Source organism: Eptatretus burgeri, chromosome 3 (genome assembly GCF_056783735.1).
Source record: "Eptatretus burgeri isolate ZD-2024b chromosome 3, Ebu_testis_v1, whole genome shotgun sequence".
Lineage (NCBI taxonomy): Eukaryota > Metazoa > Chordata > Myxini > Myxiniformes > Myxinidae > Eptatretus > Eptatretus burgeri.
Window position 1 is genome coordinate 39192539 of NC_140963.1, and position 72089 is coordinate 39264627.

Genomic DNA, 72089 nt, shown 5'->3' on the forward strand with positions numbered 1-72089 from the left:
TATGTTCAATCCATGCTCCCTGAGTCGGTGGCAGTTTGTCAACTCCTTGTTCATCTGTGAGTTGCTTGAACAAAAACCATCTCAGCATCTTTGCTTGCCCAAAGTAGACTCCAACTGGAGAGAAAAGAGAGCAAAGAAACTCTTCACAACCACGAAGAACTTCTTCAGATGGCTCATCCCCTTCGCCAAGGTCAGCTAGTGCTCTCAGAATGGTGGGGCTTGCCTTCAGGAAAGTTGTAAAGCACCCCTTCTATCCCTTCCCTTGGATATGTACTGTCGTATGACAGCTTGTGAGAGCATGCCAGTTGATCAAAGCTGCTGATTTCTCTGGGCCAAGCTTGTCATATATAGGCTGCAGGAAGACTTTCCGTCGTCTTTCGCTTGTGCCCATGATTAGTGCAGAATGGTTGCCAAGTAGTGGTGTTCTTCATAGAGCCAAAAGTAGCACATCAGTGTCTTGTGAATATATGTGGACATTCATTCCATTGCTCGCAACTTCTACAGCATGATAATTATAAGTGTCTGCCTCTTCCTGTGTGCTGACACCGGTCATTGTTTCAACTTCATAATTCGTCATGACCTCTTTCCGTGTTGCAGTCATAACCTTGACGGTACTGTAGTGGATGAGTTGATGGGAAAGGTAGAGAGTTAGTGAATCCTTTGTGCTGCTGCTGGCGAGAAACATCTTGTTGTCTTTGATGCCTGTTGAGTCTTGAACAATGTAGGATTTAGTTCCCTTCAGCTTGCCTTTCTGCCGCTCTCTAATCTACTCCTTCAGTGATGCATTCTTGGTGTAATTATCAAATATAACTCGCACTTGACAATATCCATGAGCCTTTGAGTCAATGAGTGTAACAAAGGATGTTGCAAGTTCTTTTGCAAGTCTTGAAAATTTTGACTGCCATTAATTCCTGTACCACTCCCATTCCATCAACTACAAGACATGTCTCAGATCCCTCTTCAAACTCGGCAGGTTGTGTAGAAGCTTGAGCTGTGTCATTGGCCACCAGATCTTCCAGAAGCTTTATCACTGTGCTCTTGTCTGTAGTGGGATGAATAGATCCATCTGGTGCCATGAGAATTTTGTTGGTGTAGGCAAACTCATGCATGCCAATAACTTCTTCCAGATTAACACTTTCTTCCAGATTGACACTTTCTCGAGATGACCGGGTAATAACCAACAGTCTGGCAAAGAGTGATGTGGTTGCCTTCAAGGTCAACACCTCAGATCCTATGTTCAATTTAATGTCTTTTGCAGCAGACACCCATGTTTTCTGCTTCACTTTGGTCATCTTGTCCCACAAATTGACATGCCCAATGATGCGGTCTTCCACAAACTTTTTGTAAGCTTCCAAGCCAGTCTCCTCTGTTGCTAGGATACTTTGTTGAACTTCATCAGGAATGATCTCCTTTGACATGAGTTTGAACATGCAGCCTTTAGAGTCTAAGTTCTCACTTTGGAATAAGTTGCACGGTGCTAACACTGCCTTCAGCTGAGCAATGGAGCGTTCTTGGTGAGTAATTTTTGTTCTGTTCTCTGTTGCTGACTCTTTCTTTGGCTTGTATGTTACTTGCACCAGTTAATGGTATGGCAATTTTTGGAATATTTAATGTCCCTTGAACGAAAGTCGCCATCAGTTATGATGTTTGCCAGGTTTACTTTCCATTGTTCATTCCCACGAACATCAACTGTTTTTGATTGACACTCCAATATCGACACTTCGACAAGTAATAAGGCGTTCTGTCTTACCACCACAAATCTTCTCGTTTTGACAGAAGAAGCAGTGTTCCTTTTGGAATGGAGGGTAATGAGATCTTGTTAGTGTGCTGGTAGATGCTTGCTTTGGGGTGTGAGATGTTTGTGATGCGGGAGGGCGACCACCGACTTTGCTGTATGACAATACACTTGATTCTTGAGATAAAACTGCTTTGTCATATCTAGCTTTGTCTCTTTCAATGTGTTGCTTGTGCGTTGCTTTACCATGACATGATTTGTGCCACACTGCATGTTGGTTGTTCAGTTCTTTTCCAGATATGCCACTCAGTTGTTGATGCAAACGAACATACTCAGGGTTTTGATATTGAGCCCTCTTGCTTATACAGTCCAACAATGATTGGTATGATTCCAGTTCTGGTAGTTGCAGATGCTCCAGTTGATGAACACCTTTAATGTCAGTGAACTTGTCTCCTTGACACAACAAGCAGATTCGAAAGTCAATGGAAGGTTCAGTTGCACGCTTCTTACATGATGGTTCTCCACAGGACGCCATGGTTCATCTGGAATCATAACCATAAGTGAAATTAACAAGTTGCCATAAATTTCAATGCCTTAAGTATTTTATAAGATGGGATGTCCACTATGCATTTTTGGTCTTCTGAAATAAAGCAGTAAGTCATTTGGTTCACAGTGGATATGCATCATATTGCAAGCAGAAAATATTCGTCAGATACCAGTAATGTGTCACATTCATACCAATATTTCTTGACATTAACATCAAACCTGTTGGTATCCATGCAAACAGAGTTCAGATGAACAGTTGTCTCAACTAAAATGCATTTGGTACCCAAACTCTATTTGCACACACTTTGAATTATATGTTCAAAATAACGTTAAATACTGAAAAATCATATATATATATATATATATATATATATATATATATATATATATATATATATATATATATATATATATATATATATATATATATATATATATATATATATATATATATATATAGTAAAAACGGCAGCCATTTTGAAATTCAAAATTGAGGCCCTAAAAGCTAATAGAAAAACTGGCACCCTTTTTTTTCTGAATCAGTGAAGTTTATTGATGTGTTTAAACACGGGTGCCAATAACACTGAACAACAAAATTTTTTTACTGGAGATGTGTAAAGTGATTTAGACTAATTTGGGTACGCTGATTTCAAAAATCATAACCGTTTTGCTGTATCACGTCAGGATTTTCAGTAACAGAAATATTCCCATTGCCTAGAAGTCAGGATTTCAATGAAATTTACAAAAATTCATTTATTCATTTATTTCATCATGAATGCTTCAAAATTATAGAAATTACAGAAAAACTCCACTAGAATGTAATTAAAAATGCTTTAGGCATTTGGCTTTGCGTTTGTGCTGCTCTGTGTCAGTTTCACGATGCAGGAACCAGCAGAAATCGCCCATCATGTTCGGGTTGTGCCGCCCTTGGTAACGCGTCTCCATGAGTGAAATCTCTTGGTGGAATCGCTCGCCGTGCTCGTCCGAGACTGATCGCAAGTTGTCAGGGAAGAAGTTCAGGTGCTGGTGTAGGAAATGGATTTTCAGGGACATCCTGGAGCCAAGTTTCCTGAAGGACTCCAGCAGCTGCTGCACTATTTCTTCATAGTTGTCCGCGCGCTCGTTCCCCAAGAAGTTGTCCGTCACAGCTTTGAAGCTCCTCCACGCTGCCAGCTCTTTGGGGTTTAGAGTTGTCGGAAAAGTTTCGTCCTTCATAATCTGTCGGATTTGCGGTCCAACAAAGACACCAGCCTTGATCTTGGCCTCCGACAAGGTGTTGCCAAACTTTTCCTTGAGGTATAAAAACCCACGCCCATTCAGATCCATTGCCCGTACAAAACTTTTCATCAAGCCGAGCTTTATGTGGAGTGGTGGAAGGAAAACCTTGGCTGGGTCGACAAGGGCGACATGCTTCACGTTGTGTCGACCAAGTACATGCTCTTTTCGCTCTTCCCAATCTTTCTTCGTCCAGTGATTCTTGTCGTCTCTGCTATCCCAGAGACAAAGGAAGCACATGTATTTCGTGTAGCCTGACTGCAGCCCTAACAACAGCGCCACCACTTTCAAGTCTCTGCAGATGTGCCAGTTGAAGTCATTGTACTTGATGGAATCAAGCAGCTGCCGCATAGTCTCATAGGTCTCTGTCATGCCGAACGCGTGAGCCAGTGGGACTGATGGTTTCTCGTTGCCATTGTGGAGCAAAACAGCCTTCAAGCTGTTCTTCCCCGAGTCGATGAAGAGGCGCCAGTCTGCAGGATCGTGATCACACCCAAGTTCTTTCAACAGACCGTTGATGTCACTGCAGAATGTCATCGTGTCTTCCATCTCAAAGAACTCAGCCATGTCTCTGTGACGTGCTCTGAACAAGGATATCTTGGTGTTAGGTTCAAGTAGATTCCACTGCTGCAGCCTTGATCCAAGCAGCTCTGCCTTCGCCTTTGACAGCGAGAGATCTCTTACAAGATCATTTAAGTCTCCCTGGTTCAGAAGGTGTGATTCTTGAGTGTCGGGTTCAAAAGGTTCATCATCACCATCCTCTTCACCACTGCTTACAGCTATGTTCTGATCAGCTGGAGGTGTTGGAACGGGGTTCTCGTCATCATGAGGCACAGGTTTACGAGCAGAGACGCAGTCAGCGTACTTGATGTGACCTTTATTCTTCTTGTTGAAGCCGGCGATGCTTGTGCAGCAGAAATAACAATCATCATGATGATTCTGCGGCTCACGCCATATCATGGGCACCACAAATGGCATGCTCGCGCGCTTGCCCACCAACCACTGAGTCAAGGTTGTGTGACAGCTTGTGCAGCAGATGTGTGGTGCCCAGCTCTGTTCTTGGTCTCCCACCTTACACCCGAAGTAGTGAAAGTAGGCGGCCTTCATTTTCACTGCTGTAGATATACTTCGCTGTTGATCTTTTTGGTATACCGACCACAGACATAACAGAAGTTGTCAGGATGATTGGTACAGGAACGCCTACTCATCTTTATCTGAAAGAAAGAAATATAACACAAGTTAACAACAATTGTACGAAATAGACATGTTAAAGACATATGTAAATTTCATTGAAATCCTGACTTCTAGGCAATGGGAATATTTCTGTTCCTGAAAATCCTGACGTGATACAGCAAAACGGTTATGATTTTTGAAATCAGCGTACCCAAATTAGTCTTAATCACTTTACACATCTCCAGTAAAAAATTTTTTTTGAAATTTGTTGTTCAGTGTAATCTACCCAAAATTTTGCTTTTTTTTACATAAGCCCACAGACTAGTAGTCGGTAATGACACTGACTCCAACCTGTCGATTCCCGAAATAGCAGCCAAGCACGTGTGTGTTTGTGTTTGTGTTTGTGTCGTTGATTTGTATCTACATATGCGGGTTTCAGAATGTGGAATGGAGCCCTCCCAGGGGGCTCAAAGCATCCACCTTCATTTCAGTAAGGGGTCACGATTCAAGGACCGAGCTGTGAAGTTTTCTGTTCTCAAAGTTTCGTGTCGAGGGCTCTCTTCAGGATCGTTTCTGAGCCCCGGACAGCTTCCAACTGTAGTTTGTTTGTTATAATATTCCCAGGGATGGTTTTAGCTCACCTGTAAAGTAGTTCTGGGGAGCTTATGTGATGGCACATCGTCCGTCAGTCTGTTCACAAATGCAACTTCTCAGAAACTACACGTACGATTTCAATGAAATTTTATCACAACCTTCATCACCTGTGATGGCATTAATAAAATATACCATCAGAGATGGAGAATCCCCTGCCATTGAATGAAAAAGGTCATACATATTCCAGATAATGAGGGAGGTGAAATGGAAACAAGACACCATTTGGTCATCATCTCGAAAAAGTTCCCCAGGGGTGAGGAACGTAGTAACCAAAAATAATTGAAATCAGATAAGCGCTTTTCCATTTATTACAAAATACATTTTTTTCAAGATGGCCGCCCCAGTCGGCCATCTTGGATCCGGCCACGTCCAAAATCAATAGGATTCTTCCTTTTCAGGTGGTACATGTGTGACCCAAATTTCAAATCGATACGGCGAACAGTTTATGAGTTATCGCACTCACAGCTATAAATGTTGACGCCCGGACGGACGGACGGACAGCCGGATGGACAGCTGGACGCCCTGGGTGACAACAATATCCGCCTTCCGCCACGCGGCAGGGAATAAAAAACGGGGTCTGAAGGGGTCTACAGAGGGAATTTACAGGGAGGGGGTAGTGGGTTGCCCCCTCAAAGAGGTATTTGCTTTCTTCTCAAACGATACACAATTCCGATGAAACTTCACAATAACCTTCATCACCCATGACGTACCAAAGTTTGTTCATGACATTAGAAAAATCTGGCTCGAAGGGGATATAAGAGCGGTTGCCCCCCAAAATATGTATTTCCTTTCTTCTCCAAAACTACACATACAATTCTGATGAAGCTTGACCACCATCTCCACCACCCGTGATGTACCAAAGTTTGTTCATGGGATTAAGAAACAACATCCACAGGTATTTAATAACGTCTCTATTATATATTTTGTGGGTCATCCATGCCTACCAGTGGTTGCCTGATTATCTTATCCAGCCACGACCAGGTGAGTGCCCAGGGGTATTGCCCCTATGTTTAATATCTCTGTGAGGTTTTGTCATCATTCCTGTAGGTCCGGCTATCACTGGTACAACTTTGGCATTCTTCAGCTTCCAGGATCTAATAAACTTCATTCTTGACGTCTTGGTGTTTGGTTATTTTCTTGATTTCTGCATCATTTTGTTCAAAATCACTGCGATTAACACCTCAATAAGCAATGCCTTCTCTTTTTTGTACCTATGTATGATATCTGGTCGCAACGCTTTGTTTTCGATGTTCATGCTCGATGGGATAAATAGGTCATAGGTGAGCAGTAGGTACTTCCATGTTTTCAGTGATTACTTTCAGTTCATGTTCCCACAAATTTTCTGGAACTGGGACATCAAAGTTTTTGTAGGTAAGCCAGCAGACTACTTTACAAACTCTGTTGTGTCATTGTGTGTACAGCTGTTCTGATATGAGTGTGTGTGTGTGTGTGTGTGTGTGTGTGTGTGTGTGTGTGTGTGTGTGTGTGTGTGTGTGTGTGTGTGTGTGTGTGTGTGTGTGTGTGTGTGTGTGTGTGTGTGTGTGTGTGGTCATTAAGCATAATATCATTCCCTTTACTGAACCCACCTCCATCCCTCACCTTTCTCTCTTCCTTTTTTTCATACTCCCTCGCTCTCTCTCACCCCCTCCTCACATCCCTCCCTCCCATGGTACAGCAATGCTGGGTGAGGCATAGTTCTCCCCACCTCTGCCCCCCTCTTCTTCGTTCTTCCCCCCTTCCTAGCTTCCCCTCCCTCTCTCCACTCTTCCTCTCTCTCCCTCTTCTCTCAACCCCCCATCAGTGAACCAGTGGGTTGTGTATATATATATATATATATTGTTACGGATTTCAGAATCTGGTCTGATGAATGCATCCACACATCCAGGTCCTCAGACAGTTATTTCCTTAAATGCATGTTCAGATTAGCCCCATCCCCATGTCTAATGGGATCTTAAATACGATGCGTTGAGAATGGCAAAGGATAGATCCCCTCTCTTATGGGAAGCTTTTTTCTTTACGACAGACACGTTTACCCACATTTCTTTCATGAGCTCTGAAGCCCGCGCCCCATTCTTCCTCAGCAACAATCTTTCATGAGCTCCGACGCCCACCTTTTTTGAGAGCACATGGGTCGTCATGGTAACCGTGTGCCAGTGGGGCAGGGTGAGCTTGGGGCGGACTGCCCAGAGAAATAAAAACGAGCGAGAGGTACGTTCTGAGGAGAAAAACGGGAGAGAAAAAAATCGGGAGGTGAAAGAAAGCCAGGGAGGGAGAAGAGAACGAGAAGTAAGTTTGAGAAGCGAGCAAGAAGCGGGTGTCTGACCAGCGCCAACAACGAGACAGTTCATCCTTCCCAGTGCTTCGGCAAGCGAGCATGTGGTGCGTGTGTGGGTGTGAGCAGCGCCGCCAACAAGTGAGGCACGGGTCGGTCACCAACAACACCAGGGTCTAAACCCGTGACGGACAATCCCGGTGCCATCCAGCGACTGGCATTCAAGGCTGTTCGCGAGAGGGTGCACGGAGGGGCTGGGTGCTGGCGACGGACGTGACAAACACGCACACATTTCAGGACGTTTTCCCTTCACGGACGACTTTCTGGTGAGCAAGACGATTCTCCCCCTCCCCCCGAAAGATCGGCTGGGTACCCTTGTCTGTGTTTAGCTGTAAGTCAACACCCCCGATAAGCATCTGCTCTTTGTCTCTTTCTTGGCATTTTGATTGATTTTGCTTTGACATTCATTCTTTATTTACCTCACAAAATAAAAAGTTCTTTTTATTTATCTATTTTATTATTAATGGATTATTTGTCGATTTCCAACCTGTCCATGTTTGTCTTTTCCTTCCATTGATCAAGCATTGTCCGAACCACCAGTGTCCCATGTCCACCCTCTAATTTTTCCGTTTAACTGGAGGTCACGTGGTTTCCTGAGCGGAGAGCGCGCCTTCGGCAAAACACCAATCTTATCTTGTTTTAGATCTTAACTAGGGCGGCCGAGAGTTTAACCACTGGTATGTGCCGACTATTACAGGTCAATTAGTTTGGTAATTACTGCCCAGTCTATCTTGGTTCGGATAATGCTGGATCAATGGAAGGAAAGGACAAGCACGGAAGGGTTGGAACGTCAACAAAGGAATTTATTAATAAGGGAAAAATAAATATAAATAACTTTTTATTTCCGTGTGGTAAAAATAGGTAAATTCAAATCAATTAAAATGATCTCAAGCAAATAAAGAATTAATCAGGTCCTAATAGAAAAAGAGACAAAGAGCAGATGCTTATCACTATGTCTTACTTAACAATTAAACACGAGACAAGGGTACCCAGCAGATCATTCGGGGGGGGGGGGGGGAAGAGAAATCCGGTCTCACTCACCAAATAGAAGTCGTCGTACGTCAAATAAAACGTCCTGAAATGTGTGAGCGTGCCTTGTCCTTTGCCAGCACCCTGCCTTGCCGTGCACCTACTCGCAAACAGGCTTGAACGCCAATCGACGTCACTCCCAAGAATCAGGTACGCCAAGAGCAGGTCTCGAGCAGAACCAGCACTAACAATCCGAGCGTCACCCACCGTCAGGAGCCACCAGGAGCCATGACCGATGGACAGCTGTTAGGAGGTGTGAGAAGCTTAGGCGCTGGAGAAACTGTAAGGCTGCAAGGCCATCACCAACTGTCACCAGCTCCCCAACCGTCTGACTGGAACTGACAAAGCGACCGTCTGCCTGGAACTAACTGAAACAGCTATCTGACTGGAACTGAGGAAACGACCATCTGACTGGAAATGACGATAGTCGTTGCCCAGCTATCGCCAACTGACTCTCAAAGCTGTCAGAACCGCAACCAGCTATCACCAACTTACTGGAAAAAAACAAACCTCTCGTCCTCTTTACAGGTGGCCCGTCTCGGCAGAGCCTTAAGCAGACTACCAAAATCCACCCCGCCCATTGGTGCATCATTGCACGTGACAACCCGCCCGTCCCGCGATCATCCCTACGATCGATGCCACGTTTGTGGTGCTGGACGAATGGCAGGAAGCAGCCATTTGCCAGAATTACAGAACGATAATGTGAAGCGCTCATAAAACGTCAACAACAATTATTATCACCTCAATGTTCAGCCCGATACGAAAAAGAGCCAGTTAGTGTCCACAGAGATGCTGAACGGGGTGTCAAACGTTGATGGAAAAAGATGGGTGTCGAGCCTCCGTTGGGCTAACGGCTATCTCACATGCATGAATGTGTCTGTCGTAAAGAGAAAAAGGAGCTTTCCATAAGAGAGGGAATCAATTCTTTACCATTCTCAACGCATCATGTTTAGAACCCCACCAGACATGGGGACGGGTCTATCCTGGACATACATTTAGGGAAATAACTGTCTGAGGACCTAGATGTTTGTATGCATTCGGCGGATCGGATTCTGAAATCCGTAACAATATCTTCTTACACTAATAAAAGGCAATGTGTGTGTCTCCTCGATAACTCCAAAACTATAAAATGTGGCAGCCTCAACCTTTGCATGCACACTAAGAAAACTCCAAGGAAGTGCAAGAGCGAAAATTGGGTGTTTGGGTTAACGAAAACACCCCATTTGAAGATAATTAACAGCCTTATTTAATTATATCTTTCATCTGGCGATCCTTGGTCATCTCACTGTCTGGGGTCTTAAGGCGTTTCCTGGGTAACCTCGCTGGGGTCTGAAGCCGCCATGTTTTTTGGCCTGCTCAACCTTACCTTGACTTGAAACAGGCCGCAACGATTTCTTCATGATAAAGTTTATTTTTCACTTTCCTCACTCATATCGAATGCCTGTTCATCATCTTATCATCATATCATCCTCATCATATCGAATGCCTCCGGAGTTCATCAATGAATCTTATAACTAAGCCGATAAAGCAATTAACTTTAAGCAAGCAAGGCTATGCTCCCTCCGCCATATATACACAAGAAAATGCATAATTTCCAAATCATGAAATTGATCTTTTTCAACTGTTTGGTGAATTTTATTGAGTGAACAAATTAACCAGCTTCATTGAGCAACATGACTTAATGCATTCACTGCAAGAACTCACGCTCGCTCCCTCAGAGGGACTGCTGATCCATAGCGTCTGCCAGATCTGTGTCTATATTTTTGGATATTTCGCAATGTGCTCCACAGGAAATCCACGGAAATCTGGAAAAAACGGATGTTTTGAAGAAAAAGTTATCACGTTTGTGCAAATCGCGAACGATGCACCACGGGACGTGTGCACAGATGAGCAGGCAGAATTGCGGATTTTCTGCAAGGTTTATCTCACAGGCAATTAAACTTTGCGACATCTCCAGGGTTGTTCTGCATTAAGCTGCAACCCTTTTGTGGATAAAGTCATTTAATCATTTTATTTCATATCTGCTGTGTACGCGGTGAAATGGGACTTTAAAGTTAAAGCGATCTTCTGTGGTATGTAGCGACAGCCTGGACAACCATTCCTTATCAAATATTGTATTGGACTGATTGTATTAGTGCTTCAGCCACTTGCCAAGCACCCATTGTCAATCGCGCTACATCATTCTGAGCAAATCGTTCACTCTCTGCAGACAATTTTGCTGCGCCACGTCATTCAGAGCCAGTGGTTCATGCTCCATCACCTTGAGTGAGTGGTTCGTGCTCCACCACCCAGAGCGAGTGGTTCATGCCCCATCACCCTGAGGGAGTGGTTCGTGCCTCGTCACCCTGAGCGAGTGGTTCGTGCTCCATCACCCTGAGGAAGTGGTTCATGCCCAATCACCCTGAGTGAGTGGTTCATGCTCCGTCACCCTGAGTGAGTGGTTTGTGCTCCGTCACCCTGAGTGAGTGGTTTCATTGGCAAAATAATTTCCATCGGCAAAAACTTCGTGAGTGCTCATAAAAAGGGGAAATGTGAGGAGGAAGTGAAAAAAGGAGTGGGGCTTTGAGAAAGAAGGATAGCAGGGGCAGGGGCAGGGGCAGGGACAGGACCTTCGGCTCAGGATTTTGTGATTGTTGATTCAGCCTGTGAGGGCTCCTGGAGCAGCTGTGCAATCCCTGTGAGGCTACTTGTTGGAGGCATTGTCTGTGTTGAAGGGACTGTGCTGGAGGAAAGCCGTTCGGTGTATATGGTGTCATGTAGAACTGAGAGAGAGAAAGCAGAAACATTTGCTCCTCATCGAGTATCATATTGGCTAACCTGAGGCAATGTGCTACTTCATGGTGTTGCCAGAATTGCTCTGGTCCGTTGGGTCATGAACTTTGCAGGCACATCCAAAGAGTGAGAGAAAGGAGGGGGTGTGGTGCCGACATTGTGGCCTGCAGCTGGGACGAGGGACGAGGCTGCCGGAAAGTCATTTCAAACAGGCTTGAATCCATCCATCCATCCATTGGGACCATACTCTGTGCAGAGCGTTAGCGCTGCCTAAGCAGTCTCCTTGGCTGTTGGGCACAATCCTGGACAGGTCATCACTCTGACACAATATACCAGCAAGACAGCACTCATTTTGCCAACCTCGGAATGATGACAGGCAGAGTCAACCCCTCCTGATATTAATTCAACAACCGAGCGGGATTTGAACTCAGGATGCTAGGATCCCAAGGCCACCACCCTAACTGTTAAGCCAACACCAGGCATCGGCTTGAATCCCCCTCCCCCTTTTCTTTTCTGTATTGTTTTTCTTTACACCCTGGCAAATATTCCTTTGTTATTTTGCTTCCTCTCCCCTTCAAAGGGGTCAGAAAGGGATATATGATGGGGGTGTTTGTGTTAGGGTTAGGGTTCATATTTTTCATATTCATGAGCTTATAAATCTGAAACTGAACACTCGAGCAAAGTGATACTGCAGATATTTATAAACTGGCATATGAAATTTACGGATCTGTTATCAGAATGCCTGATAAATGCATATGTTTATACCTGTAGGAAGTTGAAAATGCCACTTTGACCAAAAATGGTGAATATGCAGGGGGCATTAACTGAGGTTATTTTTTTTTCTTCTTCTTTGTGATTCTTTGTGACAAATTCTTCTTTGTAACATCACAAGAAATCCAACAAAATGCAATGGAGTATGACCTTGAGAAGCGCTTCAGAGCAGTAACAACCATTGCTGGTACACGGTCACACTATGGTTTCCTGCCAATCTCCTCAACACGTCTGGAGATGAGAAGGGTTTCTTCTGATGCTGTATCATCAACAGTAGGCACAGGACCGGAAACCACACAAGCTCATCTGTCCCAGTTATTAGTCCCAACCCTAACTGAACTGGATGTCTACCAGACTGGGAAATATATTGCTTGTGTTTATGACAGAAAATGGTACATTGGGAACATTGTCACAAGAAATGATGATGAAAATGATGTGTTTGTGAACTTCATGAAGCAAGGAAGGGGTAACACATTCTCATGGCCTCCAGAAAAAAGAAAGATCAATGCTGGGTGCCATTACTCGACATTCTTTGTGTGGTTGAGGCCCCTGACATAAAATCTGGTAGACGTCAGTACCAACTGTCACAGCATGACTTTAAGCATGTTCAAGACCTGTTGTCTAAGATGTAAAATTCTGTGCCGCTGAGTGCTAGATAATCATGATATTGAATATCATAAAAGATGAAAGGTCATTAAAGAGTTTTCTAAGGTATAAAAATTACTAATATTCATTGTCTCTATATATCTGTAAATAAAAAAGCTGCTACTCAACTAATCAAATTTGTTCTAATTATAATTTGCAATCACTTAAGAAAGTAATCATTAGCATGTATTTATGAATAAATAACATCCTCATCACTAATGTCTAATAAGAAGCATAATTTAGCCTCATGCGCAACCCCGCAAATTCACCTTGTTTTGTACCAAGTGGGCCAAATTGCCATATTTGGCTTCCTAAAACTAGGAGTATGTGCTTTCTAGAGACATTCTGATGCCACAATCTGAAATTTTGCATCCCAGTTTATAAAATTCTGCAGTAACTCTTTCCTGGATAGTTCCATTTAAGATTTATAAACTTGTGAATATGACAAAAGTGAATATTTATAAAAAAAAACGTGCATGTAAATACAAATTTATTTTACTATGAAGTCATAGGCGTGAGATAAAATTATTCGGTCAGTAGACATCATATATGAGGCAATCTTTAGAAAAAAAAAAAAATGAAGATCTTAAACCCTCGCCACATGGTCAAACCAGGGGACAAAATTGGTCCATTTTAGAGCCCTCAGAGGCAAGGGCTTATAGTAAAACTTTTATAATTCATCACCTAATTGTATTATCCAAACAAGAATGTATCTATGGATAGATAATGACCCTATAATCACTGTGTTATGAGGAAAATATTCTAAGTTGTTCCATATTTTCAGGAGGGCTCCTATAGTTTCACCTTATTTTATCTCGTTTTGGCCAAAAAGCCATTTTTAGCTTCCTATAGAGTGACAAATATGCATCCCAGAAGCTATCTGATGCCATAATTGAAAAATTTGGATGCCACTTAGTAAATATTTGCAATATTAGCTTTCTAGAGGAGTCCATTATAAAATTATAAGCCACTGAATTTGGAAAAAAATGCGTTTTTCACATTTGGCATTTTTAGGGCCAAATTTCAAAGATCTCTGGAGACACATATTTTTAAAATATGAGGAATTGAAAGCTAATCTTTTTCATGGTGGGTAGAGCTATATAGATCTACATTTAATAATTTTTTTACAGCAAAATCTGAGGTGACCTGGGGACCCTTTGGTGAGTTGGCACGGAATGACCCAGTGGGATTTCCTACCGTATGTTAATTGATTTGTTGTATACCCTGTTCTCTGATCCTGAGTAAAGGATTTGGTAATTTGTTCGGGAACCGTTATACACATGAACAAACCCAAATCTAATCTCTCGGTGTCTTCCTCTTCTTCTGAGAGGAAGACAAACCTTACACCACAGGCTATGTACACTACCCAATGGGAACCCTGTTCTCTGATCCTGAGTAAAGGATTTGCATTCTTTCCACTGTGTTGAAAAGTATATGCATTTGCTAACGTTTGCATCCCATTACTGGATTTGCATACTGTGTGTCAGTGAGTGGGGGGGTGTAAATTTGCATTAGCACACAGATGATAACTTCGCTTGGCCAAATCTGACTGCTGATATGGTGTGACCCGCACACGGGGAAAGTATTGATCTCCCGAGCACGTCAACTAGGACCTCCGGAGCAATTGACCATACCCAAGCCCCTTACCAAGGAGTCAGGTCATAACAGCTTCCAACCAAAGTCTCAGGTAACGTTTCACCAGCTTCACAGCCGGCTTCCTCGGGCAAATAGACCCTGAACCTCGGCAGGTGTTCGGTTTTTATTTCGATACAACTGCTCATTTCCGGTCACATGCTGGTGCTCAAAGTCAAATGGAGTAGTTTTTTTTATTTTATTTTGCAATCCTCAAGCAAAATATATATATGTAAAATTGCATTATTGATGGGCTGCTCTGCACTTTTTTGTTTGTTTGTTTTTACTTGCATGTGATCTGGCACTTGCTGTTTTTTTGTGTTTCCGGGGAACGAACATCACTGATTTGGTATCCGGGTTGGACGCGATAAGGTATTGGTTGAGTGATTGTTGGGGTTCCCATTGGGTAGTGTACACACATGTATGTGGTGTTTGGGTATGAGTGTTGTTTGTTGCTCACCTTATCCAACTGCTTGCACCATCCAGTTTTTGCCATTTGCATCAGAGCTGTATATTGTGTGGGTATGTCCACCATCTCCCCAGTTAGAACACACTCTTAGCTCTTCACGTGCCATGCGTCCAGTCTCAGTGTTTCAACCAATTGAGCATGACGCTCACCGCGAAATCGACTGGGATGTTGTTGAAAAGTGAAAAGCTTTACAGAAGCGTTGTGGGGTTGTGGATGGAGGTCTGTTTGACCGCCTCCTCGGAATGGCAGCAGACTGAGCGATGGTGCACATGAGTCTATTAAATGCACACATTGAACTGTTTCTGCATCACACGTGCACTTCACATCCTAGGAACAACGCAAACCAAACATCACAGACGCTGCACACGGTACACACCACACGCCAGCAACCACATCTACAAATTAATACCCGCAATAAACCGTTGCACATTGGTGATGAGAAAAATGGGTTGTAAATTGTTTTTGAGTTAATTTAAACACCACTTTTGAAGACGATCAATAGCCTTATTTCGTTGTCCTTTATCAAGGTGTCATTCTTGGTTAGCCCCTGAGTCAGCTTGCTGGGGTCTTTATTCGTCATTTTATTCAACTTGCTCAAAAATACCTTGATTTGGAACAGGCAGCAACAGTTTCTTCGAGATAAAACACTCATTAATTTTTTTTTCACTTTCTTTACTCATATCCTTGCCTGATCATCATACCTATGAATCATTGCAATGCTTATAAACGCTCGTCGCTCTGACATGCCAGTGTTCATGGTTTTATTTCATTTCCGTACGTGCGATAAGCTTGAGAATCTCTTAACTTGAGTCAAATTAAAAAATTTTAATTGACCTCAGCAGCAGTTCTGACTGGTTGAAAAAAAAAAGTGTTCATTTATCCAATTTGGACATTGTTTGACATTCCGGGAATCTCCAGGTAATGTTTGTTATAACCGATCGCAAATCGCTTTCCAAGCCAGTGCGGTCATATTAAACACCGTCCAAAGTTGACTGAAGTGTTGTACAATGTGTGAATTGAACAAACAAACACTTTTTTCAGTACTGAGAACTGCTGGTAATGTCAGTTTCGAAGTTTAAATTTTGAAAATCAGTTCAGGTTAAGAGATTCTAGAGCTTATCGCATTTCAGCTAAAATGCTTATAAACGTCCAGAGAGTTGTATTCACACATGATTTGATACTCCGGACGTGTCCGGGTGGTGTTTATTAGATGAGCGGTAGAAAATGTATTTGACATTATTTTACTTCCATCTTCACTATTATTCGATGCAGAATCATTTTGATGAGACAGTATGAATCGTAATTAACGCTCCACTGCACATCTGCCTTCCCTTCCCCTAACCTCATGCTCACATCCTCCAAAACCCTGCCTACCCCCTCCTAAACCTCCTCCCAAGCCTCCCCCCTTCCACCCCCATAAAAATACAGCTCTGGATGTTTATAACCATTACAGCAGAAATGTGATAAGCTCTAGAATCTCTTCACCTGAACCGATTTTCAAAATTTAAACTGCGGAATTCAACTTGGCAGCAGTTCCGACTGCTAAAAAAAAGTGTTAATTTGTCCAAGTTGCGCATTATTTGATACTCCGGATGCTTCCGGTCATCTCTGAATGTTTGTTTAGTATGACCCAACCAGCCGTTCCTTATTGACCATTTCATTGGAGTGCTTGCTTGAGTGCTTAATAGTGGTGGGCAGATCAATTCCAAAGTACTCGATTCCAACTATGGATTTGAGAGGAATTGAGAAGTGAACCGGAATCAAAGTCAATTCCGAGTAATTCCTACTTCATCAAAAGAAGCGTTTTTCCGGGGAATTTTTTCTTCTTCCCTGATGGGCATATTCTGGTTACACACAGCCTGGTAATGTATTGTTGTGGTTGACGAAATTCGCAAACCACCATTCAGGTCCCGTAGGTGAGATATCTCTAAGTATATGTGTAGTTAGGCCCAAACCCGTTGTTTAGAGGGAATAAATGTCATTCATTCGGGCTGCGACCCTTTTAGATAGCCGTTTTTCTTTTACTATCTTTATTTTGGACCAGCCGCCATTACTACCACCACAACCACCACCAACCACGTCTCAACAGCCATCACACAACCACCACCAACCGCAACGCCGCTTCACAACAACAGCCACGACCCTTGCCATCACATCTCGCTCTCACAACCATCGCATCACCGCCATTCCCGCGCCGCTTGTGGGCACCGATCCTGGACTCGTACAGGGCGCGCACCGAGCAGCGGGTGCAAAAACACCAGCCTTTCCGAGAAATCGGATCAAGAACGATTCACGCCCACTTCTGTTCCGTCCTATCAGCGAGCGTGGGGCGATTTGGCCCCGCCTCCAGGTGCGTCGGAGTATAATCGCTATATGCAGATTCGCGGATCAAGAATCATTCACGCCCACTTTTCCTCTGTCCAATGGGGAGCGTGGCTCCGCCCCCGAGCGATTCCTGATCCAAAAATCTGCATACGATTTCTCCTGTCGCACTATAAAGCGCCGAGCGCGGAGCAAATCGAGGCAGTTGTACGGAGTTGAGCAGTTGGACGGAGTTGAGAAGAGGAAGCAGTTGGAGGCAGTTGGAAAGAGTTGAGCAGTTGGACGGAGTTGAGAAGAGTGGAGAGTGGGAGAGTTGGAGAGTTGTGGCGGCGGCGAAGGCAGTCGAGAGAGTGTCTGTCGGGGTCCGGAGAGGCTGGAAAAGCCAAGAATCTTTGTGGAGGTCGGCGCTCGTGTCAGAGTCGGGGAGCTGCGGAGAGGGGAGGCCGGTAACGCGACCGAGGTCGCGGTGGAGTTGCTCGTCGCGGGACCCAAGCCAGCGAGATATCCTCATTCCCCCGAGCATCAACAACCCCCTCCTGTTCCCCCCCACGCTGAGATAGTGTGAGAAGGGGGCCCCGTTCCCACCCCATTCCAGGCAGTGCCAGCGAGGCCCGCGGAGTCGGGGTGCCGCCGCCATCTTGCGGCTCATCACCAGACGGGTAGGCTCGACGCGGTCTCGGCCCCAGGCCCGTCTGCCCCATTCATCGTTGAGGGTGGCCCCTTCCTTTTTCTTTTGCTTTGAGTATATGTGTTGTCGGCACCGTCTGTGAAGTAAAACTGTATAAGTGTTGCCGTGTGCTCGGTAGTCGGTAGTAGATCTGCAGTGTGTTTTTCTTTTGTTGCATTTGCTTTTTGTGCAGAATTGTAGTGTTACTTTTACATTTGCTTTTGGTGCATAATTGTATATGTGTGCTTTCCGTTTGCCGCGGAATAAATGTGCTTTATGTTGAACTGTTTTTCCCGTTTCGCTTCGTCTTTTCTTTTATTGAATCTCCATCTTACTTCACGTAAAGGGTTGGTCGTGGTCTAAATACGCCCAATAATTAATCGAACCGTCGAGGTTGACGATAACACCGCTCGGTTATCCCGATAGTACGGAACGGGTCGCTTAAAGTGGCCCGTGTCCGAAGTCGACCTGCGGCGTGGTGCGATCGCCCGGTCTACCCTCCGTGTGGGTACTTAGGTAGGTCGAATTTGGCGAGCAACCCTATCCCACGCGGGGGGCCGATTGGCACGATCGTGGTGAGGCCGAATGGCCCACCCGTGACTAGTTCCCGGCGTTAGTCCGAGAGGGTCACGACGGGATTGTCCGTCCGGTGGGCGACGTGCCGCGATTCGAGTTACGTGGCCGTTCGCACGCCGGCGGGCGCGAAACCGCAACACTGTTGTCAGGAGTGGGATACAAACCCATCCCCCTCCTCGCGGCACTGGTATCGGAGAGCGGGAAAACGGGCTCTCCTGTCTCCAGCTAAATTCACGGGTATCGGTCCAGGGGTGAGAGGAGCGACCCCTGATTCCCTCCAAATTACGAGCGATTCAAATTAACCCTTTACGAGAAATAAGATGGCGTCTCAAGGCGAGCGGGAGCCGGGCGTATTAGAAATGGATTTAGAATGTGTAGAATCCATGGTCCAGGATGAAAACCCCGAGCAGGAAATGTTGGTTGTGCAGGAACACGAACTCGCCCAACTGAACCCAGAGCCCGAAATAGGTGCGGCGGCGGCCGCGGTGTATGACACCTCCCCTCCCACTCTCCACCAAAACCCCCCGATCCTTGCTGAATCGGCTCACCCAAGCGCACCCGACATGGCCCAGCTATGCGCCATGCTGGCGGCAATGACAGCGAGGATGGATACAAACACAAATGAAATGAAAAACGAAATAAAAGGCATGAACAAGCAAATGAACGAAGTGAAAACGAAAATGGATGCAAACACAAATTAAATGAAAAACGAAATAAAAGGCATGAACAAGCAAATGCACGAAATGAAAACGAAGATGGATACAAACACAAACGAAATAAAAGGCATGAACGAAAATATGGAAACAAACGCACTCAAAATGAAGGAAGAAATGAAAGGGCTGCGGGGTGAGACGCAGAGCATGGGCCGAAGCCTGCAGGCGGGCATGAAGGCAGTAACCGGGGAGCTTAAAATGGCGACTCCACGTGTGGGAGCGAACGAGCTGGGAGGGAGTGCAACGGCTGTCGGGCCCGCGGTGGAGGCGGGTAAGGAAAAAATAATTCGGGGGATGTGTTGGGCGAGAAGAGTGACGGTGACCGAGAGGGAAAAACTAATTGGGGTGACGGAGACGTGCACGAGGGAGATAACAAGGGAAGAGACGGAAATAATAGTTGAGACAAGGGAGATAACAAGGGAAGAGGTGACTGAGTTTGCAGATACACGGGAGATGGGAACGATAAAGGGAAGACTACACGATGAGACGGGGTAAGTGACGCACACACACACGGAGGTAGTGGAGGATAATGGGGGTGAGCTGGCGGACCGTGCAGGGACCCGGTGCGAGCAGCGGGATGGCCTCCTCCAGGAACGAGGGGAGGGAGTATGCCCCCTTGAGGCGAGTCACGACCAGGTGGGTTCGGTCGTGCTTTGCGAAGTTGAGGGGACGGGTGCTGTGGACAGGTGCACGCCGAGCTTGGGGGGTATAGAGGCCCCGGAGACTCTTGTAGGGACACGAATCCCCAGTGTGGTTGTCCCTATGTGTGTGGTGCAAGGTGTGAGTGCGTCCCCGTGTGTGGATGAAACCGCCAGTATGGATGAGACACCGCGGGCGAGTGTCCCCGCGTGTGTGAGTGAGACACCGCGGGCGAGTTCCCCCGTGTGTGTGAGTGAGACACCGCGGGCGAGTGCCCCGCGTGTGTGAGTGGTGTAGTGGCAAGTGTGCCGAAGGGCGTGCTTCCCAGCGCGCCGTGTGTGAGTGAAACACCGCGGTTGAGTGCCCCCGCGTGTGTGAGTGAGGCACGGTGTATGAGTGAGGCACCGCGGATGAGTGCCCCCGCGTGTGTGAGTAGTATGGTTTGTGTGAGGGAAATGGCACGAGTGAGTGAAAGGCCGCGAGTGCGTGGAGCCACGTGTGCGAGGGAGGTAGCATGCGTGAGTGAACGGCCGAGTGCAAGGGAGACTGTGTGTGTGAGAGAGCGGTATGTGAGGGAGATGACGGTGGGCATGTGTGAGCATGCAGCCGCGTCTCCCGGTGTGAGTTTAATGGTGAGGTGTGTTAGCGTCGTAACACGCAGGTGTGCGTGGGTTGAATGGCGACGACGACGGCGACAGAGGGACAAAAGCCGGGTAGCGGCTGTAGCTGTTTCGAGGACCGTGCCAGGTTCACCCAGCAGCGAGCGCGAGGTCCGTGCTGTGCAACGCACGAGGCCCCCACGTGCTCGCTTGTGGGAATGAAGTCCTGGTCCGGAAACGCACGCGGTGGATTTGCCGATCCCGCGGAGGACAAAGTTTAGGTAGGATTTCGGATTTGGACTGGACGGGTTCTCCACGCGATCGTGTGTGTTAAGCTCCAACGGGCAAAGCACATGTGTTCGCGTGGGGAACCCCTCGAGACGTGGGGCTTGTGTTTTTTTTATGCGCACGGTGACGTCATGGCTGCACGTGGGGTTGGAATCTGGCAGGAGGGGTATCCCTGCCGGATGGTACCGTCCAAGGAGGGACGAGGTACACGTGCAGCTGCATGACGTCACGGGCAGGTGCAAAGTGCGCGAGCTGTGAGTTGCCGCGCTGGTGCTGCGCATGTGGGGGAAAAAAAAAAAAGCAAGCCTCACTTTCGGGTGCACAGGATTCCCGGGCAAGGGGTGGAAGACCCCCTTACCAGGGCACAGGATGGAAACTAGTTAGGGGGAAGGGTTAGCATAGCTAGACCGGCTCCATGGGGCAGGGGTAAGTCCTCATGGGGCCCGTGGAATGGATTAGTTAGAGGGATTGTAGCGAGATTTAGGTTGGGAAATTGATTAATGGAATTATTTTGGAGACAGAGACAGAGTTTGGATGTGTATTGGGGACGTAGCTTAGCTACGTAGGTTAAATGGAACGTGCTATAGTTTAAGGGACGACGTGGGAGCACGAGTTAGTTAGGGGAGGTAGTTAGAAGGATGGCAGAGTCCAGCGGTGAGTGTGTTGAAGAGTTGGTGAGTAAAGTGGAAGCATGTGCTTGGTGAGTGAGTGAGGCCAGTGGGTCTGTGTGAGTGGAGCGATTGGGGAATGCATGGTGCGATGAGTGATTGGGGGGAGGAGTGACTCCCGCCCAAGGGACCCCGGGGTCAGTATAGAGTGAGTTAGCTGGGTTAGTCAAATTAACAAAAATGGAGGTTGTTTTGTTGTTGGTGGGTGTGTAGGCTCGAAACCCATTTGGAGGGGTGCAGGAGCCCTGTTGACGGGCTGGGAGCGTGGCTGCGAAAGGTGAGTATCGCTGAGTGGGTACCCCGGGCACCAGGCTAGTCGGCCGTGGTAGGCCAAGGGCCCATGCGGGGCCGGGATAGCGTAGTGGGCACGGGTGCGCCTGCTTGGTGCGGGGGCCCGGGGCGCCATTAGCCGCGTGGGCAGTGTTGTGGGCACGGGTGACCCTCGGAAAGGGGCCTGGGAAGTCAGCCTGCCACGTGTGCGTTTCAGGGGAGGTGCCATGGGGGGCACTCCCCAGTGTTTAGGGAGCTGGTAGGCTCAGAGGCAGTGTAGTGCCCGGGGGTGCCATAGCTGGAGATTCGGCAGAGGGTCGTGCCTGCCAAGGGGAGCCACGCATCTCAGCCATGAGACCGTGTGAGGGCACGGAGAGAAAATTGGGGGGCGAGGCCCGAAATTGTGAGGACACCAACACAGGCGACGGGAATCTGGGTCGTTAGAACCAATAGTTTAAGCGAGAGGTGCTTGTTGGAAGCCCCGGAGTAGTTTAACAGTTAAATGGATAGGGTAGAATAGGAAATGTACCCTCCGCACCATCCATCCCCTCGCTCTCGTTGTGGGCCGCTGGACCCACTTTGTGTTATAGATCGCTGAACTCTGGGGAGGCCATCCTGAGGCTTCGTTGGGCCTCGACACAGGACGCTAGCTCTCCCTTGTTCCCCTCCGGGAAGGGAACGTAGGGGTTGGGAGTAGGCTAGGTGACAGGATAGGTTAGCCGAACAAAGACGATAAAGGGGGTTAGGGGACGATTTATAGTGGGGAAGTAAAAATAAAAAAATAAGTTGGGGCTAAATTGGGGTTTGACAAATTAAGGGAGTGGGTATAGACAATGACAGGCAAAGGCGATAGGTTGGGAGGGAGACCGTAGGGTAGGTCCGAGCCCGCCTTCCGAGTGGCCAGCACCACCGCACTCCCTCCACTGAACGGCAAAGGCTGGCCAGCTTCATCTGCTGGCTGCGTTGCTGCAAGGCAAAGGCCGGCCCACTTCATCGGCAGCTGTTGTTTTGCTGCAAGGCCTGTGCCGGCTGGATCGTCTGCAGCTGCTGTGCTTCAAGGCCTGTGCCGGCCAGTTCATCTGCCGGCTGTGTTTGCCTGCAGCGGCCTTGTTCTGCAGGCTGTGTTTGCCTGATCACCTTTGCCATGCCATGCCCACTGCCCCTGTTCACCAGCCCCGTTCAATTTTTGCTTTGCCCCCCCCCCCCCTGTTCATTGCCATGTGCGCCAGGATCAGAAAGCAACAGTTTGCAAGCTGCGAGAACTGCCCTGTTGGCAGCTACAACACGGGCCTGCAGTGGCGGCCCGTGCACCGTGTTTGCGTCCATCCATTCATCCATTCATCCATCCATTCGTTGTGTTCATTGCGTGTGCCACTTGAGCTGGCACGGAGACTGCGTTTGTGCAGCCCATGCACCGTTGTGGTTCACTGGGTTCATTTCAAAAGGGAAGGCCTTGGACTGCGTGTGAGCAGCCGGCCACGTTCCCTGTCACCTGCATTGTTTGGGCCAGGGACTTCATGCGAGCAGCCTGGCTCCCTGCAAACTGCTTTCTTTTTGCAGAGTTCATTGATCCTGGGCCATGGTTTAGTGTAAAATTTGTAAGTTAAGGTTAAGATTTACTGTACATATGAGTGCGCCCCCGGCATGTCTGTCTTAGCGCCGGCAATTTCATTTAAGTCGTCCGTGTGAGTGAGTTTGTTTAGGTAGTTACTCAGCCCTCAGGTTATTTATTTTGGGGACACGAATACCATGAATGTCGCACTCAGGGATCCGTAGGTAAAATGTACTAGAGGAAAACTACACATGATGGCACACGAAAATTTGACGACTCGGGACGAGTCTGTAAAAAGGGGAGGGGGTAGTGTTGTGGTTGACGAAATTCGCAAACCACCATTCAGGTCCCGTAGGTGAGATATCTCTGTAAGTATATGTGTAGTTAGGCCCAAACCCGTTGTTTAGAGGGAATAAATGTCATTCATTCGGGCTGCGACCCTTTTAGATAGCCGTTTTTCTTTTACTATCTTTATTTTGGACCAGCCGCCATTACTACGACCACAACCACCACCAACCACGTCTCAACAGCCATCACACAACAACCACCAACCGCAACGCCGCTTCACAACAACAGCCACGACCCTTGCCGTCACATCTCGCTCTCGCAACCATCCCATCACCGCCATTCCCGCGCCGCTTGTGGGCACCGATCCTGGACTCGTACAGGGCGCGCACCGAGCAGCGGGTGCAAAAACACCAGCCTTTCTGAGAAATCGGATAAAGAACGATTCACGCCCACTTCTGTTCCGTCCTATCAGCGAGCGTGGGAGATTTGGCCCCGCCTCCAGGTGCGTCGGAGTATAATCGCTATATGCAGATTCGCGGATCAAGAATCATTCACGCCCACTTTTCCTCTGTGCAATGGGGAGCGTGGCTCCGCCCCCGAGCGATTCCTGATCCAAAAATCTGCATATGATTTCTCCTGTCGCACTATAAAGCGCCGAGCGCGGAGCAAATCGAGGCAGTTGGACGGAGTTGAGCAGTTGGACGGAGTTGAGAAGAGGAAGCAGTTGGAGGCAGTTGGAAAGAGTTGAGCAGTTGGATGGAGTTGAGAAGAGTGGAGAGTGGGAGAGTTGGAGAGTTGTGGCAGCGGCGAAGGCAGTCGAGAGAGTGTCTGTCGGGGTCCGGAGAGGCTGGAAAAGCCAAGAATCTTTGTGGAGGTCGGCGCTCGTGTCAGAGTCGGGGAGCTGCGGAGAGGGGAGGCCGGTAACGCGACCGAGGTCGCGGTGGAGTCGCTCGTCGCGGGACCCAAGCCAGCGAGATATCCTCATTCCCCCGAGCATCAACAACCCCCTCCTGTTTCCCCCCGCGCTGAGATAGTGTGAGAAGGGGGCCCCGTTCCCACCCCATTCCAGGCAGTGCCAGCGAGGCAGGCGGAGTCGGGGCGCCGCCGCCATCTTGTGGCTCATCACCAGACAGGTAGGTTCGACGCGGTCTCGGCCCCAGGCCCGTCTGCCCCCCTCATCGTTGAGGGTGGCCCCATCCTTTTTCTTTTGCTTTGAGTATATGTGTTGTCGGCGCCGTCTGTGAAGTAAAACTGTATAAGTGTTGCCGTGTGCTCGGTAGTCGGTAGTAGATCTGCAGTGTGTTTTTCTTTTGTTGCATTTGCTTTTTGTACAGAATTGTATTGTTACTTTACATTTGCTTTTGGTGCATAATTGTATATGTGTGCTTTCCGTTTGCCGCGGAATAAATGTGCTTTATGTTGAACTGTTTTTCCCGTTTCGCTTCGTCTTTTCTTTTATTGAATCTCCATCTTACTTCACGTAAAGGGATGGTCGTGGGCTAAATACGCCCAATAATTAATCGAACCGTCGAGGTTGACGATAACACCGCTCGGTTATCCCGATAGTACGGAACGGGTCGCTTAAAGTGGCCCGTGTCCGAAGTCGACCTGCGGCGAGGTGCGATCGCCCGGTCTACCCTCCGTGTGGGTACTTAGGTAGGTCGAATTTGGCGAGCAACCCTATCCCATGCGGGGGGGGGGGGGGCGATTGGCACGATCGTGGTGAGGCCGAAAGGCCCACCCGTGACTAGTTCCCGGTGTTAGTCCGAGAGGGTCACGACGGGATTGTCCGTCTGGTGGGCGACGTGCCGCGATTCGAGTTACGTGGCCGTTCGCACGCCGGCGGGCGCGAATCCGCAACAGTATAATTTGAAAAGGACCATTCCCCTTGAGGTGTCCCATTTGAAATATAGCAGCAAAAGCAAGCCACTTGCAAATTAAACCTTGCTTTTTTATGAATCGGAAGGCATTCAGACTTAGCCTGTAAAGCGTGCTGATTGCTTTGCTGACAGATGGGAAGGCAACATATCGACTGATAAAGTTATGATAACATCTTGTTCAGAAGGTCGAGAAATGCAGTTTGGAACTATTTCGGGAAGGTTGAAGAAGACGGTCCAAAAGCTGCATGCTCACTTTGTTCACTAGACCTTGCTCATCAGTGTAATACGTCCAATATACTAAGACATTTGAAAACCAAAAATCACAGAGAATACCTGTTAGTGATAGTTGAGAATGCGGATTCAAAGAAACCAAAGTCTGCATCAGCAACAAGTTCGCTTTCACAATAAACGCAAGCAGTTTCACCCCAGGACGCTGATTTTGTCCCCCTCACATTGCCTTCACCTTTGCTCCCTTCGCACTGCCTTCCCCTTCACTCCCCTAATGCTGCCTTCCCCTTCGCTCCCCTCACGCTGCCTTCCCATTTGCCCCCCTCATGCTGCCTTCCCCTTCGCTCCCCTTGCACTGCCTTCCCCTTTGCTCCCCTTGCACTGCCTTCCCCTTTGCTCCCCTTGCACTGCCTTCCCCTTCCCTCCCCTTGCACTGCCTTCCCCTTCCCTCCCCTTGCACTGCCTTCCCCTTCCCTCCCCTTGCACTGCCTTCCCTTCCCTCCCCTTGCACTGCCTTCCCCTTCCCTCCCCTTGCACTGTCTTCCCCTTCCCTCCCCTTGCACTGCCTTCCCCTTCCCTCCCCTTGCACTGCCTTACCCTTCCCTCCCCTCGCACTGCCTGGCCCTTCCCTCCCCTCGCACTGCCTTCCCCTTTGCTCCCCTCGCACTGCCTTCCGCTTCCCTCCCCTTGCACTGTCTTCCGCTTCCCTCCCCTTGCACTGCCTTGCCCTTCACTCTCCTCATGTTGCCTTCCCCTTCGCTCCCCTCATGCTGCCTTCCCCTTCGCTCCCCTCACGCTGCCTTCCCCTTCGCTCCCCTCACGCTGCCTTCCCCTTCGCTCCCCTCACGCTGCCTTCCCCTTCGCTCCCCTCACGCTGCCTTCCCCTTCGCTCCCCTCACGCTGTCTTCCCCTTCTCTCTCTCCTCATGCTGCCTTCCCCTTCACTCTCCTCATGCTGCCTTCCCCTTCACTCTCCTCATGCTGCCTTCCCCTTCACTCTCCTCATGCTGCCTTCCCCTTCACTCTCCTCACATTGCCTTCTCCTTTTCTCCCCTCACACTGCCTTTCCCTTCACTCCTCTCATGCTGCCTTCCCCTGCAAAAGTATTCATCCTCCTCCAAAGTTTTCACATTCTGATGTCACCTAAGCTTATTTCATTGTGTTTTCAAATCAAACTTAATATGTAATTTTCACAAACCACTCCAAAATGATAAAGCTAAAAATGCAGATAAAATGTGAACATGTCAGATGAAGAGAGAAAAATCAGATGATTCTCATTTGTTTAAGTAACCAACCCCTTTGCCTAATAAACCACAAATCACTTCAGCAGCAAATTATTTGATTGAAAGTTCACCAAATATGTGTAGTATGTTTCTCTTGTATGTATTCAGTTGTTCAACTGAAAAATTAAACTCTCCCACTTATTTGAGGAGTTTGAAGGTCCAACTCACTTGATCAACGAACAAGGAAAACATAAAGGCCAAGGAGTTTTCCAAAGAAGTCAAACATGAAGTGGTGGAGTAGCACCGTTTTTGAGAGGGTTACAAGAAGATTTCAAGTCACTCCTTAGCCCTTTGACATAAAGCCACTCTTGGTATGGGGCTATGGGAAGGTTAAAGCAAAGCAAAACAAAATAAATGAAAAATAAAAATGACAAGAAAACATCCAAGACACAGGGAGTAGCAGAAGTCAGGTGAAATGTAATGTCACCTCAAAGATAAAAGAAGTAGGAATTGACATTCCTCTTAAAGATAAAAGAAGTAGGAATTGACATTCCTCTTAAAGATGGGTATATCGTGGGATAATGGGAAGCACGTTACAGGTAGTGAATACCAAAGCGAAACAGCATGAGGTTAAAACCATCTGCATAGCCATTCGTGCTACACTTTGGATCAGTTAGAAATGGCAAAATATAAGAAAAGAAAGGAGAATATAAAGAAGAAGGCAAAGACGATGACAAGGAAGAAGAAAAAGAGAGGACAAGAAGATGAATGAACAATCTGTCTGGCTGGTGCCATTCACCTCGTCCTGATACAAGGAAAACCCTCTTCACAGGATCATTGTGAAGATGGGGGTGACTTGGCCTGACAGAAAATATAAATTTTCCTATGCCCTCCCCCCCCCCCCAAAAAAGGCTTATTGGACCCAGGGGGCACTGCATCAGTGGCACATCCATGCTCCCAACAATGATACAACGAGCAGCCTCAGACTGCATACAAAATAATAATAATAATAATAATACTTAATAATAAGTGGGGAGGGTGAACAATGTCTGTCTAAACAGAGACGCATATCTAATATCACACACAATAAATAATGACCTCACTCTTGCTCTATTACATTAATTATGGGAATAACTAATCTATACTAAGCAATTTTAACCCCAAGAAGTCATTTCCACAACAATATATTCGTAAGAAAACACAGAATCAGCTCTCAGGAATATCATCCTTCATTTTCAATAGTTGGAGAGCTTGTAAAATGAGGACCAGGATGGCAGGACATTCAGAGATATCATTGCACTTTTGCATGAATTACAAGAATATTAGAAGACAATGCACAAATCAACAAAAAAAAATATGGGATTTGAATCTAGGGTGCAAGTCATTGCAAGCCGTTTGCTCAGATAACCACATCAAACGGAAATAGAGTTTAACAGGGATGTTCAATCTCGATGAAAATGTTGTTGACAGTTTTGGTACAAATATGCCTATTCTTGTGAAGATACCATGATTCTTGTGTTCCTCCAACCTCAAGCATCTCACACTACGAATTGCTTTCCCAGTGATTGAAAATTTTCGTGATCAAGCTCTGGAATTCTCTTCTATTCCAGAAAAGATTCGACTTGCATTTTCCATCTAAGTTTATAAATCCAAATTATTCAAGCTTTACTTTTTTTCTTTTATCTTCACCTTGCCTTCTTTTCATTTTCTTTCTCCTCTAAAGTAAGTGCCTTGATTCATCTCATTGTGAAAGGAGACATAAATAAATAAGCAACTGCAGTACAAATTAATTCGGACAGCACAACAGCCTAATATCCTTTCCGAAGGATAGCATAACACCTATCCAGAATCACATTTTTATAGTTAGACTTAACTCGTTCAGCAATCATAACAAACCTGAGCACGTGTCTCAGTTACTAGAACACTAAGCTATCCTGCGACCCCAAAAAGCTGAGCTGTTTTCTTTATGTGGAGACGTGTGCTCAGTGCTGCACTCCGAAATTGTCAACATCTACTATCAATAGTGTGTCGGTATAGTTGTACATATTACCATTTGATCAAACCTTCATACAGCGAATATAAAACAGTGTAATGTTTGTGAAAAGGCATCATGAAATCATCAGAAATGACCTTCAGCATCACCATCAATATCAATCATGCCCACCTTGATTGTTATCATTCCTGACATCACAAAGTAAGGGAAATCCTCCCAGTGAAAGCAATACGAAGGAAGTTTGAGATTAGCAGTAAAGCCTGCAACTCCTATGGGCATCTTTTCAGCACTATCGCTGAATGCATTATTGAGAAAGAGCCTGGTCGCATTCCATTACGTAATGGCTGGAATAGAGGGAGAGGGGAAGAGAGCACGAGAAGGAAAGAAACGGACACAAGAGAGAACAGTGAACCAACACCCATCATCAGCAACATGCAGCGGCCATATGGATGAGCATTTTGATTGACAACTAATCTTGTGCAGCTATTTTAATCAGTAAGGCTGAATCTTTTCTACTAGACCTATATACAGAACAGTAAAACAGAATCATTAGAGCAAGAGTATGTATTTCGACTTAAGGAAATGTATCGCAGGATCATTCCTGTGATTAGATTTCTGTCTCCATAATAACCAAGCTGTTCTTTTCGTTTTTGTAAAACAGGTTCTCTTTCAAAAAAGATTCCCTTCTTGCATGAAGTATGATATTTGGAAGCAATGTCCAAGCCATCTTTCAGAATACAGTTGTACTTAAGCCATCATTCAAAATACTGAAAGTGGATTCCAGTAAACTCCTCTGATGAATCTCCATAAACAAGACATGATTTTGTGGTATAAATATGAAAAGGAGAAAGCAACAAATACAACAGTATGTTATGCTGGAGAGAGAAAAACAGGGATTAACATTTGAAGAATTGTGAGTAATTTGTGTATCCAAAATGGAATAAATTGAAAAACAAAACCAGTTGGTGAACAACTTCCATGTACTTGTACCTTGGCCAAATGATAAATTGCTGCCCTCATCTATGGGGGTTCAAGTGGGGAGGAGGCAAGGAGGGAAGTGAGAGGGTGCATCAACTCCATATTCACATCTTCATCGAAAAATTAACACCCAGCATACAAAATATACACAATCAAAAAGAACGAGAAATAGCTTGTAAGGGAAATCATGAGAAAGCAAAAAGAAGCATTCATTCATTTTTTAAAAATAAAATTAATCAATGGATAAAATTAGAAAATTAACCTGTGGATAAAATTAGAAAATTTATATGTGGATAAAATTATAAAATTAATCTGTGAATATAATGATAAAATTAATCTGTGGATAGTTATAAAATGAATCTGTGGATAAAATGATAATGATAAAATTGATCGATAGGTAAAACTAGAACAACACTCTTTGACATCGTGACGTCGACAGATATGCCTCCGCACACATCATTACATCATTATTCATACTTGTACCAAGTTTGATTTAAATCCCTGAACCCAGATTCAAGAAATTAAATAATTCTAGCTGCCAGACTATGTGCCCAATCAGGTTGAAATTTAAAACAAATATTCTGCATGACTACTACATTATAATTGTGAAGTTTCACATCGATGGATGAGGCGGTTCAAGAGAATTTTAAAAAGATTTTTGTTCAATCCAATATGGCTGCCAAACCATGTGACCTATTCCTTATTTGTGAACGCCTTGGTATCCCGAAGGCTCGGGGAACATGTGGGTGAAGTTTCCCCTCGATCTGTCAAGTTGTTCTGGAGAGGAAGGTTATTTAAGGTTTATTCTTCAAAAAATCATAGCTGCCAAGCCATTTAACCTATGACGTCATAGGCGGATAACTTTTTCTTCCTCATGGATAGGTGATTATACCTGTAAAGTGTTTGACTTGATCTGTTCAACCATTTTGGAGAAGAAGGGTTTTAAAGGTTTTTATGTTAAAAAAAAAAATGGCTGCCAAATGACGTGACCAATGACATAATCAATTTTTTCCCCCAATACAATTTAGATGACCTCTCAATTTTTTCCTCAATTCCCTAATCCCCCGAGATGACCTCTCAAATTTTCATACTGATCAGCTAAAGCATTTGACGTACGCAATTAAGATGTCATAACGAAGGCACCTATGACATCATCCAAAAAAAAAAAAAAAATCGCACTTATTTCCCATGGGAAGTACATGACATTTGCCAAGTTTCCATTTTTTCCATGTAGCAGTTTCGGAGATACAGAGGTCCAAAGTTTTTCCTTTTTTCCAACATAGCTGCCACACCACGTAACCTATGACGTCATAATTATTAAAACATTCTACATGAATAGTCGCACTTTCGATAAAAATTTCATGTCAATCGGATAAGCGGTTGCAGAGAAAACAGAAAATTAGCACAGATGAACAGAAGTACAACCCAAAAACAATGCTTCCGGCGACTTCATCAGCGGAGGCATAAAAAGGATACAAGCAGGAGAGCAAAGAGAGACAGACAAAAAGAACAGGAGTGGAATGTTGGAGGAGAAATGGTAACGCAACTGAAAAGAGCATTGCATGGCGAGAATGATCGAGAAAATTGCATAAATCAAGGAATTAATAATGAAAAGGTTTCCACTGTGTTGCATAGATTTGCATAAGGTGTTTTATAATAATAAGAATTATTATTATTATTTTTTTTAATGGCAATTATTATTCTCACTTGTGGAGTTGTCTGGGAGAAACTTTGCCCGTTTTTCAAGAACCGGCTGGCCCGGCCTGATGTTTGACTAAGTAGTTGGGGCATGAATTTAGAACTTGGCCATGATGCTGTCGATAGCTCAACTCCTTTTCGTGAAGAACACCATGGGACCCTTAATGTCCACCAACTAATTTCAGCAGAGGGGATGCCTGCTTCACGTCCATCCGAGGCACAGCACACACAATGATGAATTACCTGTGAAACACCAGGATGACAGTTTCAAGCTGGATCACGATTCAAACCCAGGCTAGAGAACTTAGAGGCAAGTGTGCATATCTCAAGCTAGGCCATCATCATCATCATCATCATCATCATCATCATCATCATCGCACTTGGTGGAGCGAATACCTCTGCTAGGCTGAACAGTTTATGTTCTGAATCCCCTTGATAGGCCAGATCTGGATCTGGACTTCAAGCAAAATCGAATTGGCTTGGTTTTGTCACTTAACCAACTCATCCACCTAGTTTTGACACAACTCATCGACATTGTTTTTAAATATCATGCTACATATCATTTTGGCCCCATCTCTCAATAGTGAAGAATCACTTGAATAATTCTCATATTCGGATTCGGATTCGCATCTTCACCAAAATCAAATCGATTCGTCCTTGTCACACACCCAACCGGTCCACTAAGTAGCGTCCAAATTCATCCATAACTTTTTGCAATATCATGGTATTTGTCGTTTTCATCCTATCTCTTAATGGTGTAGAATCGCTTTAAAAATTCCCGTATCCGGATCCCGATCATCACCAAAATATAATCATTTCTTCCTTGTCATACACCCAACCTCTCCACCAAAGTTCGTCCGAATCCATCGACAACTTTTTGAGATATCCTGTTCAAAGACAGCCAAACGAGCAAACAAACAAGAAAGACATTGTGTAGAGCACATTTGCGAAATCCCTCAAACTAATTTGACTATAAAAAATAATGGGTGGTTGTATTTATTGACTTGATATGCAAATCATTTTCAAATTTCAAGTCAATCGATGAAAATTGAGGATTTTAGAAATTCCACCAAAGTTGTTGACATTTGGCCTATTTTGACGTTTTGGCCGAAGTTGACCTCAAAAGTAATTGGTGGCTGAATTCACTGACCTGATATGCAAATCCTCTTTAAATTTCAAGTCAATCGGATGAAAATTGATGAATTCATAAATTTGACAAAGTTGTTGACGTTGGCCGATGTTTAACCGTTTGAGTCTTTTACCTCAAAATCAATATGCTTCTTGCTTATAACCAACTCTACCATTTCGTGAAGTTTTGTAAAGATCGGTTTAAAATTGTGACCTGTAGGCGATTGACAAACAGACAAACATAATCGCAGACCAGACCAACCAATATACTTGTGATTCTTTGATTTCACAAGAAAAACAAACAAAGACAGACAGAGAGGGATGAAAACATAACCTCCATCCACCTTCAGTGGCAGAGGATATTGCAATCACCAAGGGTAATCCTCCCCCCTGTTTACCCTTGGCGATTGTCTGCAACTTACCCTTGGCCCACGATGCAATGATGGCATTTTTTTTCGGACCGCCATATGACCTTGACCATCAGCATTTAGGGATAGAGTGTAAATTAAGAAAATGTGTTCCCATCTACAATTCATCCAAAAAAACTCAACATCATGAAAATTAAAGGAAAATGATTTAAGTTATCATCAAAAATGCATTTTTATTAATGAGGTGACAATCTGAAAAAAGTAAGTCAAGGACATTAATCCAATATCCGGTGCAAAGCTTCAGTGCAGGTACACTATTATGATGCAACATATTGAAAGGCCAAGCAGTCTGAGATTCCGCACTGGCAAAATTGAGCGATGACAGAAAACGTGTTATTTTTTTCAGACCCACCATTCGAATTTGACCGCATTAATTTTTTCCTGACCGCCATTTGACCTTGACCTTTAACCCAGAGGGGTATGATGCAAAATAAGCATAAATGCTCACGGCTATCGAGAGAGGGCAACTTCATTCTGATAGGACAAATCTTAGTGAAGTTATGGTGAAAAAAATGATAAAACACCTATAATTAGGTCAAGGTGAAAAAATTGTCAACCCTGCAACTTTTTATTCACATTATTGATGCAAAATTTAATTCCGAAAGTCCCAGCTGGCTCCGAGATACAGTTCTGAAATTGATACAGGTCGGAAATGGAGAGTGCAAGGAGAGAAAAGAAATAAAGAAAAATAATTTTCTAAATAATGGTTTAATACTCTTATGGGTCTAAGAAACTCCATCGTACCATTAATAATTGGGGGCACAAAGTGCATAAACAAGCCCTACAACAGCAATAAGCCCACTGTTCTTCATTGCATGGCCCGCGAGCTACTGGCGGCCCCTGGTGGCCTAAAGTGCAGCCCCTGACGTGTGGCCAATAATATACAAATGTGAAAACACTCCATCATAATATGCCATAAATGCTATCAAATTGACACAATGGTTTCAAATGAGTGTTCCAACATGAAGCATAAAAGTAGCATAACCACATCAGGATATGGCTGCAGTATACAATCATGCTTGCAGCCCAGTTATGCCTAAGTCACATTTGCCACGGCGGCCGTGGGATCTCCAAAATCTACGCCACTTGCAATTATACAGCGGCCGCAGTATTTCTACGGTCACACAATGTAGCAGTCACATATGTTTTGATTTTTCGGGTAGCCGCACGGCGTATTAAGAGATTGTGGAGACCGAAAACGTGGGGGTGCCGTACGGTCTTTGATTTGATGTCGCACGGTGACCTGAGGGCGTCCCTGCGGCGGCCATAGAATTTTCAAGGCAGACGCAAGGTAGCCTCAAGGTGCCCACAAGGCGACCGCAGGGGGGCCCTAAGGCGAACGTGTGGCGAGATAGACGGTAACGAGTGGGTATATATATAACAGTTCTTTTTTACTGAAATAAAAATATAACAGTTCGAATATACCAGTACGTGTTGCCCCCAGAATTGAATTCATTCCAGGAGGCTGTTCGGATTGCAAAAAGTTCAATTCCCAAACTATTTTCCCAATAAGAAATAATGGAGTGAATTAATCTGTTCCTGGACCACAAGAAAACCCACTTTCAACTGAAATTCCCCATGTTTAAGGTAAAATAAGATGAGTAAATGACATTCGGTGGCGGTGTATTGTATGTAAACTGGTACAATCACCACATCCAAAGGTTCACACAGGCTCGAGCTCCGGCCTGGGTTCCGATCGCTCACGCACTCTGCGAGAGCGCTACCCCCAGGGCAGCTCATCAAACATGATGCCCTCAAAACCACAATCACTCTCATCAAATGCATCGGGCTGAGGTAATCATGGATATTCCAAATTACAACCGGTTTTTCTGTGAAATTAAATCCTTTCCCGACAGTCCGTCAAACCACGTGATCAGATTACTTTTTTGTTATTAATTAAAACACAAGATAAGTAAAAAAAAAACCCCACAAATAAAGGTGAAAACACGAGGTAAAGTATCGATCGACACATGAGAGATGCTTTCACGAGGACTTCCACCGAACTGGATGAACAAAGCGTGAAGATGCGGCTCGAACAGGTGGGGGAGACACGTGAACAAACATGAACGCTTCGTTGTGTTCGGATTTTAAAAATGTATTCGGTTTTTAGGGCAAAATTCATTTTTCATTGATAAGAGACTACGGCAGCCGCACGAATAACGCAAGCCCACCGTACGCCCTACGTACGGTCGACGTGGAACACAACTACGTTACAACTACGGCTTGTCGAATTGCTACGGCCAACGTAGAAATGAAAAAAGTTATAACTCCGCGTTATAATTCCTCGGCGACCCCGACGTCCTGTAAAAGATAGCCAAACGGCGTAGGGCCACCCTGAGGCCACCGCAGAAACTCTGCGGCCGCCACACGTTTCTGTCAATTCAGAGGGCGTATGATCGCCGTATCCTCGCTGTAGAGCAAATGTGACTTAGGCCTTGACCACAACAAAGAAGAGCACATGGGGGCAGGGCCTAATAGCAGCCATTATGGAGTCCTGCAGGTGGTTTGGTGGCTCTCACACTGATGCCTTATGGGAAAAAGTGGCCCCTCTAAAAAAAATAGTGAAGATCACTGCTCTAGCCAATTACAATATTCCCCAGTTTTTTTTTCAAAAAGCATGGGGATAATAAAAAAGCCCCATATTCTTGATAGAGCTTCATGGCATTGACAACAAGTGGAGAAACGTCTCAAAGTAAGAAGCAATCCTGGATGGGTTGCCTTTCCGCAGCAGGATACACAACTGACGATGGCAGGAATTTGTAATTTGTTCAGAGTGCCAGCGCGACACACCTACTCTGTGTGAAAGACACCGTGGAATCTTTAACATCAACCAACGACTGTGGAATCTTTAACGCTGGCACATGGGTCCTCTGACTTGATATTCATCCGAAGGTCGACACACATGCCTCGCCCTCACGGTTCACATAGAAAGTAGACTGCAAATTAAAATGCCCTGACCGAATGCTTGGAAATCAATAAACATTACTGCCCTGCATTAGAAAGGTGCAAAAACAGACCAACCAGACCCTGCAACTACAGACCAACCAGCCTTCTCCCAATCATCAGCAACATTATGGAATCCATCATCACTTCTGACATTAAATCCTTCCTCTTCTTCAATGGCTTGATTTCCAATCATCAATTTGGTTTCAGACCAGGTCACTCCACCCGGGACATGTTGCTTCTGCTCTCCCAACAATGGATGGAAGTAGTCAATGCCAGATATGAAATCAGAGCCATATCCCTTGATATATTGCATGCTTTTGAAATGGTCTGGCACCCTGCCCTGCTCGCCAAACTCTCTTCCTACGGTATCCAAGGACATCTCCACTCATGGCTCGCAGACTTCCTCTCCTGTCGCAGCCAACGTGCGGCCCTTAATGGAGTTCCCTCATCCCCACTTCCTGTCCAGGCTGGAGTTCCTCAAGACAGCGTTCTGGGCCCTGTTCTTTTTCTTGTTTTCATCAATGATCTCTCAGACTCTAGAAAATCCACTTTATCTCTTTGCTGAAGACTCCACCCTCTGCCATACCATGTCACCCCTCAGATCCCCAAGCAGCAGCTTATTCACTCTCTGCAGATCTGGATGAAATTGCAAGCTGGTCCAACACTTGGAACGTCGTTCGATCCTGACAAATGTCACTCTCACTGTCTCTCCGAAAGGACCATCTGCAACCCCCCTACCCCATCTATTTTCTCAACAATCCTCTTGAAGAAGTCTTTTCATTCAAGCTGCTGGGTCTCACTATCTGCCATGATCTTTCCTGGGAATGCCGACTGGGCATCCTCAGTCGTCCTTCCTCAGCACACCTGAGCTACTGACCACGCACAAAGCTTTCATCAATCTGTATTACTCTCCCTTCTTGGCTGGTGCTCCCGCCTCACCTTTCCCGACTTCATGCTGTGGAAAGCAAGGCATTTAGAATCATTGGTGTATCCTGCGATGAGGCTGAGTCTTTGGGTCTCTGACTCTCTCACTGGAGACAGGTCGGTGGTCTTTCTGTCTTCTACCATCTCCTATCTGGCCTCACCCCCTCCCCCTGCCCTGTCTGCACATGTCCACCCCCCTCCCATATTTCCGCAGGGTGCTCAAGGTCAGATAGATCATTGATGAAAACCAGAAAAAGAACAGGCCCAGAACGCTACCTTGAGGAACTCCAGCCTAGACAGGAAGAGGGGATGAAAGAACTCCATTTAGGGCCACACATTGACTGTCAGGTCAGGTATGGGAGCATGTGCCAGAACAGCGCGTCGCTGCGTCCACTTTCCGCCGGTACTCCAGGGGCCTCCGTCTGGCCATCCCCCAGGCAGATGCCAGGCCCATCCCCATCTCCTTGAGATGATGGTCAACCTGCTGCAACCATGAGGCACGTGGTCGGCCCACTGGCCTCCTCCACTCATGAGACTCCCTCGCTGAGAGAATCTGGTGAGCAGGATCAGCGTCAGGAAAACGAGCCACATGTCCATACAGCCGCAGCTGACGCTCACGGACTATGCAGGTAACAAATCTCATCCGAGTCTCTCTCAGCAACCGCTCGTTGGACACAAAATCCGACCAGCGATAGCCAAGGATTCTCCGAAGAGACCTGGTACCAAAGGAATTAAGTCTCCATCTCAGATCCTTGGTCAAAGTCCAAGTCTCGCACCCATAGAGCAAGACTGGAAGTACCAAGGACCTGAAGACTCGGACTTTCGTCCTCCCGCACAGGTACCGGCAGCGCCACACCCCATGATCCAGTGAATCCATGACTCCCCAGGCCCGACCCAGACGTCTATTGACCTCCGGCTCACAACCTGCGGAGACATGAATATCAATGCCAAGGTAAGTGAATCTATCCACGACCTCAACATCCTCACCACAAACAGACACAGACAGGACAGCAGCATCCAAGATGTCACCGAAAGCCTGGATCTTTGTTTTGACCCAAGAAACCCGTAATCCCAACGGCTCCGACTCCTCATTCAGCACCTCGAGGGCCCCCAAGAGGATGTCTAAAGTCTCCGCAAAGATGACTGCATCATCTGCAAAATCAAGGTCCGAGATCTTGACATTGCCAAACGATGCACCGCAACTTGATCTCTCCGACATCCTCCCAAAAATCCAGTCCATACAAGTGTTGAAAAGTGTGGGGGCAAGTACACATCCCTGACGAACTCCAGTAACAACTGGAAATAAGTCAGAGGCGGTACCACCACACTTCACAGCACTCTCAGTACCAGAGTAGAGTTCAGACATCAGATCGATCAGTTTCGGTGGCACCCCACGAAGACCAAGAATCCTCCAGAGGACATCCCGATTCACTGAATCGAACGCTTTACAGAGATCAACATAGGCTGCAAGCAGCCCCTGCCGAAACTCTCGTCTGCGTTCAGTGAGGACACGAAGAGCAAGGATACGGTCAATCGTTGACCTCTTTGGTGTAAAGCCTGACTGCTCTGGACGCTGGTGCTCAAGCAGATGGTGGCGAACCCTATCAAGAATTATCCGAGCAAAGACCTTGCCCGGCACTGAGAGCAGCGTCACCCCTCGGTAGTTGTTGCAGTCTTGGCGATCACCCTTCCCTTTCCAGAGAGGGACAACAAGGCCCCTCTTCCAGTCAGTTGGGATGATGCCTGTGTTCCAGGCAGAGCACAAAACTGCATGCAACGACGCGAGTGCAGCATTTCCACCAGCCTTGAGAAGTTCAGCATGGATGCCACATTGACTGTGACAGGGGAGGAAGTCTGTGAGCCATGAGTGGAGGTGGCCTTGGATACAATAGGATTGTTTGAATGGTGGGAAAAGCACCTGTATCAACTACCAAACAGATTCAAGCCGACCTCCATACACAAGGTATGGCAATTTCAACTCGCACCATCCGTTGTCAACTCAATGAAAGGGGATTCCATGGACGGATACCAAGGAGGACCATACTGCTGGGAGAGAGACAAAAGAAAGCCCAACTGGTGTTTGCCAAAACACACCTGAACCTTCCAAAATCCTTCTGGGCGAAAGTCCTGTGGACACATGAAACAAAATTAGAGCTTTTTGGTGAAGCACATAATCTCTATGTTTGGAGAAAGCAAAACGAAGCCTTCAAAGAAAGAACACCTTCCCTAGAGTCAAACATGGAGGAGGTTTGGTGATGTTTTGGGGTTGCTGTACTGTCTCTGGCACTGGGTGCCTTGAATGTGTGCATGGCATCATGAAATCAGGAGATTACCAAGGCATTTTGGAGCGCAATGTTCAACCCAGTGTCAGAAAGCTGGGTCTCTGTCGAAGGTTATGGGTCTTGCAGCAGGACAATGATCCCAAACACACTTCAAAAAGCACCCAGGACTGGTTCAAGACAAAACGCTGGACTGTTCTGAAGTGGTCAGCAACGAGTCCAGATCTAAATCCAATTGAACACATGTGGGGAGATCTAAAAACAGCAGTTGGGAGAAGACACCTTTCAAATCTGGAAGAACTGGAGCAGTTTGCACAAGAATAGTGGGCCAGACTGCCAGTAGGAAGCTCATTCATGGCTATAGGAAGTGCTTGAGTGTAGTTATTTTGTCCAAAAAGCTGTGCTACCAAAGATTAAGTTGAGGGTGTCAATAATTTTGTCAATGCCATTTCTTTTTATTTTCTGATTTAAAAGGATATATTAAGTTCTGAATCAAAAACAAAGGTGCTGTAATATTAACAGTGAAATAAAGAATGGTGGAGCCAAAATACTTTCTTCAATTTCAACTAATTTTTGGAGAAAATTGTAAGTTATTTGAAAAAAGTGCAAGGGTGACCATATTTTTCGCCACAACTGCAGGTTGTTATTGGGATTTTTAGAAGGCGTTTGTTGTGATCATGGTGAGCATTGTAGCGTTGTGGTGAGCGTGGTAGGGGTCTGAGGTGAGACTTCAGTTGGTTAATGGTGTGCCGTTTGAATAGGAAATGGCATAATTTGAATGGGGACGGTACAGCACATCCTCATGTCATCACTGTCCAGCCCGTGGTATTCATGCATGGCAGGGTTCTTGGGTGAAATAAAGAGAATAAAATAAGTGAAAGAAACAAAAGAATAAGGGATTGAAGACCTAACTAAAAGCCCTACGCAATGCATCTTGTCCCATGTACCCACTAGACATGTGGAAAGGGCCAACTAAACGAATACTAAAGAAATAAGTGTCTTGAGGTTGCTATATATGTTGTATGGTCATTGCCTCGGAGGAGTGCTGGCTTTGCAGGACCACAACAATATTTTTCTGCATTGTTCCAAATAACTGCAAATATCTCCTTTCTGGTTTATTTTAGTTTCTTGTTTGAGTAATATCTGGAGTTCAACAGCAAGTTGCAAATTGAATGAGAAATTAAACTAAAACGCAGCATCGGAATTAAGCATAGATCATGACGCTCGTGATCGAAAAGGAAGTGCACCAGTGGCTGTTGCACACCAAAAGGTCCCAAAAAGTGATAACGCCCATGTGTGGTAAGAATATTTTAATTAATCCCAATACCGAGATAATCAATCATCTATGGAAGCTGTATGATTGTTAGGTAGTGCCATTCTCTCGTGGGATACGTGCGGTGTCTTATCGCAGCGAAAATTGACTAATTACTGGACGAAATGGAATTGGCGAATCCTTTTGAGGAAATTTTTGAAGTCTGCCTCCTAAACGTTCCGAAAGACTTGCGAGGCCAAAATGATTGGCAGTCAAAAGCTATGATGCATCTTGGAAACCTCTTACACTCTCTGTTCGTTCAGCAATGTCATCAGACTTTTTTGGGTGGCCACGTGATGAGGCACTTTCTGCCATCCTCACACTCCCGCACCTCCTGTCAAAAGACAAAGGGGATTTCCCCCTCCCACGTCCGCATCACTCCCCGCCCCCCACTCCAGTGTCCCAGCTGATCCTACATGCAAAACACCAGGGTGACAGTTTATGGCGAGCACAAGATTCAAACCCAGGTGAGACAACTCAAAGGTGAGTACACATATACCCCAAAGCCTAATTAATTATCCTAACAGCAATTTTAACAACGATAGAAAATTATGCTTTGCGGTTTTGTGGTTTGCATGTATAGTAGAAGTGCATTTACTTTGGTTAAGGTTCCTTCACCAAAGAATTTCACAGGAAGTTGTGGAACTCACCTATTTCTGTCCTGACCAATGTTGGAGAGTAGATGGGCACCACCTGGTCGTTTTTACCATGGAAATAGTGTGTTGCCCTAATAATCTTCAATGTCTTGCAACAAATCGGATCAGCATTGAAGCTGAATTGCCACCTCTCAAACGACAATGATTTTTTTTTTTTTGATATTTAAACTGGAAATGTATTACCTTTCCATATTATCTCATCGTGAATTTTTTATCATTACTGTACGTATCAATTAAATCCTGTATAGCCACTATTTGTCTGTGCGTAAACAAAAGATGGTCCTTCATTGCAAAACTCAATTGATAACACTTCAATTAGCTTGTCTCGCATACTTTTCCCCCCTTTTTCCTTCCATGCAGTATGTTGCGTGATATAATAATGTGCTTGTGCATGCAAGTCTTATCCTTTCTTTCACAAGCGATGCTTGATGTGAAATATTATGTATAAAAATGATTATATATTTTATGATCATTAATATCTCATGCTTTTATGGACCCATTTCCTTCTGGCAGGAGTTGAGATATATTAAGATAAAGCCTTGCCAAGCTCTGCAACACCAGCCAACGTCACGTGACTTGATGATGTTAGCAGGAAACTTACCAAATCATGATGTGTAAGTTTCTCTTGGCAGTTGAGGAATGCAGTGATATCTGTAGCATCTTATTTTTTCGACAATTTTGGAGACTTTTTGGGGCATTACACGTAAATCGTAAACCTATGATGAGCAACGCACATTGAACACACTATTAAGCGTGTTTGTGCAGCATCTTCTGCACTTGTAATTTGCATGACTTCATCAATATTGTACACCACTGATTATACCATGGCATGTGCAATCACTAAATATGAAAATCCATCCATCGGGACCATACTCTGTGCAGAGCGTTGGTACTGCCTAAGAGGTCTCCTTCGCTATTGGGTGCAATCCTGGACGGGTCGCCACTCCGACAGGATACCAGCAAGCTGACACTCATTTTGCCAACCTCAGAAGGATAACAGGCAGAGTCAACCCCACCTGGTATTAATTCAACAGTTGAGCAGAATTTAAACTCAGGATCCAAGGATCCCAAGCCCACCACCCTAACCATTAAACCAACACCAGACATAAATATGAAAATGCTCCAATGAAAAATGTTCCAGGTCACTAATAAATTTTGTTCTCGTTTATTAAATCTATTTTTGTTTTCATTTGTAAATTCATCTTCCACCTTACCAGTTTAGGCATATTTGTGGATTGAGTGCCTCACAGGCAGCACATCCATTTACCCTCCCCCTCCCCCTCCCCTCCCACCCTCCCACCCTCTGCCTCCTCCTTCTCTTTCTTTCAGCACCTTGTATCTATAGGCATAAGTTGCTCTATAAATTAAATTGTTTAAATTGTTATGATTGACTAGCAGGGACCTGGGGAAATCTTGCGTGATGTAAAATGTGACTTTAAGTCCGAAACCTCTTCCCTTCCCCTCCACCGAACCCCAAGTTATCAATTTTCCCCTCACCCCAAGTCATCAACTCACCCCACCCCAAGTCCTCAACGCCCGCCCCCCGCCCCAACCCAATCCGAAGTCCTCAACCCCTCCTCTCCACCCAACTCCAAGTTCTCAACTCTCCCCCACCCCAAGTCTTCAACCCTCAACCTCCACCCCAAGTCTTCAACTACCCCTCCCAAAGGCTCAAAACTCCCCCCTCCCCTAAAAAACCACTTCCAAACCAAGTCCTCAACCCCCATACCCAACTCTGTCCCCCCCCTCTGTCATCCCCACACCAACTCTGTCAACTCATCGTCCTTTCTTCTTCAAGCCCTGAACCCCCACTCACAACCCCTCAACCTCACTCTCCCAATTCTCTGCCACTCTCTGTCCTCCCCTCCCTCTTTCTTTAAAACATTACACAAGGATACACAAAGCACTTTGGTGCAGGAAGAAGCTTTCTTTAGTTATACTTCAAATTGGGAGGGTAACTGTATTTTTGATTTGTCAACTATTCTGACACGAGCACACACAAATTTATCCACATGAGTTTGCTCTTGTAGGTTATGGAATAACTGATGCATGATTTAAAATTCATCTCCACATTTGCTTTTCTCATTCCCTCTGTCCCACTCCACCACCGTTGCTGCTTTTGAGCTCCTTTCCATTTTCCTTCTGCCCTTCCATGCCAGCACCAAAATACAAATGTTGTGCACAAATAAATTAAAAAAACAACACATTTATTCTTCCAGGCATGTAATGGACCACTGTTTTGCACTGACCACAATGTTTGTTTATAGTGTACTGGATCCTGGGCTGCAAAAGTGCAGACGAGGTTTTTTGTGTGTGTGTAGAGAGGCGAGGCTCATTGATGAGCTTGAACACACAATGGACTGGGACGTAACAGAATGAAAAGAAATGGAATTACAATGGCACGGAGTAGAGTGCATACCTCCACCAGACTGAACAATTTACGTTTTGAAAAGCACTGATAGGCTGCATCCCACTTATTGTTAGATCAGGCCAAATCAGATCTGTGACCTGCAACAGGTACCATGTAAACTTGTACTAACCTGTTTCATGGTTTGGTTGTTGGCGACTAAACCGTCTCCCCCACCAAGTTTCCTGGGGAGGAGGGTGTATGGATAAGGACACCCAGCAGGATGAAAAACAAAACCTGTCAAAGAGCGGACGAGCTCTTTGTGAGCCAACGGCCATCCATATCTGGTGTCCAACTGTGTCTGTGGACGTCCTCCTGCAGTTGGGTTACAATTCTTCTGAGAGGTTCTTGGCAGGATTTGCACTCCGGCCACTGTAAAACACTTCATTCCACAAAACACAGAGTAAAATACAAAGAAAACTGAAAACCCACTCTGTGGGAGTACCTCCTGCGCAGCTGTTCTTCACAGTGCAGCTCACTGGATGAATGGATTGGGGCAAAGCTTTCGGGGCACCCAATCTTTGATGATAGGAGGGAAACCATGGGGTAACATTCCCGTGTCAGATTGCAGGAGAGTGTGTGTCGGTATGGTGCTGAGGTATTGTTCACCAGACGGCAGTCTGCTCGGGTTAACCTGAGGCAGTCCCTTTGGGTGGGTATCTGGAATGTCCTGTCTCGAAGAGATGATGGTCACCTGTCTGCTATCATCTGAGCTACAGCGTTTGAACATCGGTGTTGTCGCACTCTCTGAAATTCCGAGACCAGAAAGTGGTGAGATGATAGTAGGTGGTTCCACCTACTACTAGTCTGGTCACTCTGTTGGTTACCATACCCAAGGTGTTGTTGTAGCTCTGTCCAATAAGATGACTCCCATGACAATTGAAGTGACATGGGTTAATGAGCATATGAGAAGGCTGATGATTCGTCACTCCTTGGGTATCATGTCCCTGATCTCTGTATATGCTCCGAGTGAGGTGAGTAATCTCACTGTGAAAGAGGCATTCTATGCCGGCCTCGAGTCTGTGGTTGATCATTGTCTCAGGCAAAATACTCTTGTAGTCTTGGGGGATTTAACGCATCGATTTGAAGTGATAGGGATGGTTATGAGACATGTGTTGGTCCCCATGGGTCTGGAACTATGAACCAGAATAGCACTAAGTTGTGGACTTCAGGTGACTGGTTTATGGTTTCAGTGCCCACTGGCTCATCACTGCACTTGGTATTCCAACGCTGGTGGTGTGGCAGAAGAGAATGACCATGTGCTTGTTGATGCAGAACTGCAGGGTTGACGGGAGTGCTCAGTTCCTCAATCCTCAATATGGCACAGGCTTGTTGTAGCAACTCTGAAGTTGCAGCAAAAATCCAGGAGAATGGTTGCATCCCAATCTAGACTTAATGTTGGCAAGCTCAAGGATGAGAGGGTAGCTGAGGAGTTTGCGAACAGGCTGAGTGGGGATTTGTGGGGGGGGGGGGGGGGTCTGGGTGTTTTGGGAAATAATGAAGAGTTGTGGAGTGCCGTCAACACCATGGTCCTTGATATTGCTGGTGGATATCTTGGAACCGACCATCAGACGAAGAAGAACTTTGTCTTCCAAGGGACACTGAATACCAATGAATAGAGGTGCAGAGCCAGACAATTGCAGAGTTGAACTGTTCAGGTAGTTGAGGCATAAAAATGTACATTCGGTGAGGGCAGACAAGGAGGCCTATATGCGAGGAAACTGTGAAGGGGGAGAGCATCACCGATGGTGAAGTTACAGTATTCTCATCCTGCTTACAGAGGAATTTGTGCATCGTGTTCCTCCAAGCCCATCCCTTGGTGGACTGCAGTTAGAGGGGAGGGTTGTGGCCTCTTGACAGAGGAGTCCGAAGTCAAGTCCCGCTGGGCCAGTTACTTTGAGCGGCTGTACCGGGCTGACCCAATAGCTGTTGAGTTGGATGTCAGGGGTATAACTATACTGATTGCTGACCCTCCAATCAACTGTGATCCACCTTCATTTGTGGAATCACAGGCTGCGCTGAACCAGTTGAAAGGGGGTAAAGCTCCTGGGATCTTTGGCATCCATGTTGAACTTCTCAGGGCTGGTGGAAATGCTGTCCTCGTGTCACTACATGCAGTTCTGTGGTCTGTTTGAAACACAGGCATCATCCCAACTGACTTGGAGTGGCCCTATTGTCCCTCTATAGAAAGGGAAGGGTGATCACCAGGACTGCAACAACTACCGAGGGGTGATGTTGCTCTCAGTGCTGGGCAAAGTCTTTGCTTGGATAATTATTGATAGGGTTCACAATCATATGCTTGAGCACCAGCAATCAGAGCAGTTGGGCTTTACACCAAAGAGGTCAACGATTCTTTACTCTTTGGGTTCTCACCAAATGCAGACCGGAGTTTTAGCAGGGGCTGCTGGCAGCCGATGTTTATCTCGGCAAAGCATTTGATTCAGTGAATCGGGATGCCCTCTGGAGGACTCTTGGTCTTCGTGGGGTACCACCAAAACAGATCAATCTCATTTCTGAACTATACTCTGGTCCTGAGAGTGCTGTGAGATGTGGTGGTTCCATCGCAGACATATTTCCAGTTGTTACTGGAGTTTGTCAGGGGTGTGTACTAGCCCCCATACTTTTCAGTGCTTGTATGGTCTGGATTCTGGAAGGATGTCGGAGAGATCAAGCTGCGGCGCATTATTTCGGAATGTCAAGATCTCTGACATTGATTTCGCAGATGATGCAGTCATCTTTGTGGAGACTCTGGATATCCTTATGGAGACCTTCGAGGTGCTGAATTTGGAGTTGGAGGCACTGCCGTTATGAGTTTCCTGGGTTAAAACTAAGATCCAGGCTTTCAATGACATCTTGGAAACTGTTATCTTGTCTGTACCTGTTTGTAGTGTGGATTTTGAGACCATGGAGAGATTCACTTACTTTGGCAGTGATATTCATGTCTCTGCATGTTGTGAGCCAGAGGTCGATAGATGTCTGGTTTGGGCCTGTATAGTTATGGATCAACTGGATCATGGGATGTGGCATTGTCAGTATCTATGCAGGAGAACAAAAGTCCGAGTCTTTAAGTCATTGGTCCTTCCATTCTTGCTCTACGGATGTGAGACTTGGACACTAACCAAGGATCTGAGATGGAGACTTGACTCCTTTGGTACCAGGTCTCTTTTGGAGAATCCTTGGCTCTCGCTGGTCAGACTGTGTCCAATGAGAAGTTGTTGAGACAGACTCAAATGAGATTTCTTTCCTGTATAGTCCATGAGCATCAGCTGCGGTTGTATGGACATGTGGCTCGTTTTCCAGACACTGATCCTGCTCACTAGATTCTCTCAACGAGGGATCCAAGTGGGTAGAGGAGGCCAATGGCCTGACCACGTGCCTTGTGGTTGCAGCAGGTTGATCGGAATTTTAAGGAGATGGGGATGGGCCAGGCATCTGCCATGGAGATGGCTAGATGGAGGCACCTGGAGTACGGGCAGAAAGTGGAGGCAGCGACGCACTGCTCCAGCGCATGCTTCCATGTTTTATTTGATCTGTCTGATAGGCTAGGTGTGCATCTGGACCATTCGTGCTTGTCACATACCACAATGTAATTGGCTTGTTCTTCTCACCTTCCCAACTTATTCACCCAGTTTTGGCACAATCCGTCCACAACTTTTTGAAATATCATGCTTTACTGTATATCATTTTTGGCCCAATCTCTCTATGTTGAAGAATCATTGGGAAGATTAAAAAATTATCTTATGTGAATGTTCACCAAAATTAAATCAATTCTTCCTTATCACACATCCAACCTGTCCACCAGGTTTGATCTGAATCCATTCACAACTTTTTGAGATATCGTGATGAATATCATTTTTGGCCGTATCACTCATTGGTGAATAATCATTTGGTAAATTATAATATACGATCTTGATCTTCACAAAAATAGAATCCCTTCCTCCTTGTCATGCACCCAACCTGTCCACCAAATTTCATCTGAATCCGTTTCTAACATTTTGGGATATCCTGCTCACAGACAAATAGACAAACGGACATCGGTGAAAACATCACCTCTGTCCACCTTTGGTGGTGGAGGTAAAGAGAGTCAGTTGGGGGGGGGGACAGGGGGAACACACCAACATCAGGGTGGGGTGGAAAAAATAAATAGACTTGGAGGAAGAAAGGACATGAGAAGAGTAGTAGGACACAGACATGAACAAGCTGGATGTTGGCACAAACTCTCAATCACAGAAGAGGAATGGAAAACTGGGGAAGAAGTGGAAATTGAACAAAAACAAAAAAACAAAAATGAAGTCGGGTGAGGAAGTGTGGGAGGAGGGTGGAGGATAACCTAAAAACAATGAAGGAGGTGGTGTGGAGAGAGTTAATTGAGGTAGAAAAAGTAATGGGTCTGGATAGAGGATGGCCTGAGATGGTGGTGCACAACTATCTTGAAGCACTGGACGGAAGAGTGGCTTCAAACAGCCTCAGGAAGGCAGTTCCATAGATGGGAGAAGCAAGGACCAAAAAAATCAGAGTTGTGGAGTCACCCTGAATTTTGGAGGTTAAACCTGGAGGAGGTTACTGGAAGAACGTGTGCATCCTGCAGTTGCTGGGAAGTGTCTAGAAGTGCTTTGAATGCAGAGGGAATGAGATTAGAGGAGAGGTGGTTGAACAAAAAGGCCACTGACATGCCTGTGATTTGAAACAACAGACCTTGCACTTTAGCCTCATCAAAGGAGATGCAAATAATGTCAATAATCTCTTCAATCGTGTCAAAATCATAATAAAAATTTTCTCGAGACAGATTTGAGGCTGGCGTCGCAGCCCATAGGGGAGAGCAGTACTCCAACGTGAATTCTCACGTCAAAAGCAACAATGGTTGAAGTGAGGAGAAAGGTAGGATCAAAGGAGAAAGGTAATAGCAGCAGCTGTTATTTAAGTACAGAGCACAAGTGAGTGGAGGCAGTCTGGCTGGGAACTTTGAACTTCTTACCCAAGACTGGTAACATGCAAGAGGAATGTCGGATCATCTAAGAAAGCCGAAAGGGACTCGTCGGCATTGTCTAGTGGCTGATGGCTGATGTGGACCTTCTTTTGAGAATGTGAGCCATTAGAATGCAGCAGCTTATGTTGTTACCGTGTGTGTTTTATGGGACTGATCACAAGCATTGGGAACTGGCCGAATGGCGGTTGCCCGTGGGTGAGTGGTTTGAAAGAGCCTCAGCACATGTTATAGGAAACACAAATGGCAAAAGTATGGCAAGCCAGTCTTGTTACTATTGGTGTGTCGAAAGAGGTCAAACCAGTGATTTTCAGTTTGACCAACCGAGCTTTTTATTCTGTAACACCGTTTGAACCATCAGCCGAGAAAGATGCCAACGAGGTCCGAACCAGTATGAGCATAGAGGGAACTGCGCAATCGGGGAGGTGCCTGTTCATGCCTGTACTTACCTGAGATGATGAGTGTGGGTGGTGTACAACAGTCCCCTGGCCTTGGACATTTTGAAAGAGAGTATAACTTGTGCATCTATCCCTGTGTCGTAAGAGGCGACCAGGGTTGCGTCAGGAAGGGCATCCGGCGTAAAACATGTGCCAAATCGCTATGCGGATCATACGGATGATTCGCTGTGGCGACCCTTAACGGGAGCAGCCGAAAGAAGAAGTTTAAGTATAACTTATGCATCTCAGCATCAACAATCCATGCTTTACATTGTGTTGAGCTCCATTATTCAGACACAGTGCCGGATGACCAGCTTAGACAGAGGTCTGACTCCTAGTCAAGGGTCTAAAAATGGGACCATATTGACATATACATTACATGGAGAGAGTTGGTGCCATTTGAGTACCTCCTTTTTCCCATATACTTCCTGCTCCATTACCAATTAAGGTGTGCATAAAGGGAATTGCCGAGCCATATCCTCGTCCTACTATATATATATATATATATATATATACATATATATATACATATATATATATATATATATACATATATATACATATACATATACATATATATACATATACATATATATATATATATATATATATATATATATATATATATATACATATACATATATATATACATATATATATATATATATATATATATATATATATATATATATATATATATATATATATATACATATATATATATATATATATATATATATATATATATATATATATATATATATATATATATATATATATATATGTATATATATATATATATATGTATATATATATATATATATGTATATATATACATATATATATATATATATACATATATATATATATATATACATATATATATATATATATACATATACATATATATACATACATATATATACATATACATATATATACATACATATACATATATATATATACATATATATATATACATATACATATATATATATATATATATACATATATATATATATATATATATATATATACATATATATATATACATATATATATATATATATATATATACATATATATATATATATATATATATATATATATATATATATATATATATATATATATATATATATATATCTTACCTGCTGCTGCTGCTGCTGCTGCTGCTGCTACTACTACTACTACTACTACTATGACAATTTGCTCCAATCATTTCCACCCTCTTGGGGGGTCAGCCAGGGAAAGTTTTGGCCCAAGTCTTTCACGAACCTACTGGAGTCTTTCACGTTCAACTGGAGATTATTTGGGCAGGAATTTGTGATTTGTTGTATACTTTTGCTATCTAGTATACTTTCACGAAATCCTTGGAAAGCAGAGGGATCGAGAACAGCACCCGTAGAGGGCAGACCTCCACCAGGCTGAACAGTTTCCGAATATTGAGGAGAGAGTGAGAGCTCTAATGTCCTACAACTAACTAGCAGACAGGATACAAATCCCAACAACCATCTGAGGGAGGTTGCAATCTGTGATGCAACGCATGCCTCCAAAGCACCAATCCGATTGTTTCTAGTCATGTCAGATTGTCAGGGAATCAAACCCAGACTACGCAGCTCAAAGGGAAGTGCACTACCTATGCATCAAGCCTTGGCCACTTCTACCTTGGCAATAAATAAATGACCCTGAAGTTAACTTTATAATTTCATGTGATGCCTGTGGCTACTGGTTGCATCATTGCTGGAAGCGTGGTTGTGCCACTGATTTCAGTAATCCGGTACTCATTTTGCCAATCTCGAAAGGATGACAGGCCGTCAACCCACCTGGTGTTATTTAACGGCAGGACAGGGGCTCAAACCCAAGACCTTAAGATCCTAAGCCAGCCAGCCACCTTTACAGTTAAGCCAAAACCAGGCTTTGAAGTTAAGGTGCCACGTTTGAAAAAATTAAGAGGATTCGTAATCATTATTAATCATCATGTTCATTCTTATATCTTTCAGACCGTGCTCATTGTTGAAGTTGTAATAAATCGCCAACTGGATTAACAAAGAGAACTACAGTCTTATTTATGAACACGGTGCAAGTTGACCAAGGCCACGATGCCTGCTGTAGGATACCCAATCGCGGGTTGTGACTACACCACTGAAGACCTCGATCCTGCTATCGTGGCCGCACTCATCACTGCCCACAGTGCCATACACGCCCCTGGACATGCCGCCAAGGTTGAAAAAGTCAAAAGGCCCACAATCGTCGCCGCTGGCTCCAGTGAAGAGTGGGCTTACTTCGAGTCACGATGGTCTGAATACGTCGATGCAACCAGTCACTGGCCGCGATAAAGTGGTGCAGTTACTAGAGTGCTGTGACGAACCCCTGCGCAAGGATCTAACAAGATCGACAGGTGGTAGTCTTTCAAACAAACCCGTAGAGGTGGTAATGGCGGCCATTAAAAAACTTGCTGTTTGCGAAGAGAACACTATGGTGGCCAGAGTAACATTACATAATATGCGTCAATACCGTGATGAAACAGTGCGCAGCTTTGGGGCCCGCGGACGTGGCCAGCGGAATATGCAAATTCCTAATCAAATGCCCTAGTTGTGACGCTGAAGTTAACTACACAGAAGTGATCATGCGTGATGTTCTTACATGAGGAATTGCCGACCCTGAGGTCCAGCTTGACCTGCTTGGTGACAAGAAACAGGACATGACCCTGGAGGACATCTTCCAATTCATTGAGGCTAAAGAATCTGGCAAACGGTCAGCATCTACACTACTGGACACACACTCAGTGGAAGCAGCTCGCAGCGCACATCAAAAGGCCAAGCAAGTAACCATCAAGGACAGAAACGACCCATGCTCCTACTGTGGCAAAAAGGGACGCGGGAAGAGCGCCCCAGCCCACGTTCACAAGACAGAATGTACGGCATATGGTCACAGATGTGGGCATTGCAATCGCGATAATCACATGGAGAGTGTATGTCGCAGTAGGAACAATCCTAAACGCATGAGTGCCTCTTCTAATAACAATGAAAATGCTGTGTTTGATACCTTATGTACTGTTCATGTATCAGCACAACAGTCAAATGAAACTCCTAACATATCTGGGCATGAATGTAATGAGTTTGATAAAGTTATTAATTCGGGTCGATCACACTGTGAGCGTTCCATCACCCTTGACCACCATGTTTATGACAAACTCTCTAATATATGGATCAGGAAGAGTTCAAAACCTCAACCATTTGTTAATGTGACCGTCAAAATCATGCGCGAAGACTAAACAGCCCTTGGCTTTGACCTTTCCACTCAGACCATGACTTGCCGTGTCCCCGCGATGGCAGACACAGGGTGCCAGAGTTGCCTTGCTGGTATAAAGGTCATCCACCGCCTTGGCTTGCGCAAATCTGACCTCATCCCAGTAACCATGAGAATGCACACTGCCAACAATGGAGGCATCAATATCCTTGGGGCCACTGTACTCCGCTTGTCGGACAAAGACAAACGGGGTCAGGCCATTGAAACTAGGCAAAGGACCCTTGTCACAGTTAGCTCTGACAAGCTTTTCCTCAGCAAAGAAGCCTGTGTCGCCCTTGACATCATCCCGGATAGCTTCCCCAAGATTGGTATAGACCCGACAGTACAGCAGTCTAACAGGAAGACCCCACCACAGCGTGCCATTGCCCTCAGCGTCGTCGAGCCCCACCACCCCCGACAAAGCTGCCGTTCCCCGCAACTGATGCTAATCGCCTGCATCTACAACAGTATCTCCTTGAATACTATAAGTCAAGCACATTTAACACATGTGAGCATCAAACATTGCTTCTAATGGATGGCCCGCCCATGAAACTGATGGTGGATCCTAATGCTGAACCAGTGGCACACCACACACAGGTACCAGTCCCACTACACTGGCGGGATGCAGTCAAAGCTGGGCTAGACCACTATGTACAGTTGGGTGTACTTGAGCCAGTCCCCATTGGTGAACCCGTCACCTGGTGCCATAGAATGGTTATCTGTCCAAAGAAGAATGACCAGCCACGCCGCACTGTTGATTTCCAGGCCCTCAACGCCCATGCTACATGGGAAACACATTGCACGCCACCACCCTTTCATCAGGCTAGATCGGTTCCGAATGATAAGAAGAAGATGGTCTTTGATGCATGGAACGGATACCATAGCGTGCCCATCTGCAGAGAAGACCGACACCTGACCACCTTCATCACACGCTGGGGTAGATACCGCTACAAAACAGCCCCTCAAGGATATATTGCATCTGGCGATGGATATACAAGGCGTTATGACGAGAACGTGTCTGACATCCCCAATAAAACCAAATGCGTTGATGACATCTTGCTATGGTCTGACTCGCTGGCAGACAGTTTTTTCCAGGCTGTTCAGTGGCTTGACACCTGTGGACAGAATGGAATCACCCTGAACCCTGACAAGTTTGTGGTTGGTGAAGATATATTGGAATTTGCTGGGTTCGAAATAACTCCCAATAGTGTCCGTCCTTGCAAGAAATACCTCCACGCAATCCTCGATTTCCCAACACCCAAGCACATCACAGATGTACGTTCTTGGTTTGGACTTGTCAATCAAGTGTCATACGCTTTCAGTATGGCTGAGAAGATGTTGCCGTTCCGGCAACTACTTAAACCTAGTACACCGTTTAAGTGGGATGATCACCTCCAGGATGCATTTGAAGAGTCGAAAGCTGTCATCACCAGTGAGATCGAGGAGGGTGTCCAGATATTCGACCCCAGCAAGCCCACGTGCCTCGCTACAGACTGGTCTAAGACTGGCATTGGCTTCTGGCTACTGCAGAAACACTGTACCTGCACCAAAATAAAGCTCTTCTGTTGTCACACAGGATGGAAAATCACGCTCGTGGGCAGCAGATTTACCCACCCTGCTGAATCACGTTACGCACCAGTTGAGGGCAGTGGTGTAATCTAGGTTTTTGTAGTGAGTATACTCTGATGATCCCCGAATCCCTCCCCGCCTTCGTCACATCTGTGCCGGAGCGACACCCCAGAAGCACCACGGGACTAACACATACACTACATGCATCCACACACAATTGAGAGCATTCTACAAGACTGGGTATTAGTATGTGTTATTAACAAATTATAGCAACACAGACTATAACAGCTAATGACATTTACAGCTGGGAAGATTTAAACGCTTTGGACTGATTTTCTACCGTTTAGTGATCCCAGTGATTTTGCATGGCTGGAGGATACGAATTAAAACAGTATGTTCACTTGTCTTCCAAACCATTCATTTATTCATTCACTTGCCATTGCAGTTAAAGACCGAATTGCGGAAAGTTTTACAAATAAAAAAAAGACACTATATGACACAAATATTAAAATCATCTTCGATTAAAAAGTCCATAAAAAGGGCACAACATCAATTGTATGCAAACATGCAGAGTTTCAAAATATCAATATTAAAAATTCTAGTAAGGTGTAATGTATATAGTCATTCATCTATGAAGCCAAGAAGGGATGGATTGTGAAAGTAATATAAATTAAGGTTACAAAAATATTAACATTATATTTGTGATTAGTTCAAAGATAAAATGCCAGTCAGTGATCTTGAAAATCAACGTCTATTCATATTCAAAATAAGGATCAAGAAGAGCATGGGACTATTGCTAAATCGAGTCGCATAATCTTCGTGGGGGTGGGGTAACTAGCCTGGTAGTCTACAAAACTTTCCAAATGTGTTTGTACTCAGGCATCTGAGGTGTGCTTCGCCTCCTTGCTTGTGTGGCAGAGCGATGGCTTCTCAATCATGTTGTGACGTACTTCCTTGGCTCAAAAAGACTTACAGGGGGCCCATTGATGCTGATCATCATCAAATTACTTACATTGGACAACAACAATGTAGATCTCTTGTCCGTGCATACATTGTTCATTAGACTGAAACCCCTTTCACACTCAGCCGTGCTGCAAGGGATGGTCTGCATGCATCGTATGAGAGGTTTTAGGCTTTCATGCTCACTGTGTGGGTGCTCAAGGAAATCTGTCATACAACTGTTTGGTCTTCACAAAGATTGAACCACCTGCACAGTCGTTTCACTCGTGACTCACCATACCGTATGCCAGGTGTTGATGGCCAGTTGCTTGTGTCCAGAATGCTGAGATCAAGAAGCATTTCACTTTCAAATGAGAGGCGCTTCTCCATATCGTTGATCAGACTTTGTAGGAATTGCTTTGCATTGATTGATGTGAGCTTTCCATTTGACTCCAGGGAAACCGATCAAAAATGTCCCGAAACCTTTGCTTTTAATGCCACCTCCAACATCTCTCCTGTACAGTCTTTGAATGACGCCAGCAATCGGATGGTGCGCTTCAGAAGCTGTTCTGCTCTCAATAGTGTGATTGAATGGGCCTGGAGTTGCTGAGACAGGTTTGCAAGTTCAGACAGTACATCGTACATGAGTCCAATGTCACACAGAAATTCCTTGCTTTGCATAGGATGTGCCAGACCTCTGTAAGTTTGCCTCTCTTTGCTGTTTCTTGTTTGGTCTCCCGCAGCATTTTCAAAGTGTCTGTTGAGTGCCTCATATGATCTCCACACAGCCTTTACAGCACGGAAGCTGCTGGCCACCCATCGTGTATTTAAAACTCTGTCAATTTTCTTGACTCGTGAGCCCACTTCTAGTGCTGCTTCCAGGGGTTCCCGTGAATTTTTATTGGACTGACTGGAGAGATTGTGGATCTTCTCCAGGAATGCTTTGAAGTGGTTGATTGACTGAACCTCATCCACAGCATCAGATACAGCCAGTTCCAAACGGTGGTTCATGCAGTGCCATGTGAAAAGGTTAGGGTGCCTTGCAGTCAACCTGGTTGCCACACCAGAATTCTTGCCTCACATGACACTGGCTCCATCAGAAACAAATGAGATCCAGTTCTTTTGAAGCCACTCTTCACTGAAGCCTGCAGCGTCCAAACAGCTCAATAGGGCTTCCTCTATACCCTCTGCCTTTTGGCTTTCTAGCTCAACCAGCTCCAGAAACACAAATTCCGGAGTCGTTCCATCTATAGAGGCTTTCACATTGACAGTCATGGCAGATTTGTGGCTGAGAGATGTAGCCTCGTCAATGAGAACAAACAACTTGCTTGAAGAAGATACAATGCTGTTAACAATTTTCTTCTGCATCTCTTTTGCTATGCGTTCTATGATTTTTGTGGAACTGTACCTTGAGTGCAGACTAGTGCCCATGCTGACACCATTTTTTCCCTGAAGCTCAATGAGACTGTCATGGTCAGTGAAAGGTCGGTTCATCTTAGAAAGGTAGTATGCTGTCCTGAATACAGCACCTGTCTCAGCTAACACAGTCTCTGACACAGCTATCACCACATTTCCAAGTAAATCCTGTCCACCCTTTTCATTGAGCTCCTGAGATATTTCGTGTGCCCTAACATCTGATGTTGTCGAATCTTGTTCCTCAAGGAGGCCAGGGCTGTTTGTCTGTTTCCATTTCAGCCTGAGGACTGGATCTTCAAGGAAACCCACTCCTCAGATATGGACACTCTTTTTTTCTGTGTAGACGTCAGTTGATTTTGAAGTTCTACAAATAGCACAACCTGGAAGTAAATAAAAACATGGCTAATTAACATCCTCATACAAGTTGTCCTTTTTAGATCATCTCTTAGAGCATGACCTAATAATATGGGTGTCGATGTCCTTCGATCCGTCCGTTCGTCCGTCCGTTCACAATGAAGTTGAAGCGGGAGATCTGGTCATTAGTGACCCTGATAGAGGTCGATGAGACGTACACGATGGTATGACTTTTAAGGTCACCGAAGGTCAAGGTCAAGGTCACGAGGCCTTTGAAGTTGCGAAAATGACGATTTTCAAATTCTATCTCCTCCGCCATTTATCAAGCGATCTTGAATTTGATTGTAGCAAATTAATCTGTGGGACAATATCTAAATTTAGATTGGGCTGGATTTTCGATATTCGCTTTGGTTTTCGTGTCACGTGACTTCAAAGTTGGCAAAAAAAGGCGAAAATGACGATTTTCAAAATCTATCTCCTCCTACATTTCTCAAGCGATCTTGAATTTGATTGTGGCAAATGAATCTATGGGACAATATCTAAATTTCATCGGGATGGATTTTCGAATTTCGCTTTCGTTTTCGCGTCACGTGACTTCAAAGTTTGCAAAAACTGCCCTACCTTCAGGAGGCTATATATTCTCTACTGGGCATGGTAAAAGTTAGTGAATGATGTCATTGCATAGCAGCTGACCTTGTCTTTCATGTCCATTCAAAAGAATACCGATATCTTCGAATACGTACACATCACGTGACTTTGAATTTTGCGAAAACTGCTTCATGTAATTGCAAAATGACGATTTTCAAAATCTATCTCCTCCTACATTTCTTAAGTTATCTTGAATTTGATTGTGGCATATGAATCTATGGGACAATATCTAGATTTGGTCAGGCCAGATTTTCGATATTCGCTTTCATTTTCGCGTCACGTGACTTCAAAGTTGGCCAAAAATCCGTCCTGACCAGAGAACACTACACCCTAGTAACAGGAACTCATGCTTGTTTCTCGCAGAGATGACAGTCACTCCGCACGGGTGTATTTTTGTATCTATATTAGCAATAACACCTAGTGCTGAACAAGGCCAAAATCTACTCAAAAGTATTTAATGAACAGTTTACAATCTTCACACCATGGCTAACCAATTCATGACAAGGAGAGGAAAGGAGACAAATGTTCCACTCTTTCAATAGGTCTAATTATCTGGCAACTATTGATGTTCAACATACCATTTAGTAATTTAATGGTGTAAAAGTCTGAAATTACTGCACCTTTAAGATGACCATAAATTAACTATCCTTCCATTTGCACGTAGAAATCAACTTTATGAATTCCAATTGTTTATACTGCAGATTTGAATGTTGGCTGATATTTACCAAACTTTCTGTCCCTCCATTCTAACCAAGGATGCCGGTTTTTAAATTCCATAACCTGACTCTCAGTCCACAAGGCTGGCCAGGAGTTCTCATCTGGAAAGGAACAAGGAGATACAGTGTGATCACAGCATTGTAGTCTGTTGATTACTGGACCCACACACAAACACACGTTTTCTTGTGGCGGATTTTTCTCTTCAGATCAATATTAATCCACAAGAGGGGTCTCTCGTTTTTGCACGCCAATGGAACCGTTAGAGACTGGAATAGTCTGAATGCATCAGGTGTCAGAACCCCCAATGTTGACACTTCCAAGAGAGCTTTGTGTGGCTAGTTTGCATGTAATCACTATACTAGGTTAAAGTGCACGAGTCTTCAGCATTGAAGTTAAGCACTAAATTGGATGAAGATTTTTTAAAAAAAATAATGAGCTATGGTGTGAACAATAGCACTATGAGGATGAGGCATAGGCCAAAGCCAAACTCAAGGGTAGGCAATAGCACACTAGGCTTAATAGTCATCCTCATGGGCCAATCAATGGTTCACAGCTAACTGACAATATTATTGCCTGGACCTGAAACAATATATATATATATATATATATATATATATATATATATATATATATATATATATATATATATATATATATATATATATATATATATATATATATATATGACCGTTTTTACAGCCATTTTTCCCTGCTGTGCAGGGGTTTGGCTTTTTCTTGAGGCAATGTTTATGGCCGGATGCCCTTCCTGATGCCAACCCTGGTTGCCTCTTACGACACACAGGGATATGGTACACCTATTCTAACCGGGGCATACACCGGGACCAGTACACTGGCACTCATTTCGCCGACCTCGGAAGGATGACAGGCTGAGTCAACCCCCTGGTGTTAATTCAGCAGCCAACGGAGCTCAAACTCAGGACCCTTTACTTGGATCCCAAGCCGCCACCCTAACCACTAAGCCAACACCAGGCATATATATATATATATATACATATACATATATATATACACTGTATAATCCGAAAACAGAATTCAAAAATAACTTTCGTTCGTTCGTTCGTCAGAGCCGTTGGAGTGAATTTTCATATTTTTCCACCGCTGCCTTTAAAATCTCTAATTTAATCATTACAAGTCACAGAGCTTAGTGGAACTCCTTATTTTGTCAGTCTATCCTTCCTCTATGTCCTCGTGCCGACGGAAAAAATATTCGGATGATGGTGGAAGAGAAATTCCTTCCGGAATGTTATTTTTCCCAGTACGAAATGCAAGCCGCGGCTAAACTGCGAAACATAAGCCGTTTTTAATCGGGTTTTCGAGGTAATTTTTATTACCACCCGATAGATACTGATAAATCCGAAAACAGATTGAAAATTTTTCGTTCCTTTCGATGGCGAGGCGCCGAAATGTTCGCGGCCCGCCAACAATCGTTTTTTTACTGTAATTTAATCATCACAAGTCCGACAACCGAATGATACGCCTCGTTTCGTAGGTCTATACCTCACCTCCCTCCAAGTACCGATGAAAAAATTATTTACATTAACCGCCGCTGAAGGGAATCAATCAGCGCATTTTATTTCCTGTTCTCAAAGTACCCAAAGCTGCTTTAGTCGCCAAAATACCAAAAATCCTCCGATTTTCACCTGGTTTTCTACGTTGGGATTTAGCCGATGGCTATCGACTGCGAAATCTGAAAACAGAATTCCAAAATATCTTTCCGTTCGTTCGTGAGAGCCGGTAAAGTGAAACTGTATCACAGCCGTAAGGCCTAACGTTAATCGAATAGGCCAGCGGCGCGAAGTCCTTTACTCGCTCATAACTCGACAATACAAAGTCACACAAATTCAACACACACATCATCGTGCAGGTGATAACGTCAGGCATCCGGCGATATCGGTTATAAAGGTGAATGAAGCTATTTTGGTCGCTAAATGGGCCCCGAACCGTTGCGGACTACAACTATCCTAGGCGTGACGCTCCGGTCCGCGAAGCCGCGATTTCTTTAAACACTCATAAAATGACGATACAAATTCCGAAAACGTTCAAACATACCTCAAAATGCTCAGGTAGTTTTCCGTCCTCCCTGAGCTCGCCTTAGGATAGATCAATAATTAATTGGCCAATCTCCCACCACCCTCTATTTATAGAGAGCTTAACTAATTTGTATGAGACTTTCACTTTCCAGGTGTAGCGTTAGCATCAGGCTGCTCCTTTTCTGTAGTTTCTGTAGTGTCATCCGAAGCGGCAGTAACTTCAGGGCCAGGCTTACGAAAACACTCAAAGAGTGTAGTTTGCTTTCTTTTCATAATGTCATATCTGCCAACACTACCGATTTAGCCGGTAGACTACCGATTTTCGAGGCTATCTACCGGCTATTGATTTTACATGCTTAATCTACCAGTTTTTAAAGTTCAGGGAAAATTTTTTTTCTCCGAGTTACAGAATACGATACTGTACAGTACCTTGCAGTTTACGTTTTTCCGTCGTCTATGCGCGCGTCTACACCATTACATGCGTCTGCTATCGTTAAATCTGATTATCCGCCCTTAGTTTAGTGATAGTAGACGCGCGTAAAAAATGTCATGTTTCAAAAATGTCATGTTTCAAAAATGTCATGTATTGAAGTGCCAGTGTAATTATTTTGGAAGCTGTTACTTGTTGCATGTAATAAATTTGACAAGTAGGCCGGATTTTATTGAGGCTATAAAGTGGTCTAAAATGCAGGAGAGTGCACCATTTTTTCAAAAATTTTCCGGGGGGGGGGGGGCATGCCCTTGCGTCGCGCAAAAATCTACCAATTTTCATTCCAAAAGGTTGGCAGGTATGTAATGTTGGTTAATTTAAAAGTTGCAACGCTAGCTACCGTTAAACACGTGTTCATCGTTGGTAGGTGCGTGAGCGTGAGGTCAGGTCTAGGTCACGTGTCACAACCAGTGAGCCACCACGTTTCATGCTTTGTAACAGCACCGCACTGGAGTGTGAGTGAATTTTATGAATGACTGGCTTCCCCTGCAAGGCTTATTTTATTGCAGTTATACTCTACCCGGTATGTGGGAACAAAATCAATGAACTGAAAGTTCTGTCACAAAACTATATCATTACGTATCCTTGCGCAGTTTTAAGTGGGTATAAGGAAATCCTGGAGCTTTCTTAGTGGGTATACGGCGTATACCTGCGTATCACGTAGACTACACCACTGGTTGAGGGTGAGGCCCTTGCAGTTGCTGACACCCTAGATAAGACCAGATACTTTGTTCTGGGATGTGAAGACCTCATAATCGCTATTGACCACAAACCTCTGCTCAAAATCTTTAATGATCGAAGTCTAGAGGATATATCGAACGCTCGCCTTAGGAACTTAAAGGAGAAGACCCTGCGATACAGGTTCCGGATGGTCCATGTGCTGGGGATTAGACATCGCGCCGCAGACCGCATCTCACGCCACCCAACTGGAGAGCCCATGAAACTGACACTCACTGATGATATGGCGGCCATTGATTTCCACACCCATCATCCTGACGCATTCCAAAAACCTCCTGGATGGCTGACATAGATCAGCACCAGAAACCCCAAACGGGTGCGTTTCCACGTCTGCTATGTCCCCCCTCGCCTCATTCAGCCTCAAATCTGTAACATGGGACAGGGTTCGAACCACAACAGCCAGTGACAATAACATGCAGAGCCTTGTTGACTTTATCGAGTCAGGTATCCCTGAATTCCGTCATGAGCTCCCTGGATCCCTACGCGAGTACTTCCAGTTTCAAGATAGTCTACATACAGTTGATGGTGTCATACTCTACAAGGATCGTGTTCTTATACCACCATCTCTCAGGGATGAGGTGTTAGCCGCTCTGTACGCTGCCCATCAAGGAGTCACCTCTATGACTGCGAGAGCCGAGTCTTCCATCTTCTGGCCTGGCATCGCCCCTGCCATTGCGGCCCTTCCTGCTGGGTGCTAGCATTGTAATCGGATTGCGCCCTCCAATCCAGGTGTGCCACCCACTCCCCCGACACCCCCAGATTATCCATTCCAATGTACGTGTGCCGACTACTTCCACTACAAAGGATGCAACTACTTGGTGGTGGTCAACCAGTATTCTAACTGGCCGATAATTGAGAGAGCCTCACATGGTGCAGTTGGACTCATCGCTTGCCTAAGACGTACCTTTGTCACATTTGGTATTTCTGATGAGTTAGCTTCCGATGGTGGTCCTGAATTCACAGCTGTCGCTACACATCAATTCCTCAAGGACTGGGGTGTACATCATCGACTCTCCTCAGTTGCTTATCCACATAGCAACTGCCGTGCTGAAGTTGGTGTCAAGACTGTGAAGCGTCTTATCATGGACAACACTAGCTCTAATGGAGGCCTTGATACCGATGCATTCCAACGTGCCATGCTCCAGTATAGAAATACCCCCGACAGAGACACGAAATTCTCTCCAGCGATGTGCATTTTCGGCCGTCCAATTCGAGACTTCATCCCAATACCGCCTGGCAGATACAAACCTCATAACACTTGGCGTGAGACTCTGGCGGCTCGAGAGGAAGCACTCCGCAACCGCCACATGAGAGACGCTGAGCGCTGGTCTGAACATACCAAGAGACTCTTGCCTCTTGTTGTCAGTGACTGTGTTCACGTCCAGAATCAGACTGGGCCACACCCCCTCAAAGGGGACAAAACCGGCATTATCATCGAGGTTCACCAGTTTGACCAATATGTGGTGAAAGTTGATGGTTCAGGAAGGGTTACTCTGCGCAATAGGAAATTCCTGCGAAAGTACATTCCTGTGCTAACATCACTACCAAGATTGACGATCGATGGTGATATTGGAGTGCAGAGATCGATAGCTTGGCAGAACATCATGCACACCACAACCCCGACCAGTCACAAGGAGGCTTATGGCCCATCCATTACTAGCACAATGCCACCACAACATCCCACCGTCAACTCTGACGCCACTCCACAGCAGCCACCTGCTACGTTTCCTGTTGAATCACCCAGGGTCAACCGAAGCCCTCCCGGCTGCCGTCGGCTCTTTGATGATGCTACAACCCCATCTATGGCTAAGTCGGCGCAGGTAACTCGGCATATCAGCGCAGTGCCCCCAATATCACCTCCTCAGGTCGGCGCTCCCAAACCCAATACGGTTGCTAAGGCCTAGGTCACATTTGCCACGGCGGCCGTGGGGTCTCTAAAATCTGCAGCCACTAGCAATTATATGGCGGCCGCAGTATTTCCACGGTCACACAATGTAGCAGTCACATATGTTTTTATTTTTCGGGTAGCCGCACGGCGTATTTATAAATCGTGGAGACCGAAAACGTGGGGGTGCCGAACGGTCTTTGATTTGATGTCGCACGGTGACCTTAGGGCGTCGCTGCGGCGGCCATAGAATTTTCAAGGTAGCCTCAAGGTGCTCGCAAGGCGACCGCAGAGGGGCCCGAAGGCGAACGTGCGGCCAGACGGACGGTAATGAGTGGGTATGTATACCAGTTCTTTTTTTTACTGAAATAAAAATATACCAGTATATATAACTGAATATACTATAACTATAATATACCGTGATGCCCCCAGAATCCGAACGCCCCATTGTTTGAACAAATTGGAATCCGAACAATTTTTTCTAGAAAATTTTGCCTTAAAAACCTAATACATTAAAAAAAAAAAACCGAACACAACGTAGTCTTCATGTTTGTTCACATATCTCCCCCACCTGCTCGAGCCGCATCTTCGCGCTTTGTTCATTCAGTTCGTCGGTGGAAGTCCTCGTGAAAGCATCTCTCGTGTGTCGATCGATACTTTGGGCCTCAGTCACATTTGCTCTACGGTGAGGATACGGTGACCATACGCCCTCTGAATTGACAGAAACGTGCGGCGGCCGCAGAGAAACTGAGGTGGCCTCAGGGTGGCCCTACGCCATATGGCTATATTTTACAGGTCGTAAGGTCGCCGTGGAATTAGAACGCGGAGTTATAACTTTTTTCATTTCTACGTTCGCCATAGAAATTTGACAAGCCGAAACAAAAGAACTGGTAAAAAAAACATTAACCCATTCGTTACCGTCCGTCTAGCTGCACGTTTGGCTTAGGGTCCCCCTGCGGTCCCCCTGCGGGCACCTTGCATCTGCCTTCAAAATTCTATGGCCGCCGCAGCAACGCCCTAAGGTCACCATGCGACATCACATCAAAGACCGTATGGCACACCCATGTTTTCGGTCTCCACAATTTATAAATACGCCGTGCGGCTCCCCGAAAAATAACAAAGACAAATGTGTCCAAGAGCAGTGTCCAAAACCTAAATGTTTTGTCGGCTAAAATATATATATATTTTAAAACAACAACAACAACTTCCGATATTTCGTCACGTGCCTTCATTTAGCCAATAGCGAAACCCGTCATAATGTATTTACGTATTTACGATATATCTTGTATTTACGAAATTACAATACGATAAATTGAATAATCTTTTAATAGTAACGTCAATTTTTCGAAACTTTAAAGCAAATGTCCGAATATATTTAAAAGTTCATGATAGATGCTCTCTAAAGGCAACGTCTATGTGAGGATGTGTACATGTGCTCAGTATTTAAGGCGATCCGGATCTTGTATATACAAGAGCTGAGTCCGAGAGATTAAGGTTTTGGAAGAAGAAGAAGAAGAAGAAGAACAAGAACAAGAAGAAGAAGAAGAAGAAGAAGAAAAAGAACAAGAAGAAGAAGAAGAAGAAGAAGAAGAAGAAGAAGAAGAAGAAGAAGAAGAAGAAGAAGAAGAAGAAGAAGAAGAAGAAGAAGAAGAAGAAGAAGAAGAAGAAGAAGAAGAAGAAGAAGAAGAAGAAGAAGAAGAAGAAGAAGAAGAAGAAGAAGAAGAAGAAGAAGAAGAAGAAGAAGAAGAAGAAGAAGAAGAAGAAGAAGAAGAAGAAGAAGAAGAAGAAGAAGAAGAAGAAGAAGAAGAAGAAGAAGAAGAAGAAGAAGAAGAAGAAGAAGAAGAAGGCTGAGCTCTCTATGAGCAGCGTTCACTACGCCAGACGTTGCTAAAAAACCAGTACACATTTTCTATTGGTTCTAATTGGTCTTTAACTGGTCTCTATTGGTTTCAACTGGTACCAGTTAAATTCAGTCAGAATTCCAATTTCCCAGTTGAAAAAACCAGTAGCTCATATTTGTACCAGTTAAAGTCTTACTGGTTCCAGTTGATACCAGTTGCAATGTACTGGTCTCCCAGTTGATACCAGTTACAATGTACTGGTCCCAGTTGATACCAGTTTGTTAAATACATGTATTTCAACTGGTAATATATCACTCTATTCCAATTTCCATATTAAACCAGTAAGAAACCAACTGGCTTTACTGGTACCAGTTGGCTACTGGTTTTCAACTGGTACCAGTTGACCAGTAAGCTACTGGTCTTTACTGGTTTTTTGACCTGGGAACATATGTGACTGCTACATTGTGTGACCATGGAAATACTGCGGCCGCTTTATAATTGCTAGTTCCCGTACATTTTGTAGACCCTCTGGGCGCCGAGCCAAATGTGACTTAGGCCTTACCTCGTGTTTTCACCTTCATTTGTGATGTTTGTTTTTTTAATCATCTTGTGTTTTATTAATAACAAAAAAAGCAATCCGATCACGTGGTGTGACGGACTGTCGGGCAAGGATTGAATTTCACAGCAAAACCAGTTGTAATTTGGAATATCCATGATTACGTCAGCCCGATGCGTTTGATGAAAGTGATTGTGGTTCTGGGGGCATCATGTTTGATGAGCTACCCTGGGGGCAGTGCTCTCGCAGAGTGTGCGAGCGATCGGAACCCAGGCCGGAGCTCGAGCCTGTGTGGACCTTTGGATGTGGTGATTGTACCCGTTTACATTACAATACACCGCCACCGAAGGTCATTTACTCATCTTATTTTACCTTAAACATGGGGAATTTCAGTTTAAAGTGTCTTGAAAGTGGGTTTTCTTTGGGTCCACGAACGGATTAATTCACTTCATTATTTCTTATTGGGAAAATATTTTTGGAATCCGAACTTTTTGCAATCCGAACAGCCTCCTGGAATGAATTAAATTGGGATTCTGGGGGCACCACTGTGTATAGGCAAACACCTATACTCCGATCTCAAGCGGTAGCGCACGGTGGACGCACGGTCGACGCAGATTGCCACGGAGGCCGTACGTAGGTGCACGGTGGGCGTAGGGGAACCGTGCGTCGACCCTGCGTTGCCCGCAGGTTGTCACACAGACCGCAAGGCCACCGTACGGTGACCGTGGAAATAGTGCGGCCGCCGTAATTTTTTGGGGGTTGAGAAAATTCATTTTTCATTGAGAAGAGCTTTTGGCAGCCGCACGAATAACGCAAGCCCACCGTACGCCCTTCGTACGGTCGACGTGGAACACATCTACGTCATAGCTTGGCTTGTCGAATTGCTACGGCGAACGTAGAAATGAAAAAAAGTTATAACAACGCGCTATAATTCCACGGCGACCCTACGGCCTGTAAAATATAGCCAAACGGCGTAGGGCCTCCCTGAGGCCACCTCAGTTTTCTGCGGCCGCCGCACGTTTCTGTCAATTCAGAGGGCGTACGGCCGCCGTATCCTCGCCGTAGAGCAAATGTGACCTAGGCCAAAACGCCCTGCGCTTCGCCAACTAGCTGCTGCACCCAGACGGTCCGGCCGAAGCACGCCTGGCACTCTGACTATGACATGTGATTCTGGCATTGACCATTACTGACATTGCGTTTGGTTTCTGGTTCACCAGTTTTTCAATTGGCTTCAAAGCTAGTTACATATATCCTTCATGTTCTCAGTCTTTGTCATGCCGAAAGACACAAACACACTTGTTATACACTTGTGTTTTCCATGCCAAAGACTTGGGTTGGGGGGGGGGGGTGGGAGATAGAGGATTCTTAATCATTATTAATCATCATGTTCATTCTTATATCTTTCAGATAGTGTTCATTGTTGAAGTTGTAATAAATCGCCAACTGGATTAACAAAGAGAACTACAGTCTTATTTAATAAAGATAAATAAAACAGGCAAGTTTTAACACTTTCGTGCCTATTCTGAAGATTGAACAAAGAAACAATCAGGTAGAAAGACTGACATAAACAGAAAAAGAAACACCTGCGCTTTGCAATCATTCACCAGTACTTTCATATTGGGAACATGTTTGATTGAAAATGGCACTAAATGGAACGTACATGTTAGTGTTTCTTGTACTTGAGTAGCTAATGTTATAGTTACTTGGAAACAATAGCAAGGATAGTTACAGAATTGTTTCAAAACTCGTTTGGAAATATTTATACGAGTAACTTAGGATTACATGGAGGCAAAGAAAAGGCATTATGAGGTCAACGTGCTTTTACTCACTGCATGATCTTTGTACACCGATGTGTCATCGATAGCTTGATGTTTGTTTTCTCAAAGCAGGCTTCATCATTCATCCATTGTCCACCAAGTGGCGCAAGAGAGCCACTGAACGATTGAAGGGCTTTCAAAAAAAAAAAAAACAATTGTGGATTTGTCTTCTATACCGTCATGCCAACACACTGCTCTGTTTGCTACTGCCACAGAAGCATTGAACCTACATAGATGTTGCAATACCTTGATGTTCTGGTGTAGAACTGAAGAGTCAAAATTTTATTTTTACTTTAAGGTTTAAGATTGTGAAGAAGTGGGTCATTGGACTATAGTAGAAAGGTCAGCCTTGTGGAGCTGTTCTTTGTGACCGGGCCCAATTGTTCGAGTTGTGAGAGCATTCAAAGAGCAAAATCGAAACTCTTTCTGCAAATGTTAATCATCCTTCTGTGAATGAATTCCAAAATGAAGCTGCGGTGTAGGATACCAGACTGTTTGGTCGGCCAAGTGCCAGAGGCAAATTGAGTTCTGCATGTAGTATCTGAACGTTTTTGGCGTTAATACTTCGTTAGAGCAAAACAGCAACAAAAGCTTAACATAAGGCTTCTTTTGTTTTGCTCCAACGAAGGGCTGATGCCTGAAACGTCAGCTACTCCTTGGTTCCCATGGTGGTTAATATACCTTGATCAACATCTTGATTTCATCCATCACTGAAATCATAGCTACCCAAGGTGATTTCTCCATTGTCACCATCGTATGTATGATTTCAGTGATGTCAATGTCATGTCATTGGAAATGAATGTTATTGTAATTCATCTACATTGGTGTCTCCTAATGTCCTCCTTCTGCATGGTCGTTGAAGATAATTAACACGCATTGGAAATTTAATCTTTTAGAAGTTCCTCTATTCTTTATACATGGTGTCTTTGCCCGAGTTGTGTCTCGGGGCCTATCACAAGACTTTGACATAGCTCCCTGCTGTGTTCACCAAGATTTCTCCCTGTTGAATAGAACACCACATTAAATCTTGGCTTGCCGAGTTCTTCCACATGTGACATAACCACTGAGCTCTCAATGGTATCCTTTAACGTCGTCTTCCAGTGCGGGCTGTAGTGCCCCAAAGCAGTGTCTTGGGCCCAGTTTGGATCTTCATACAGGTAAATAATCTCTCCCTTCACTAGAAACCTTTTTTTTCTACTTCACAGAAGACAACACAAATGGCCATATGGTATCACATCCCAGGGACTAAGGAGGAAAATCTCACATTCTCACCTTGTTTTTCCAGAAAGGTCATCTCATGAACCAACCTATCTGCATTATTTACAGCCACTGGAAGGTGTTCAGTCACTCAAACCTCTGGGTCTTATCATTGGCCATGACCTCTCCTGGGTCGACCATATTTCAAAGTTTCACTCAAAAGCCAGCCACATACTTCGCATCATCCATTGTGCCAAGTCATTCCTTGCTAAATCTGAACTTACAGCCTCAAAGCCTTTTGTCGGTAGCTCATTTTGGCACTGCTTGCCACCCAAGGGGCTTTTGCCCCTCTCTGCTTCCTCGATGCTTTAGAATCCAAAACTCTGAACATCAATGACATCACCCCACCAACCAAGACATAGAGGCACAGTGACTGCGGCTTTCCCATTGCAGATAGGTTGGTGGCCTCTCTGTTTGCTACTGCCTCTTCAACAGCACCCCTGCTCTTTAAACTATCCACTCCTTCCCAGCTCTACCAGATGCATACCTTCTTCAAGTATCCTTCCCCTTGTTTACTTTCTGAAGTGCAGGCTTGCTGATCACCTCCAATGAATTTGTAGTGCCTGGTTGTTTCCCCACAACTCTACTGCCAGTACGTTACCCTTCAATCATCGGACATTTTGCTCTTCTGAGATCATAGATGTGTACAGACATGAAAAGAGGACGGTGGAGTTTGGGATGAGCTGGGAGAGAATCAAAATTTATATGGCAGGAGATGAGTAAAGGGCTTTGCATATATGGGAGGGGAGGAATGGGTCTGCGAACCCAAAATTCTGCTATATTTGCATTAGAAACAAATAGAAGGCCCCTAAACAGCGGATGTAATTCTCCAAAGGTGCATTTACTCGAAAAATGTAAAATGGGAAAGGTTCTCCATATTCCTTTAACTTTGCAGCAAAATGTGTTTCAGACAACAAAAAAAAAATTGAAATAATTCTGATTTCTGCCCAGAATACTGTACTCCCGATCAAAGCCTAATGTTCTAAGGATCGAAGCGATTTCCTCTTCAGAGAAATTTTAATGAACCCTGGTTGCGTATGAAATCCCAAGATAATGTCACAATAAATTTCCATGTCATTCTTCTCCAAGCTTTGCCCCAGATTAATGAATTCATAGTTATTTCAGGGTTGTCCTGAAGTATTTCAGCTCAATCCATTATTTTTCATTTTTACATCAGTATACTCAGCGAGGTTTGAATGATTGCTCAATAGGTGGTACTGTTCAATAGTACAGATACAATAACTATCATTCAGCCATAGCACTTAAATGCCTGTGATAATAGACCTCAGAGATCGATTTGAAATCCAACAATGCATTAATGGTGGTGAATTCAGCCTGCCCTTAAATTGCTCTTGATAATATGTGATGTTAACAAGTTCCCACAAAAAAGTTTTCTGAATTTATTTTATTACCTCTGCCACCGAAGGTGAAGGAGGTTATGTTTTCACCCCTTTCTGTCTTTGTTTGTTTGTTTGTGTACAGGATATCTCAAAAAGTTGTGGACAGATCCGGATGAAATTTTTGTGAACAGGTTTGGTGTGTGACAAGGATGAACTGGTTAGATTTTGGTGAAGATTCGGATCCAGCTTCCAGAATTTTTAAAGTGATTCTTCACCATTGAGAGATAGGGCCAAAAACGATATATAGCACGATATCTAAGAAATGTATTGGGCCAGATATGTTCACATGGATCAGGAATTACAGGGTTGAGGTATGCGCTCTACCGAGTTCCCTTCTTGTTGGGAATGTGATATACGTTTTTGTGAAATATGTTTGACAACTTTCCATTCACCACATCAGTATGCTTGCACAATAATAGGATTTTGGCAGGTGCTCACAAAGCCGCTTTCAAGAGATCTGCAGGATCACCAGAGTATAATAACTCCTCTGATGTTTTGCTGTCATCATGTGATAAGGAGAGACCATGTGCTGTTGGACAACTTGCCCAACCTTTTGATTTTAGCATTTTATGGTGTATTGGCTTAATCCTGTGGGCCAATTCATCAATGTATGAACAATGACGTAGGTATTGTACGATGGTGCTCAATGCAACACTTGCCAAATGTCTTCTGGGTGTGATTATGTGCTGAACTGATATTTATGTATTGCACGCGATGGTTTTGGAAATTGCTTAAAAGATCACATCGAGATGTTTTGATCACGATTTTTAGATTGCCAAAAACATACAAGTGGTCTGGGATCCAGACCCAGGATTTTGGGATGGACTGGACAACTCTTCCGACACTTTTCAGGTCACAATTTTATTTCCGTGTAATAGCTGTAGATTCAGAATAAACAGGCCTGCTCAGTCACCTGTCTTGTGAAACCACCAGAATATGGGTTTGAAGTTCGGTACCCAGTTGTAAAATAGGTGTGAATTTTGGTATCGCTTGTAAATTATGTCTATAACTACATAATACATGAAGATAAGCAAGCAACTAGTGAAACATAAACTGCATAAGAAATCATATCTTCTTTCAGTTGGTGACCTTATATTTGACCTCTGATGACCTTGAAAGTTCAAAATGAGATCATTTTGATCATAAAATCATCAAAATTGTTTATGAAACAAATGATCCAGTCAAACAGTACATTTTAAGTCTGGTATGAATGTCTAATGCTTGTCCATTTCATATATTTTCAGATAACCTCTAGAGGCCCCATGATGGATGATGTTTGCAAGAGGAAACTGTTTTGTTGCCAAAAATCACCAAAACTGTTTATGAAACCTAAATTATCAGTTCAGTTCATTTTATTATTCCATAGTTTACCTTGTGAAGATTTACTTTGTCAACAGTTGATATCATTATCATACATTCATTCAGATGTAATAAGTACAATACAACAAAGTAGAATGCATGTTTTAAACTATACCAGCACTCTTCGACATCGTCACATTGCCAGAAATGCTTCCACCCACATTAATACATCATTATACATACGTGTACCAAGTTTTATTTAAATCACTGAACCTAAATTTTAAAAAATCAAATAATTCTGACAGGTAGACCATGCATTTGATTAGGTTGAAATTTAAAACAAATATTCCGCATGTCGATGAGATCATAATTGTGAAGTTTCATCTTGATAATTATTGAAGCAGTTCAAGAGAAAGAATTTTAAAAAGATTTTTATTCAATACAATATGCCTTCCAGACCACGTGATCCATCAATTATTGGTGAACACTCTGGTATCCCCAAGGCTTGGGGAACATGTGTGTGAATTTTCCCATCAATCTGTCCAACCGTTATGGAGAAGAATATTTTTCTTCAAAAAAATCATAACTGCCAAACCATGTGACCTATGATGTCATAGTTGGAGAACTTTTTTGTTTCTCAAGGACAGGCGATCATACCTGTAAAGTTTCACATCAATCTGTTCAGCCGTTTCAGAGAAGAACATTT

General features: G+C 44.7%; 1 long non-coding RNA gene and 1 pseudogene across 3 annotated transcripts; one reads left to right on the plus strand and one right to left on the minus strand.

Moving 5' to 3' along the window:
- Positions 1-27983: 27983 nt before the first annotated feature.
- On the minus strand, positions 27984-60253 carry LOC147029732 (uncharacterized). 3 transcript variants are annotated; one of them, XR_015056062.1, is made up of 5 exons: positions 60120-60253; positions 58058-58150; positions 31624-31857; positions 29929-29958; positions 27984-29282 (listed from the first exon to the last, which is right to left on the minus strand). It is a non-coding gene; the product is annotated as an uncharacterized LOC147029732 (long non-coding RNA). The 3 variants fall into 3 exon arrangements; XR_015056061.1 differs by lacking the exon at positions 31624-31857; XR_015056060.1 differs by lacking the exons at positions 27984-29282; positions 31624-31857 and having other exon boundaries at positions 29289-29958.
- LOC147029733 (uncharacterized) lies at positions 51218-54068 on the plus strand (annotated as a pseudogene).
- Positions 60254-72089: the final 11836 nt, after the last annotated feature.